Genomic DNA, 72,089 nt, shown 5'->3' on the forward strand with positions numbered 1-72,089 from the left:
CAGAGTATGAAAGCTTCCAATCCAACAGACCAGATCGAATTGGCCGAGATATCAAAGCTAATCAATGAGCACAAGGTGGCCGATATAACGAAGTATAACATGGAGAAAATTGAGCATGCTGTAAAGAACGGGGGAAGCCTTAAAGTGGTAAAGAAGAAATTGGGCATAGGCAAAAACCAGATGTATGCGATAAGGGACAAGGCGGGCAACGTCATCACTAATATGGAAAAGATAGTCAAAGTAGCCGAGGAGTTCTATACAGATCTCTACAGTAGCCAAAGTAGTCAGGACCGTAATGAGATTGGCGGTAGGGAAAAACAGTCAGACGTTCCACCAGTGACGAAGGACGAGGTCAAGAAAGCACTAGAAACTATGAAAAGGGGGAAATCAGCTGGAGAGGATCAGATAACTACAGATTTGCTGAAGGACGGGGGGGATATCGTGCTAGAAAAACTGGCCACCCTGTATACGCAGTGCCTGGTGTCATCGACGGTACCGGAACCATGGAAGAATGCAAACATTATCCTCATTCACAAGAAAAAGGACTCTAAGGACCTTAAAAATTACAGACCAATCAGCTTACTGTCTGTTACGTATAAGGTATTTACTAAGGTAATCGCTAATAGAATCAGGAGAACCTTAGACTGCAATCAGGCAAAGGATCAAGCAGGGTTTCGGAAACGGTACTCTACTATCGATCATATCCATACCATCAATCAGGTGATAGAAAAATGCTCGGAATATAACCAGCCCTTATACATAGCATTCATTGATTACGAAAAAGCATTTGACTCAGTTGGAAACCTCGGCGGTGATGTAGGCATTGCGAAATCAGGGTGTAGACGAGCCGTACGTGAAAGTGCTGGAATATATATATAGTGGCTGTACAGAAACCATAGTTCTGCATAAAGAAAGTAACAAAATTCCCATAAAGAAAGTTGTTAGGCAAGGAGACACAGTCTCTCCACTACTATTCACAGCTTGTTTAGAGGAAGTATTCAGAGACTTGGAATGGGAGCAGTTAGGGATAAGGGTAGATGGAGAATATCTCAGTAATCTGCGATTTGCTGATGACATTGCCTTGCTAAGCAACTCAGGGGATGAATTGCAAATAATGATTGATGACTTAGACCGGAAAAGTAGAAAGGTAGGCTTGAAAATCAATATGCAGAAGACTAAGGTAATGTTCAACAGCCTCGGGAAGGAACAGCAGTTTACATTAGGTAGCGCAATACTGGAAGTAGTAGGCGAATGTCTATTTAGGGCAGGTAGTAACCGCAGATCCGGACCATGAAAAGGAAATAACAAGAATAATAATAATGGGATGGAGCGCATTTGGCAAGCACTCGCAGATTATGACTAGCAGCTTACCGGTATCGCTGAAGAGAAAAGTATACGACAGTTGCATCTTGCCTGTACTCACCTATGGGGCTGAAACGTGGAGGCTAACCAAGAGAGTTCTACTTAAGTTGAGGACAACCCAGAGGGCTATGGAACGAAAAATGGTAGGGGTAACATTAAGAGATAGAAAGCGTGCAGAGTGGGTCAGAGAAATAACTCAAGTTACCGACATTCTTGTGGAATTTAAGAAGAAGAAATGGGCGTGGGCAGGACATGTAGTGCGAAGAGAGGATAACCGATGGTCGCTGAGGGTAACAAACTGGATTCCAAGGGAAGGAAAGCGTAGCAGGGGGCGGCAAAAAGTTAGCTGGGCGGATGAGATTAAGAAGTTCGCAGGGGTCAATCTGATGCAGCTAACACAGAACCGGGTTAAGTGGAGAAATATGGGAGAGGCCTTCGCCCTGCAGTGGGTATAATCAGGCTGGTGATGATGACGATGATGAACTACTTTATGTATGAAAAAGAAAAAATGGCAGATTTGCATTTACGACTGAACTGACATTCAATGAAATAAAGCAAACGTCCGCCTAGATTATTCAATACCTCGCAACCCTTTAAGTAACCACGTTTGTTAATAGCCATTGTAGGGAGAAATTATTTTCACTTTCAACGCACACTGTTGATTAAGAAAGAAGCATATTAACATCTGCTCGGCTAGAACACCTGAAACTGCTTAGCGACGAAGAACAAATTCAGCAGACGCACTTAGGACCGCCTAAGTGAACGAAAAAGGATCGTGCAACGACGGCTGCCTCCCGCGCTTGCTCCAGGGTACATGGCACACGCCACCGTGCGACCAATAGCAGTATGTCCTCTGCACACTTCGCGGTTTTCTGATGGCTCTCACTTTAGTCATCCTCTGATAACGCTTTGCTCCAAAAACATGTCCTGGTGTGATTAGGCATCATATATGTGGTTTAGATGTCGGTTAAAAACCGTATAAGAAACTGCAGTAGCATGTGCATGCCTATTATGCAGTTCGCCTATTATGCTGGTTCGTCGATACTGTTATGTAGAGTTTGGCGGTAAAGGTCTCAGCAAGCAAAGTGTCATGAAACCGGCTTTGAAAGTATTTCCTTCACTTGCAGCATGCAGTTAAATCTCTACTGAAAACCACTGAGCTTTGTACATGAAATTATATTTGACGAACCTTGAAAATACTGCATTGTCCTTTTGTTAACACACTGATCTAAATGATTTGGCGTTGAGATCGGTAGCAATATATTTCTCCCTCAAATTTGTGCTCTGGTCGCAACAAATAAGTCACCGTGCCATAAATATCTAAGTGGGCGAGTCGTTGAAAATCGATGTCCAGAATCCGGAAGCCTGCCTATGTAAGACTTCTTACCACGTTGGCAAAGTTTTATAAAGTTTAAAAAAATTTCCTTGGAAAACTCTTTTGCTCAATATGCTGAGTATTTGTATTCCTTGTCATATAATGCACAGGGCAAACATCGTCAACTGACGGTACCGATAAATCGGTGTCCGCGCGTCGAACACCGACAGAGGTGATAGTACCAACCGTGAGGCCAGTGGTGTCTTCAACGTCCGCCACTGCAGCCAAGCAGTCATCCGGTTAGTGTGGTGCGTTTTATCGGCTGTTTTAAATTAAAACAATGATGCCCTCATTGATTGCGCCTACTTATTTTTTATTGCTGTTTTAGACCCTGAAATCGGGCCTACTGCCACGTACGCTGCCGAGACGATGCCGGATACTGTTACCGTAGTGACACTAGTTCCGGATCGAACGTCAATGAGCACGGAGTCTTCAACGGAGCCCAGCACCAGCGCTCGGGTTCCTCTTCCGTCACGTAAGTGTAGCATCTGCTTCTTAGCAATGGTTGAGCGGTTATTGCGCATATTGAAAAACAGGAGCTTATGCTAGTCGCGCGGCCTATTGCAGCATTTTTGTTGTTAAAAGAAAGATACAAAACTGTACTACTTTTGCCCTTAGTATTAAGATAGTGTATAACGAAGGCATTGTAAAGGTTGGCACAAGTTCTGTTACATGTCTGTGTTTCTACGTCTTGAGTAAGTTCCGAACAATTATAAGTATTTTCAAACTCGCGATACATAGCAAAGTAACAATAAAGCAATGATACGGAACATTAGAAGAACGGCAACAGTGTCAAGCATTGTTTTCAAGGAACATTTTGACAGAGGTACGTCTTGTTTGGGGACGGAAATCGGAGTAAATTGTAACATTACAATACGCGCCTTAATTTTATAAATGAGATTTCTGGCTGGCTCGGAATTTTATTCAAAGCACAGCGGATGGGCGTGAAATCGCATTCGCGCCGCTAGAGCTAAGAATCTTCGCATCATCTTTGTGCCTCAGCCTTTATTCCATAACAGCTGTAATTCTAAACGTAGCATATGCCTTTCATGGTTTAGTTTCATATCTGCCTACTGCGAGTTCATATTTATCACAACTGACTTTGTTCTCTCAAACATTGTAGAGTTTTTGGTGCCCTTTATTGCACGAAAAGAAAAGGTCTGTGAAACATTTTCGAACAGTGCTTTCTAACAGAGACATAAGTCTAAAAAGTTAAGACCAATCTGAATATTGCCTTTTGTCCAGTGGTGGAGTTCTGGGAAAAGGATGCCTACTGTGTGAGTCCCATGGCTGCAAGGTGCAAACAATGAGTGTTTTCGCTAAGCTGGAGATACAAATGTACGGAGGCGCGACGGCTCTGTACGCTGTGCAAGGCTTACGACTATATCGTGCGAGCCACGGCCTTTTTCTTGATCAGCGCTCTATGCCAGGGCGGTTTGGAAAGTTAGGCGAGAGTTACCGCATGCTCATGAAGCATCTCTTATACTTGACGATACTCTTATGCTAGGCTGTTGATGAAGCTGCTCGCAACCCCACTTTTTTTTACTTATCTTTATGCTTCGCATACGCGCTGCGCGTCATCAACTGTTAGCCGCATGTTAGACATTTAACGAACTAATCTCCTTATTAACATTCAACTTTTCTAATTCTCTGGTAGGAAGATCACTGAACAGGGCTTGCCCGTGCTTGCCATAGATCAATTTTTTAAATTGCCACATTTCATGTGGTACTACCATGCGCGCACATTGAGATGACAAGTCGTGCTATAAACGAACACCTGAATGATAGGGATAAAATTTTGATTTTTTTACTTGGCCCCCCGTATCTCTAGCACTGTAGTCAAGTTTGCTCTCTTCCTGCTACATACGCTTATAACGCATGCTCTGTACATTTACTTGTCTATGCATCAGTGTATGCACATCAGTGTCAAATAAAATAGTAACAGAGAATACGATAGTGACCTCCCAGTTTACGCTTCTGCCTACCATAGTCTGAGATGTGTGCATTGATCTGCTTCGCGATAGTTTTGCTGCAATACTTTTTTTATATTTATCATCTCGCTTTACACTAGACCGAACCAAAGGTAACACGACGTATGGAGATGAAGGTTGGAAACTTGAAGCGCTGGAGGCCAGCGCTCGCTTCGAGCACGTGCGAAACACCACCTGTCTGTTGCGAAGCCATGCGGCGAAGTTTGGAGGGTGGAAATCGCACATTTTAAAATCGTGTTGCACGTGAATTATGTGTAGCACAGCTCAAAAATTTGGTAGAATGCGTCACGGTGGAGAAGAAAACGTACAGTAAAAATTTCACCATAATATTCGAATACCCAAAAACCTTATCCTAAACACATTCATTCATAAATCATAATAATATCTTAATCATGAAAGTACAGCGCGTTCCATAAAGTATTCCCGATTTCCCTTGCATTTGAAGTATTAGGATGTTATTTGGTTTCTTACAACTAAAATTTCTCATAGGTCAGTGATTTAAATAATCCCGGCCTTCCTATTTTATATTTCTATTTCAAATGTGCATTTAGTTTAGCAGTACACAACGTACAGAAGAGTAACAAAAATTAACAAATTTGTGGCAACAAATGAGCGACCTGCGAACATATGCTATTGGCACGAAATGTAAATAGGTGTGCTAACACCCCTTTTGCCTACGCCTTCCAAATCAGTTGTCTCAAAATTTTAGACTTCAAAATTACGGCCACTAAGGGCAGTTCATTTAAACACAAGTCATATGAAGTTTGTTATGCTCTGAGAAACTAAAAACGAGAACAGCTTTTTTTCATTGTCACCCAGAAAGAAGTATAAAAGAATAGCAACTTGATATTCCAGAGAACAGCACTAATATGCCGGGGATTTAGGTTAATAACGCACTTTTAATGTTAACACTGCAGTTCGTCTTGCGTATTAGCAGTGAGGTAAAGCAATAAAGTTTGCCACTACCAAAATCTGATATGCATCGTGGTATGTGGAGCTTCCTAAAATAACACCGACGGATCTTCTGATGTCCTTTCTCCACCTGCTTTCGGTAATCTGGCCAGGAAGTGCGACAACATGGAGCACCAGCAAATCAATATTTAATGTTTTTAAGAAACACAGGATGCACATATATCTGCTAACGTATATCGGGTCGGATTAGCTTGGTTGGACAGATAATCACTAAAATGTCTGAGTAGATAGTTTATAAGGGGTATAGTACAATACGGGCCACTTGAGACCTGCCATATCTAGAATTCGTAAAAAAAAAAGGTTCAATTGAGTGCATGTCTAACATGTGGAATGTGTAATGCACTTCAGATTTCTACCGAATTCAGCTGTAGTATGTGAGATACAATTTGCCAAGTGCGTGTGCTCATGACTTTGTATCATATTGCTAACGTTCAGAGCCGCCCATGAAGCTCTTCCCGATGGTGTGCGTTTTCGGTTCTGCGACAAACGAGTCGGTGGTGATGCCAGCGGACGGCGTGTGCGACTTCACCTTCTACGACGGCTTGTACACCGGCCGGGATGATACGCTTACAGGGACGAGCTTCCGACCGGCTGTAAACCACGTCATAAGCAACGCCCTGAAACAGTCTGCTACAAAATATGGACTATCCTTCAACTACAGGCAGGTTACACGTTTGGCTTTGGGGCTATATACTAAAGGCAAAATACCAAGTTTACGCTTATGCTAGTTAGCCAGAGTGATGCGAGAGCATTGCGAGTTCTGTCACGCCGCCTGGTGGTTTCGCTATTCATTACATAGCGGACCTCGGCCGCCATCTGCGAAATAGCGTATGTGTGTGGTGGCTTTACCTAGATTAAAAGAAGAAGCGAAGCACGTGAAGTGAGGATGTCCACAGCAGAGCGCGAGAGAAAATTGCAGTTTTATGTGATTGGTGGTTGGCGGTGGCAATAATATCAACCTCAGCACGGAAGGTGAATTGAACAGAGCCATTAAATGGACAGATTAATGGAACGTTCTTTTTTAAACGCGGGAGGGGAGCTGGCATCATCGTGCTCAAGCTTTCTTTTTCGGCTTCTTTATTGAAGCAGGCCTTCTGTTTCAAAGATTATATATTACACTCATATGTTTTCAAAAATAACGTAATTCTTTCTTATTTAGCACACGTGCGTTCAGGCTCTTCTATTTAACAACCAATTTTCAAAACTCATATTTCTAATTTATACCTCAAAGGCATTAAGGTTTCTATTGCTATCTCAAAAATGCAGTACACCAGCGAGAATGACTGTCCACATCGACATCTTGAATGTTGCTGTCACATTGCTCTATATGATGTAGAATTGTTTCGGCGCATCATACAGCACACTAGCTTCTCGTTCTAAGACATTCTGACCTAGCTTCAAATAGAAGGACCCCGCCGGGATGGCGCAGTCGTTGCGGGGCTCGACTACTGTTCCACAGGATGCGAGATTGAATCCCAGCCTCGGTAGCCGCTTTTCTATGGATGCGAAAAGCAAGGCGTCCGTGTGCTGTGCGATGTAAGCGCACTTTAAACAACCCCATGTGGTCGAAATTTCCGGAGTCCTCCACTACGGCATTTCCATTAGCCTTAGTCGCTTTGGAACGTTACATCCCACAAATCATCAAACTAAAATGGAAGGCTGATTTTCCTTGAGTTCTTAAGAACGCTTTCTTCTTAACCAATTTTTTTCAAATTTCTATATGGATCTGTAGTTAGCTTCTTTTCCATTGAATTATTCCAGTTTTTGAACACTGCGTTCTCTACATGTTTAATGTTCTTCATTTCTCTGTCTTGTCCCGCCAAATTCTTAATGCCGAGACGTCTGTTAGTTTTCCGTCAATATGAGTCAGTGCACTTTCAGTACAAGCATTTTGAGAGTTCTGTAACAACATCTGACGGCGCCGTTGCGAACGACAGCTCTGGGCAGCCAAACGATGTGGTCACAGATATACATAGTGCTTGCGTTTTTACGTTTATTTGAAATTTGAAAAGTATAGCCTAATCATCGAAATTGAATTTCAGCCTCGCCGGAAGACTGCTCAGCACATCTCGAATGGCAGATGCAAGCGCAGCGTCCTGAAGTATCCCTAATGTTCAGGATAAGTGCACGGTACCATGGCATGCAAAAACATTGGGGCTGTCAGTTTTGCAATTTTATTTCCACGCCGGAAATAATTTAGCTTGTGTTAGAAAAATTATTACAGAACTTATTACATGTACATGATGTGTGGAAAAATTAGAAGCAATAAAGCAGTCAAGATATATTTTACGCGACTGGTTGGTGCTGCTTATGAAAACATTCGAAATGCCACGCTGGCAAAGTTTGCTGAAAAAACAGCACTCCCTCGTAACTCCAACTCGGCTTTCTGGATGCTTTTTGCTTATTCTTCTCTGGTGAAAAAAAAAACGGAGAAAAATTGGTATCATCTCGAATGCGATGTGCTTACTCGGACATGTTGCATGCCGCCTGTGTCTAAGTTGCGGGCTGCGACAAACGTTTTTACACACCACGCAAAAATAAATATATTGCGAACTGCAAGTAACCGACAAATTTCTGGGTGTGAAAATCACGAGAAAAACCCACAGCTGCAGTATATGTCCATAATGAGCAAGTACACACTTAATCGGACCATAGTTCCACTTGCGGACGCTGCGCTTTCCCCTGACACCGCGAAAAAAGTCAAACCTTTTCAAGTAGCGCAAAATACGGGCCGCCCTGGGGTCCGTATGGGGAAGCTTGGCTTCGACGAAACACTAGTATCCATGGTGGCCCCCTTTAGGGATCGAGCAGGAAGTCCTGAATTGGGCTTGTCCCCGATTTTTCCATTTGTGAATCGAATAGCCGTGGAAAGGACTGAGTACATATTCCTATATCTGGCCCTTAAGATTCCCATTTGGGGATCTTTAGAGTCGATGGAAAGCAAATTTAGGCATGTAGAAAAGCCTATGGTAACCTAAATGGGGTGGCAACTTAAAAACCAAATTGAACCCTAATGGGCAGCGGTGTGGCTAAAAATGGCAATGCTTGCATGCTGCTTACGTGGGGCACTTGAAGGGTACTCTAGATAGTCAGACGGAACTGTTCGCTCCATGCAGAAACCTCCTTGGCTGCCCCAAATGGAATGCCCACAAAAACATGGATAGTTTCAGCATGGCCTCTGGCGAGGCAGGAAAGGTCTTATACCCACTTCTACCCGCATCCGTCTCCTCCGGGGCCATTTAGAGAGCGCACCTAATGCAAATAGAAGATGGGCTAGCCTAAATGGGGCTGCCCACTCAAAGGCCGGGCTGAAAAGCGAGCATGTCCCCACGCTGCCCACAAGAGCCTTTTTTGTGGCACTTGCTGGCAAATTAAACATGTATTATATAGTATTCTGTGCGGTAAAAAAAGATGAGCCTAATTGGCGCTGCCCATGGAAAGCCTGCAGTAGGCCTCAACTTGGCCGTAGGTGGGATTAACACTCCAAACCTTTTCCATCCTATCTTTAAATGTGTCGTTTTAGTTATGCAATCCATATTATATAAACGCGCCGCTAATTGCTTCTCCTGGAAATTTCACATAATTGTTCTGATGGTATTGAGGCCGTTACTGAGGACTATCTTTTTTTACTCTGGCAACAATGTGAATTAATATGTATTGGCTCAAAATATGCAGCAGTAACTGTCCCGCTTTACGAATATGTACTCTACTACCTCCAAATCTTCACTGTGCGAATATTATTCGAAATACACAGCACCAAAACAAATTTTCAGGCCGACAGTTAGCGGCAAAATGTACCAGCACACATTGTTATAGTATTGGGATCCCATTTCACTCACGTTGCTGGTTATAGAAAAAAGGAAGAGAAATAGTGTTCATTGTTTCGCACTTGATGATTAATAGAAATTAGTCAACCCCTAAAATGACAGGTTCAACCTATGAGGGCAACATGTCGGCCAGCGCGAAGAGATGGTCTCCCTAATGCCCGCGCAAATACAATTCTGGTATTGGAGTGATTAACCACTATAAAATTAAAACGTTGATGAATGGGGCGGCACCCGCCTTTACAAAAGTAGGGTCCATAGGGATTTTGATATTCTGCCCATATGGCTATCTGGGCCGAATGAGGGCAGTCTTATTTGTGCTACTGAAACGGATGCGAATCGCCAGCCAACATGACAAAATAGGCAGCCCACGCGGGGACCCTCTGGATACGAGTTGCAAACCCTGCATGGGGCTTGGCTGCCCTCACGGGCCCAGTGCTGGCCCCCACACCATTGCCACTTTGTGCTACTTGGAGAAAATGAAACTCCCTTTATGGCTTGAGTAGGAACCAGTCGAATGCTTTCAAGAAACATAAAAGCATAAGTGCTGCGGAAACCGTGGCCCCCTCCTTTGTTCATCCAGAGCCATCGTTTCGCGTTTGTTAGTATAAATGGCACTACCGCGCTGCGCGAGGTGTGAGGGACTGCAGGTGAGATTCACTCACAAGACGGCGGCACGTGACAAAGGTACATTTATTTTGACACCGAACATTCTCCTACAACATGGTGAAGCGACAAAAATGAAGAACAGACACATTTACCAACAAAGACGATAATTTCAAATGAAAAGACATATCAGATCAGCTCAGAGTTTCGTGCCCTTGTGGACAGCGGTGTATCGGATAGGTGCTGCTGGGCGTCGGCGGAGTAGATGGTTGCAGCTTCGGCCAGAATGGATGCGTCGGGTCAACGACAGTGTGTGCAGTAAGACTCCGCTCTGCATTCTGGTCCTGTCGGTGGCGCGACTCTTTCGCCTATATCATGTATCCGGAGCTCCATCAGTGGAGACGGAGGCAGCTTGAGTCCGGTCACTCGGGTGGTGGCCACGTCACAACGGTCCGACCACGGGAGGTTTAAGACTGTCTCCGTGACAGTGGAGAGTGAGCTCAGGGTCAGGGGTAGAGTGACCAAAGTGGCTCAGACCAACGAGGTCGGACGCTCAAGACGGTGGTCGTCTGTACCTGAAGGCCCGTATGTCTGAGAAAGAAGCCCAAGCCTGGAAACTTGAGGCGCCAGCAGACATAACCAGAGTAATGGTCTGTCACCTACCACTGTTTTCGTTTCCTCCCTGCCCCGCTCTCCACACGCTACCTTTTAAGCTTGCCACGTTCTCAACGCATTCGTTTCCCACTCCTTCTCTTCATCCTCTTCTTGCGTGCTCTTTGTGTGAAGCTGGCTCCTAAAACGCTCTCAATATAGCCGCTTTCAATTTACCCCCCGCCCTGCCCCCCGGGATTTGATCTATAGTGCTCTCATGCCTGTGCCACGGAAGCTGATCTGTTCGGATGATGGTTAGATTTCTGGTGGTGACATGATTTTATTTAGTGTTAGTTTTTGCGGACATGTTCTAGTGAGAGATCTGACCTCGCCATTCACAAGCCAAGGAGTGCTTTCTCAATAAAGTATATTCTTTCGCTTCCTATATAAGAAAAATTAAGACTGCACTAATTCCTTAATGAACGAGGCCCGTGCTATCACTCATAAATGTTAAGATCTCAATTTACTGGTGCTAGAAAGCTTGCAATTGGGCAACATTCCTTGTATATAGGGCATGCTGTAATCGCTGTTATCCGCCACCAAAGTGCTGCATAATGGCTATAGTTGAAAACTACAGCTTTCTCACAAAATTTGCTTTAAAAAAAAGCATTGTGCCACCCCAATGAACTTGCACATGGCATCTGCTGTAAGTCGCAGTCGTTCGACAAACCCGGGTTTTAAATACACTTGGTAGAGTAAAACCAAATTTAACAACCCGAATGGGTAGAGCTGTTGCTATGCTTGGCGCATTTTGGTATGTTTATTTGTAGAAAAAATGTTTGCTTATGCTGCAATCCTTAGCAGCTCCTTTAATGATCGCATGATTGTTTAGGCTTAGAAATGACCTTCAGTATGGGTTTATTTCGAACTAATTAGGCTATGGCGCATAATACATCCCCTTATTCACACTGTCGAGTTATTGAGGCTGATGTTACTGGGCGGGAAGGCAGAATGAAAATGATTATTAGGAAAACAATACCCGCAGCAGGTGCGTGTCTGCTATTCAAGGAAACCGCATAGCTTAGGTTCAGGTGTATTGGAGTAATTGATAAGTTTCTTTCTGGAGGTGTTTGTAGTAACTGCATTGCTAAGATTGTGGGAAGATTTCGAGCCCAATTTTCTATACTACCTTTGATGTGTTTGTGCGATATAATATTTTTTGTGCGATGCTTGTGTTTATGCGATACTTGAGAATCGAATCCCAGGAAAGTGGGTAGGTAACCAGAGACGCTAGACTTGAAGCTTGCGACAAAGGTTTGCTTCTTTTAGGATCTCTCACGTGCGCAAAAACATAGTTAGAGACCCTATAAGACTATTGGTACATCGAAACGTATTTCCACAGTCGAAATTCAATAGTTCTGTCGACTGGAGGCTGAAACAACACCATGACCCTGGATTTAGCCACGTGTTGTGAGCTACCTTTTCACAAAAAATAAACAATTTTTTTAGAGTCTGAATCTGGCCAATAAAAACGACTATAATTGTGACCATTGCGTTTGCGATGCGTTGCACAAAAGGAATCATTACACAACTAACAAAAGTTTTTTTTCTTGTCAGGAAGAGACGAGAAGTTTTGCGGGACCTACAACGAACTGAGGGTCAGTCAAGGCTTGTGAACCTTTGGCTGCAGCAGAACATACGTCACTACGGTTTCCTCTCCATTAGCTCGGTGGAATTCAACACTGCTCACTTCCGCGAAGCGATTGAGGTTCTCGCCGTAAGTGCATTTGCTTCCAAACAAATAAGAAAATCACAGTGTTGGAAGCCCCAGGGCGGTAGACCTTCTGTTTTCCACTCGTTGTTCTCCTGCCACTTTCCTCCTAGTAATAATATTAATTAATCAGTAGAGCAAATAAACGAGTAGACTTCATTGAACGGGAGCAGGAACAGCCATGTGATCTAGGTATTGCATAAATATAAATAAAAACGGTTATTTGGTCAACATCCACAATTCTTTAATTTTATGTTGACCTAAATTATGACCTGGTGTTCGTAAGTTATTTGCGTTTAATTATACACTTTCTATTTTATTTGGAAAGAAATGCGTTTTTTTACAATTCTGTGTTATTTTGACATGATTTGAGGAATTCCAGTTGATTTGACGTCGCTACCCTAGTTTTTGCTTTTTTTACCTTATTACAAGGTAAGTCTTTACAGGGAACATCCTTCTCTGTGATACAAGCATCAGAGTGCCTTATTTATAAGTCCGTAATCTAATTTGACACACACTTGGTGGTACAAACCTTATTTGGACATTTTTGTGTTATTATGACGTCCGCGTTTTTGACCCATCCCCGTGGCTATAATGACGTTCGCGGAAATTTCGACGCAAATTTGACATTTTGGCTCATATTAATAGCCTTTTACTGTACAGTCATCAAACATGGGTCCCAGATCTTTTTTTCCTCTCCTATATATGATGCATGTGTCTGATTTTTCTATCGTTATTAGATTCGGCGCTAGAAGGAATGGGGAGGTTTTCGGACAGCGCACTTTCTGCGGATGCCCATCAGCTTAGAGATGTTTTAGAATTAATAAGGAAGATGCGATGAGTTACTCTGTGTGAAGAGATATCTAGAACCTATGCAGGAGAAACGGTGTTGAAATATTTGTAAAACTTTTGTGTACTCTGTCTACTTTTTGAAAGTTTGATTTGCAAGTAGCGTGCCAAACAACTGACGCACACACTAGAAGCAGCGAGCATACGGACAAGTACAGCTTTCACAAAAGAAAGTGGGTATGCAGCTGTCTCGAGCGTCTGTAGATGAAGCCGGGTGCGAGTATTGCCCGCAGAGAAATGCGACGAGTATTAATGTAGAAGCTGAGGGTATAGTTGAAAAATTCACCGAGGTCTTTAATTTCATCAACGCTGGTCAAAACCATAAAATTCACTTATGGAGCGTAGACTAGACATGGTGAAACACGCAGCTGACCAGACTATGCAAAGAGGACACACACAAAACCCCTGTTTGTTGATGAGCCGTGCTTTTTCATGTACATGCGCGCGTCCTTTGCACTGTCGTCTGTTCAGTGCGTGTTTAATCATGTCTGAATGCCAACTAGCTCAACATTCTATTCTAATAAGGGTAAGATAGGCTCTGCGGTTCACAGGATTATGCAGCTGTATGCACTGGTGCGTGCCATTCATTACTAATTCATTGAAACGACTGACTTGTTCGTCAGCATTAATAATTTCGTTTAAGATCGACCAGTTGAGAGAAAAGAGGAAACCGTAGAAATCAACTTAGTCGCCACGGGCATACAAGAAACTCGCCGAATTCAGCACCCCCCCCCCCCCCCCCCCCCAAGTTGTGTTGTGCTGCGCGTGTTTCTTTGCGACATGTTCTCACAGAACTATTATACACTAGCCAATTCAACCAAGTATCTATTATCTAAAGTAATATACACCATGCCTCGAAAACGTGCAACAGTTCACCATAAAAAGTGAGGGGCTAGAAGGGGTAAGCAATGCCCGACTTAGGAAAGTAGTAAATACTGGAGATGCAAAGACCTAGAGCAAATGAAAGATAATAACCGTTCTTTTTGGGTGTAACCAGGTTAGAAGGAGCAGCCAAATAATAAATCCTAGCTTACCAGAATACCATGAAAAGAAAAGTATAGTATAAGAGCTCTATTTAACCCGTACTCACTTATGAGGAAGAAGATTGGCTCACCTTAAATTAAGGACACTACTGAGACTATTAACAATTAACTGCAGGTGTAAAGTTGAGACAGGAAGCGTCTAGAGAGCTTAAGGGGACAAACTGCAGTCTATAACATTGTGATGGAAATCAAGAAGAAAAGGCCATGAGTAAGATATGTTGGGCGAGGGAAGGTAACTGTTGGCATCTAATGAAAACATGCTGCCTTCCAAGTAAAGAGAAGTGTAGCTGCAGCCGGCAGAATGTTAGGTGGAAAGATGTGTTATGAATTTTGGGGGCATTAGGTGGATGCAAAGGTCACGAACCGGACTTAGTTGAAGAAATTTAAAGATAAGTCTCTGGTTTGGAGTGAGCTATGATGATGGAGATAATGGCATACCATGCGTATTGGTTGGCTCATAAGGCGTACCGTATGACTAACAAGCTTGTCCTCGGATAATTATGGATACGGAGACTTGCAGAAATTCATTATTATCCCGCGCTCGTGCTCAATAGCTTCCAAGATGGAGCGCATATTTATGCTTTAAAATCATGTATGTACTTTTCTATTCCGGCTAATGCCTCGCTAAATTTCATACTTTACGTCTCGCATTGTATTGTAATAGTATTGAAAAGTAGAAAGGACGGTATCGCCTCTCTGCTGCCTTCTCATTCCTGTGTACAGGGCGCCAGCAGGTAGGATCCGTTTTGTGTTTCCATCAGAGGCAGCATAATGCGACATGCCAGACCGATATACATTAGCAAAATGTCTTCATACGTTTTTCATTCGGACTACGTAATGTCATTCCTTGGCAAGCGGGCCACTTCTGCATTACGTGCTTAAGTTTCATAACACTTGACCTTCATAAGTTGCAAACATCTTTTAGCAGTTATGATTACATGGAATAATGAAAGCTTTTGCGAGAAGGCTCCTGTCTACCACTGAATGCTCTTTTTTTCTGCACAGTTTCTCGACAACCTTCTACAAAAGCAACGTACTTCAACAAAAGACGCTTCGTATATGGCCGTTGGCTTTTACGCTGAAGGTGCGGATCTCATTGAAGCGAGAATGGCACTCAGGTACGCAAAGATTATCGCCATCATTCTGCAACCCAAAGGTGTGACAATCCTAATCTATGATGGTACAGGCTCACCGTGAAATATTCGACGCTCTACTGCGGGAAACGTGTAATAATTTTAGTCGGCCTGCGCTGTCTTCACTTACAGAGCATCTGGAAGCACTCAGTGTTCATGCCGTGTTTTCCAAATTATCGTTTCCGCATTCATTAAGCAAAAACTCAGGGATTCACAAGAGCTGTCTTTTTTCACAGCAGTTGGCTTATTGAACACTTCGTATGAAGGATACGAAAAAGCATTTGACTCAGTTGAAACCTCGGCGGTTATGCAGACATTGCGAAATCAGGGGGTAAACGAGCCGTACGTAAAAGTGCTGGAAGATATATATAGTGGCTGCACAGCAACCATAGTTCTGCATAAAGAAAGTAACAAAATTCCCATAAAAAAAGGTGTTAGGCAAGGAGACACAATCTCTCCAGTACTATTCACAGCTTGTTTAGAGGAAGTATTAAGAGACTTGGAATGGGAGCAGTTAGGGATAAGGGTAGACGGAGAATACCTCAATAATCTGCGATTTGCTGATGACATTGCCTTGCTAAGCAACGCGGGGGATGAACAGCAAATAATGATTGATGACCTAGACCGGAAAAGTAGAAACGTAGGCTTGAAAATCAATATGCAGAAGACTAAGGTAATGTTCAACAGCCTCGGGAAGGAACAGCAGTTTACATTAGGTAGCGCAATACTGGAAGTAGTAGGCGAATGTCTATTTAGGGCAGGTAGTAACCGCAGATCCGGACCATGAAAAGGAAATAACAAGAATAATAATAATGGGATGGAGCGCATTTGGCAAGCACTCGCAGATTATGACTAGCAGCTTACCGGTATCGCTCAAGAGAAAAGTATACAACAGTTGCATCTTGCCTGTACTCACCTATGGGGCTGAAACGTGGAGGCTAACCAAGAGAGTTCTACTTAAGTTGAGGACAACCCAGAGGGCTATGGAACGAAAAATGGTAGGGGTAACATTAAGAGATAGAAAGCGTGCAGAGTGGGTCAGAGAAATAACTCAAGTTACCGACATTCTTGTGGAATTTAAGAAGAAGAAATGGACGTGGGCAGGACATGTAGTGCGAAGAGAGGATAATCGATGGTCGCTGAGGGTAACAAACTGAATTCCAAGGGAAGGAAAGCGTAGCAGGGGGCGGCAGAAAGTTAGATAGGCGGATGAGATTAAGAAGGTCGCAGGGGTCAAGAGGATGCAGCTAGCACAGAAGCGGGTTAAGTGGAGAAACATGGGAGAGGCCTTCGCCCTGAAGTGGGTATAATGATGCTGATGATGATGATGATGATGATGATGATGATAAAGGATACAAGTAACTACCTAAAATTTAAGTACCATGAATTACCCCTGAATATTCAGTCTCTTTATAGTTACCATCTTCTCCACCACCTCCATTTTGCTAATGAAAAGTATAAAGAATTTCTAATTACGCTCTCGGGTGCAACATTACGCTGCAATATTTCTAAAACACGTGCACCTGAAAAATGGACAATTCCGCACCACCGAACAAATTACCTTCTGCAGTCATTAAGTTATACAGTGCCAATGTTGCTAAATAAGTTCAATTTATCCACTCTTAGTAACGCTGTACTAACACGCAAAGTTTTACGTTCAATGTTTATAGGCTGACCTGTGTTTTGCTGTTTCCAGTGTAAAATGGTACCGCGTGTAATATACATAGTAGATTGAGTTTTGTGTCCGTCATGTTGTAATTATCGGTTTGTTGTAATATTTTGTGTATGTAAACGCTAGTCTTTATATAACACCCTGATATAACTTATATTTTTCACTTCATTCGTCTCATTTGTATGTCTGTGATAAAATATCAGTTTTTTTTTTTTTTTTTCCCAAGTAGCAACTGATCTCTTGTACTCATTTTTTGTACTGCTGTCACTGTTGCCTGCCGCCGGTTTCCAGGCCCCGTCAAGCTGTCCCTACAGCTTTTTGCCTGGGAGACCGTCAACATTGTAAAATGTTGAAAATAAAAGTGAGTTGACTTGACTTGACTTGACTTGACTGCCTGCATCTTGGTTTATGCGCAGATCTGTTTATACACCAAGCCTCATCATCGCTCACGGACACATTCAATTCGACGATCGAAAGTTTGGGATGGACTGCAGGATGGTGCTCCCAACGCCACTGAATGCTGTAGGGAAATACCGAAGTAGTCAGGTACAGACCCTGTTTCTGAAACAAAAATCCAAATTATGAATTAGTAATGATCTTTTGCTAAAGTTCAATAGCAGCTATTCTTGGATGTCCTCGAAATCACTGTGCACTGCCAGATGGAATATCTATTACTTAGGAGTTCCCATAGCCGTCGTGCACATTTTATGACATTACTACAAAGAAAATAGACTCAACTCATCACCCAAGTGGTGTATAAGTGCTCTTTTAGCATGCAACATATCATGTGGCATGAATACTTCATTCAGTTCGCTTCAGTCATTCAGTCGTCTCCAAGTGTTCGTGGCCCTGTCCCTCATTCACACATCCTCTTTCCCCAGAGGATACCCTAGATTACTCGGAACACTTACCCATCAGTAGCGCTGATCAGGACCAGTGCAAGATTATTACTAGTGCTGTGGCTAGGATAGCCCTCCAAGGGATTTCTTGTGCTTTATAAGAGGACTCAAGTTCATGGAGGGGCTCTTAAATGACATGTAAGGGGCTCTAATATTGGCAAAAATGTTTCTACCCCCTCTATTGGGACAATATCAAGCATAGCATTCCGGTAATCCAGTATTTTTCGAATACCACATATACTCAGCTGCGATGCCTCGAGGTTGCAATCTAACCATCATCTTCGGGCCAAATTAGCTGCAATTTTAAAGCTTCATTTGACCTCTTAAAAATTAGCAGTCAGGGTTTATGTCACCAGTATCAAATGAGTTGATCTTCTATCAATGCAAGAAGCTCTGAAGAGTCTCCGCCAGCACCACAATTAAAAAACGTCAATTCTTTGGCGCACAAACCTTCTTCACAGCACAACTCTCGCATCCATAGAGCACATCTGGAAAACCGATTGCATGAATTATGTGTAACTTGGTTGGCAGTGTGATGTCTTTGCTCTTTACACACGGTAGAGGCCAGCCATGGCTCTTTCTCACAAGCAGGCCTTCTAATTTCATGACTGCAGTCAACTTCCGAGGTAATTTTGGAGCCGAAGGAGAGAAAATCTGTCACAGCTTCCAGTTCGTTCACTCTGTGTAATCCAAGACTTGATAGGGAAGATGCCATGATTTTTGCGTTCTTATTGTTCATTGAAGACCAAACTTCTCACTCTTATTTTTTCACGCGCCTCAGGAGCCTCATTTGAGTCCCTTTCGCTTTCTGCAATTAAACTGGTACCATCCGCATTTCTCAGGTTGTTGATTCGTTTCTCAGCTATCTCCACTAATCTTGAAGACTCGTACAGCCCGGCCTTCCTCATGATTCACTCCGCATGTAAGGTAAATAGGCAGTGCGACAGTATACAGCCTTGTCTCATTATCAATCGAGAACCAATCAGTAAGACTGCGTTCAATGGTGACTGTTTCCTCTTGTCCTTCTCACAGGTTCCTTTACGTGATCGAGATGTGGGTTGGAACTCCTACCTCCTAGAGAGCTTGCGCAGTCTGTCGTGATCAAAGCAATCAAATGCTTTCTCATAATCAATAAAGCAGAAGTATATAGGTCTCTGGAACTCTTGCCCTTTTCATAATCCAGCGAAGGTTGGCGAAGTTCCTCTTACCTTGCAGAGCCGAGCGTGCTCGTCTGGAAACCCCCGATCCGCTTGCAGCTGGGTTCCGGCTTGGGGGATTTTCAGAATCACCTTCCTAGCGTGCGAAATAACTGCCATCGTGTGGTTGTTCTAACAATGTTTGCCACTGCTTTTCTTTGGAATACGGGCGTAAACTGACCGCCTCCAATTTTGTGGCCCCCACAGGGTTGTCCGAATTTGCTGATATAATGTATGCAGAACTTTAACGGCATGGCCTATTATGTTTTAGAGCAACGTAGCTGGAATGCTATCAATTTCGCTACCTGCGTCTTTACGAATGATGTCGAAGGCCGATTCCACTTCATGCTTCAGGATAACTGGCTGGAGATCGGGGATTGAACCTTATGTTGGGGTTGCATATACGGATTTTTTTTGTACAGTTCTTTATATAATAGCCTTCTCCACTTTACCTCGGAGGAGTCAGGGAGGTCCCTGCATTGTTTCTACTTTACGCGCCCAGCGTAGCACAGAAGACTCCTTTGACAGCTTTAATTGCCTTATATAGAGCTCTTGTATTTGTTATTTGGCTGTCGTCCTCAAATTCTCTCTAATGAATTTTCACTCATCTTTCCGAATGCTAATACCTGTAAATGAGCTGTTTAGAAGAATGACATTTTTTCACCCACACATTTTTCGATCCTCCGGTACTCGGCTACTTGCAAAGCCTCTTCAGGTAACCACTTTAATGCCTTGCATTTCTTTGCCTTTGGTATTCTCTAAATAGCAACATCTTGTGTATATCACGAGCATCAGCTGAGATCTCTTGAGGCATACTTTTTTCTAACCTAGTTCTTGAAAACGATTCTTCTCTTCCACTGCATATGCTGATAAAATTTGGTCCAAATCATATCTGAATTGCCGTCTAGCTTTCTTCGCCTTCTTCTACTGAAGCCTTAATTTCGCAAAAAGAAGTTGATAATATGTACCGAAACCAGCTCCAGGCCTTCTTTATGGTACTTATATAGCACTACTCCATCTCTGTCGACAGAGAGTACAATAAGTCCGATTCCTATACCGATCACCCAGTAATGCCCACGTGTAAAGGCATCTTGCGCTGTTTAAAAAAGCCATACGCTATGGCCTGGTTGTTTTCTTGGCGAAACACTGATAGCCTCTGCCCAGATTCATTTGGCTCACCAAGCGCAAAGATGCTATTAATTCCGGATATTTCTTCATTGCCTACTTTAGCATTTTAATACCCTTTGAGAAAAATGACATCTGATGATACAGTGTGGTCTAGAGGGCATTGCAGGTAGGCATACAATCTCTCAATGTGAGCTTCTTCAGCACCAGTTTGTTGGTGCACAGACTTGAATAACTCTGTTGAAAGGCTGTCTTTGAATACTATGCCAAATCATTCTTTCGTTGATGAGGTTGCGCCGTAGTACTGCTTTGCCCATTGCTCGGTTCACTATCAGAGCGACCCTAATTCTTATTCTGGATTCGTGCCCGAAATAATAAACGAAATTGCTGCCGGAGTTAACTTCTCCGATTCCGGTCCCCCTGAGCTCGCTGATATCCAAGGCATCAATGTGCAGCTGGTCCAGTTCTCATTTAGTGATATACAATTTACCTTCGTCCGCGGATATTACAATACAAGTTGCTATGTGAGATATCTTCATGCAACATCGGATTTTCCGGTCACTGCCACGCATATCCAGAGCGAGCGAGCATATAAGCTACTTTATTCGTCCTGGAACTACTTGGAATCGCCCTTTGTTCATCCCAAGTAGCATGTGCGATGGCTTCCAATCTAGGGCGCTCATCTTCCAGCACCATATCAGTAAAGCTTCGGTGACTGGCCACTGTATTACATTGCACATTAACATTGACATACCTCGTACGCATAGACTCCACGAGGCTACCTTTCGTTAGCGGATTCCAAAGTTAAATGTACCATTATTGGTCGAGGGCACAGCATAGCGCATGCAGGGTTGTGAAAAAAAAATCACCAGAAGTATTAGAGACGAGGTTGATTTGGCGCGGCAGGTAATCAAAAGCAAAACAAAAAGAAAAAATTATCGGCGCCATTTTTGAAACAATCGGACATGGTTTACCTAAATATATTATGTTAAAAAAGCAGCTCTGAGCTTCAGCAAAATAAGTGTGTACCTACTACATTACTATAGTTAAGGTTGGGATCTATTCATACCACTTGGCGAAGATGGTTTACACGTGGGGAAGTGTCTAAGCGCGGCGCACCGACTTATGGCGCTATAAATGGCCATACTCGGCGCTTGTAATGAGGGGCAAAAACTGCTTTTAAATTTTTCTATATGTTTACATACCCTTAGAAATGCTAATGATTGTTTGGTTTAAGAGATTTACGTCAAAATGCAACTCAGGCTATGAGAGACGCAGTAGTGGAGGACTCCGGAAATTTTGAACACCTGGAGTTCTTTTACGTACACACTGACATCGCACAGCGCACTGAACGATTAGGACCATAGAAAAAGGTGCACTACTATAATCGATGAAGTTTCAGATGTTCACTGATCGCAAGAGTACACCTAGGAACGTTAACGTAGTTTTTTATCTTCTTCATATAATCGAATATTGCAAAGTTGAAGATGGGTTCTTGTCAAGTTATACCGTCTTTCCTTTGCCACAGATGAATGCGCTCGAGATGCTAGAGAAGATGAAACATCTCAACACAGTGCTTGCTATTTCGGTGGCGCTATTCGGGCGACGATACAAACCAGCGAATCCAGACCCTGTCACTTCACCCAATTACGACGGATTCCTTCCTGGGCAGCCTTGTACATATTATGAGGGACGATACCTGGTCCACTTCACCCAAGTGAGCCTGAATGTTTTGTTGTCGCATTAAGGCCTTCATGTTCCGTTTGAAAACCTTAACAGGAATTGGCTTCATTCGGAATAATTTCCACGAAGCGAGAAATGACAAGAAAAAATTTAGGAACAGTTCAGCGCTAACTTTAAGGTCATAATTTGTAGTGTTGATTGGTTCTATCTAATTAGCAAAACAATGAAGAAGTTACTGTACAATGAATACAACCCGCATGCTGTTGACATTTCGGTAGTAGCAGTAGTGACGCGTTGCGTCTGAAAGCAACTCAGAAAACTTTGAGATACATTGACCTCTAATCAGAAATTGTCGAGAAAGCGTGGTACGCAAGGTACCAGAGAAAAACTGAAATACAAGGAATACAGAGAGTAACATTGAAACCCGTACCGTTTTTGTATGATACTTGGGAGAAACTCTGAAACCAAAACATTAGTAGCTCTGGCTATGTGGTACCGAACAAAGGGAAATGCATTTCAGGATGAGGAAAGCCACTGCAACCGCAAGGGAGATTCATAATGTGCCACGAAGAATTAGAAATGTGAACGGGAGCTCAAGTACCGGGGCACATTGATAGTGGTAACTACCCTTGAATACCCAGTTGGATCTTAAACCTGCCTGACCATCGCAATACCTGGCAGGAAGAGAAGAAATTGATGCGAAAATAAACAGGTTTGAGGGACTTTTAAACACCACCTCTTAGAGTGCTGCGCGACAAGATTATTGTCGTCCAAATACCGAGTCCCCATGAGGAGTTTTGTAACTGTCCGTTGACTTCGCTACTTGAATAATCAGTATTCTACGTATATTCATTTGCTATGTTAAATATATGTGAAAGACGTCCGCCCAAAATACATACAAATCTCCGCTATGACAATATGACAAAGCCCTACAACAGTGTATGCGTGACAAAGAAGGCCTGTAAGAATGGATTCTTATCTCACACTCCTATTTCAAATGCATAGCGCGAGGCAGCACCTCCTTCTAACCATACGCAGCCATACAATCTACCAACTTGCATTCACCAGATCCACCCCATGATTTTGGCTCATAATGCCGAAGAGAACGATGCCGGCCACAACGATGCCTTATTTTTCTAGAGAAAGAGACCTTTAGGCTATCGCGATAAAGTGCACACGTGATCGTTCTGCGTTCAGCGGAGGCTGCTTGAAACGAACATGAAGGTATAACGAACAAGTAGGGGCCCTTGTTTTAACCTGAGGGTAAAGGTCTCCTTACTCAAAATATAAAGTCCTGCGCCGTTATGTGCCAATAGTAATGGTCACTTCACTCGCAGGTGCCAGCTGGTAGCTGGCATGGTGGCTAACTGATTAGTTGGTTGACTCGATTAACGAGACCACCTGACATAAAAAATTTGGCAGGAATTTCCACTTCGTGTTGGTCATTTATGTTGGGAAGGAAGAAAAAGAATAAACATTCAAGTGCTCTTGATACCGAGTCGACCGACATCAAATGCCTTGATTATAACGGCACTTTATATATCGAGCTGTCGCCTATCGTGTTGTGTCAAACGCTTAATCCGGACATTGAAGTGTCGCCACTACTCTTTTTAGCTTTCAGGCTATACAAATCAAGGGCTGAAAGAGGCTGTGCAAAAACTTGAATACGAAGGCCATCCTGAAAATCGGAGTAACGGTGGAGTTTGCACTGCAACTGACGAACGGAGTTTTGTGTTTAATTTTTTGGATAAAACCATAGACAAGAAACACATTCAAGAACTGGTGTGCTGCACTAATCGCACAGATCTGTGTTGGAAATGGGAATATTTTTTAATATTGTCCCGTAGCGGTGACAAGCCCCGTAGCTGCAAACGAAAACATTGGTGTAGCACCTGAATGAAACTCTTTATTTGGCTAGCTTACGCTCGCAAAAAGAACTAAGCTAATCGGCTGAAGCGAAAACAGCAAACACGCGTCGGTTGTCGAACTAAGAATCCCCGTTTCACGCGTCAGCGCTGTTTAAAAGGCTGCGATGAAAGGTCGAGATAAAACCACAACCGGTGACTAGCATACACTGGAACCTTGTAGGAGCACCCTTGAAGGTCTGGAAGCTTCTACATGTATTCGGCGCATCTTGCGCGAAAAAGAAAATGATAACGCTAAGTCTTGCGACGAAAGAAATGCACTATCGAAGAATACATAATTGATTGGCATGCCGGAATTGGAGTGATAAGGCCGCATGCCGGCGGCTGTACAAAAAGAAATACAGTTTTTATTGGTTCGGGGCTTCACTCTCCCCTTAAAAAACAACGCCTCATTTTTTGCCCCGCTGGTCTGATCGGGGACCTCTTGCATTGCTGGCACTCAGAGCAAATTTTTACGTAATGGGCGTAATGGGTGCCCTGGTGTCGGCACATCGTGAAGCAGCTGCAAAATTATCTTTTGGAGCTCCTTAGGCACGAAAAGGAGGTATGTGGTCCATGTGGATGCAAAATTCTCCACAAAGGCGTCGTTCTGCAACGCGAAGGACGCCCGCTGACGCCTGAAGACCGTAGGAACAGAAGCCGTCTTGCCTTCTAGGTGATCCACCAGGTCCCTCAACAGAGGGACCGAGCACTGCTGCTGTGCAAAACTGGTAGTGCTTACCGGTCCCAAGAAGGCGTTGTCGTCTTCCTTCGAAGGCGCGTCAACAGGAGCCCGCGAAAAACAGTCTATGTCTGAATTCTTGAGACCAGTAGAGCGCATGGTGATCGCTTACTACTTCGAACGGTCGACCGTAAAGTAACGGGCGGAATTTCGAAGTAGTCCAGGGGATAGTGAAACATTTTCTCCGTCGCGAATAATTGGTTTCAGCTTTTGAGAGGGCCCTGCTTGCGTATGTGATACCTTTTTCTACTCCGGCATTCCTCTGAACGAGGACGGCGCCTGTACCCCCGCTGCTTGCGTCGGTGTAAATTTTAGTCTCAGCGTTTTTATCAAAATGACAGAGGACAGGTGGAGACTGTAAGCGGTGAGTTCCTCGAAGTATTCTACTCGCGGTGCTTTCAAATCAAATGTTATATTGTAAGCAGCGTCAAAGATTTGGCTGGGCGAGAAATATTCTTGACGAATCGTCGGTAATGCGCCCAATCCGAGGAATCGGTTCACAGCTATTTAATCACGTTCAAGTCTCAAGCGAAGATGTTTAGAGCGATGAGGTGCGTCGATGTCATCTTAGAAGGAATGGCGTTGTCCATCGACAGCTTGATGAGGTTTGAGCGACAGTCGATGATCGCCCGATGTACGATAAGAATATCCATGCCCAGAATCAGGTCACGGGAACATTGCTAAAGGACCACAAAGCTGTAGGATAACTTTGTCCAGTCACTGTTACTCTTGCGGTGCATCGTCCTCTCGGCGTAATAAGGTTCCATCAGAGGTGCGGATCAGAGGCCTATCCCAAGTGGTCGTCACTGTTGAGGTTGGCGGCAAAAGCTATAGTGAAAATAGAATAGTCGGCTCCGGTGTCAAATATGTCACTAACCGAATAACCATCGACAGCAGCGGCGAGGTCACTTTTTCGTGTCCTCGCACTACATGTTGGCATCGGTGTACGATCTCTACTTCGTCGTTTTCTCAGGTCGCGGTCAGGGTACATCGTTGTCATTTCAATGAGTGGGGTTTGGTTACTATTTGGTGGCATGATAGTCAAAGTCCTCGTCGTGTGCGGCGACTGTGTATAGGTTGATGTGTCATCACTCGTCGTCGGCGCTTAACGATCTTCGTATTTTCGCTGTGAAGCAACCTCAGCTTTCAGCTCAGTTTTGAGCATTGGATATAGTGTGCGGGCATATAGCGCACTGGATGTTTGTATTGTCGTGTGCGGGTGTCGAGGGTCGCTTCGATGTTAGGGGCTTTCGTGACGACTTCCTGAGCTGTTTCTGTACAGCTCGCATTCCAAATCTCACCTTTTTCTTCTCGCCCATCGTAGGTTCGGGCTGACGAAAAAGGCGCTTCATTTTTTCAACGTATTCAAGGACGGACTCATTAGGCAGCTGTATCCTGGACTGAACGAAGAATTCAGCTCTTTCCCTCCTCGACGCTTGCGAATACCTCCAAAAAATGCTTGAATGCTTTCCATATTGTTAGGGAAGACTCGTAGTTCTCGATCCACGAGTCTTGGCCTTCAAGTGCTGGTCTTCATGTTTCGAACCCCTCGGTCCCGAATTAGCGTAAATCTGGAGAAGGAACGCAACAGATTAGTAAAATAGAAACCCATCAACGAATTAGAGGTGAGGGCGAGGGGGGAAGAGTTCAGGATCTCGCTACAGATGAGATATTCAGCTCTAACCGAGGATGGCGACATTAACTCAGAAGTAATGAACAATAATTTCAAAGATATTTACTGAGTCTGCTGTAGAAGTAAGCGGTAGGATAGTTACAAAGGATACCGGTAATCTGTCTGAGACGACATATTTGATTAAAAAACGCAAGAGTATGAAACCTTCCAACCCAAGAGACCAGATAGAATTAGCCGAGATATCAAAGCTAACCAGTAAGCGCAAGGCGGCCGATATAAGGAAGTATAACATGGAGAAAATTAAACATGCTGTAAAGAACGGGGGAAGCCTTAAAGCAGTAAAGAAGAAAGTGGGCATATCCAAAAACCAGATGTATGCGATAAAGGACACAGCGGGCAACATCATCACGAATATGGACAAGGTAGTCAAAGTAGCCGAGGAGTTCTACACAAGTCTCTACAGTAGCCAAAGTAGTCAGGACCGTAATGAGATTGGCGGTAGGCAAAACCGTCAGGCGTTCCACCAGTTACGAAGGACGAGGTCAAGAAAGCATTAGAAACTATTAAAAGGGGGAAATCAGCTGGAGAGGATCAGATAACTACAGGTTTGCTGAAGGATGGGGGGGATATCGTGCTAGAAAAACTGGCCACCCTGTATATGCTGTGCCTGGTATCATAGAGGGTACAGGAACCATGGAATAAAACAAACTATATCTTTATTCATAAGAAAGGGGACTATAAGACTTTAAAAAATTACAGACCAATCAGCTTACTGTATGGTACGTATAAGGTATTTGCTAAGGTAATCGCTAATAGAATCAGGACAACCTTAGACTCCAATCAAGCAAAGGATCAGGCAGGTTTTCGGAAACGGTACTCTACTATCGATCAAATCCATACCATCAATCAGGTGATAGAAAAATACTCGGAATATTACCAGCCCTTATACATAGCATTCATTGATTACGAAAAAGCATTTGCCTCAGTTGAAACCTCGGCGGTGATGCAGGCATTGCGAAACCAGGGAGTAGACGAGCAGTACGTGAAAGTGCTGGAAGATATATATAGTGGCTGCACAGCAACCATAGTTCTGCATAAAGAAAGTAACAAAATTCCCATAAAGAATGGAGTTAGGCAAGGAGACATAATCTCCCCAGTACTTTTCACAGCTTGCTTAGAGGAAGTATTCAGAGACTTGGAATGGGAACAGTAAGGGATAAGGGTAGATGGAGAATAACTCATTCAATCTGCGATTTGCTGTTGACATTGCCTTGCTAAGGAACTCGGGGGATGAACTGCAAATAATGATTGATGACCTAGATAGGAAAAGTAGAAAGGTAGGCTTGAAAATCAATGTGCAGAAGACTAAGGTAACTACCTTGGGAAGGAACACCAGTCTACATTTTTAGGTATTAGGCGAATATGTCTACTTGAGGCAGGTAGTAACCGCAGACCCGGATCATGAAAGGAAATAACAAGAATAAGATTGGGATGGAGCGCATTTGGCAAGCACTCGCAGATTATGACTAGCAGCATGCCGGTATTGCTCAAGAAGAAAGTATACAACAGTTGCATTTTACCTGTACTTACCTTTGGGGCTGAAACGTGGAGGCTAACCAAGAGGGTTCTACTTGAGTTGATGACAACTCAGATGGCTATGGAACTAAAAATAGTAGGGGTAACATAAGAGATAGGAAGCATGCTGAATTGGTAAGAGAAACAACTCAAGGTACTGACATTCTAGCTGAAATCAAGATGAAATAGCATGGGCAGGACATTAGTGCGCAGAGATGATAACCGATGATCACTTAGGCTAACAAACTGGATTCCGAGGGAAGGAAATCGTAGCAGGGGACGGCAGAGAAAATAAGGTGGGCAGATGAGGTCAGGAAGTTCGCACGGGTCATGTGGATGCAGCTAGCGCATGACGGAGTTAATTATGACGGAGTTTCATTATATATTTTAATTATTATAGAGAGTTTTGAATGTTAGACCCCAGTATCAGTTGAGGTCAGTCGTTCAGTCGTGTCCGACTCCTCGTGACCCTATAGACTATGTCACGCCACGCTTTCCGGTCTCTCACTATCTTCCTAACATCACATAACTTCCTAGGCAGCGCCTCGAGGACGCCAGTAAAGGGGCTCCTTAACTGCATCATGAAAGTTCAGCAGCAAAAAGCAAAATTGTCCCAATAGCATAAACAACAGTCGTTTGAAGCGTCTAGGTTTGACTGTTTTTCGCATTGGGATTGCTGTGATGTCGCTTATAACATAGGTTTGTGCACTAATTCGGCCTTTAGGAATCGTGTTTTATTGCTATCTTTTAGTGAGCTATTGAGGAAGGAAATTCGAAACGCAGGTTTTGTATTTCACAAGGTGCTTCTCCTTTATGGGAAGAGAAACCATATTCGATGATGTGTGCAAACATATCTTGATGTTAGGAATGCATATGCACTGTTTGTTGTATGACTTCTTACTATTTGCAGTTTTGCAAAAAGCGAATCTATTTGAGGAACATGAAAATGAACATCTACGATCGAGGCGTGTCAAGCTTCGACAAGAAAGGCCAGCGGACAATTGTGTATGACACCGAGTACAGCATAGCAGAAAAGGTGCGCTCCCAAGTTTCGTTTTACGATTGAGAATACAGTAACCGTTGCTCTACGTGTTAACATGCTTTATATTTGGTACTCTACCGAAGACCACGGAACAGGAGAAGGATGCATGACTTTTCTTCATAGGTTGTTAGCCTGCGTGAAAAACACACGCGTTGATAGAATAGTTTAAATAGCTTGCGATATTTATTTAAACGTAAATATATAAATGAGCGAACGGAAGCATTTGCCCCCTAATTACGTACCGAACTCCTTTTATTTTCAGAGTATTAACAGAGGGCAGCTCATGTGCTGCCAACCGGAAGGTGGCCTAGAGGAACAAAATAGTGTCGTTGGTTCTATCGCTAATAATTTAGCATTCATTTATTCATATATATATTGTCATGACGAAAACTGTGCCAACAATTTTAGCACGATGAGCCTAAACTAACGATAATATGCGAAACCCTTGACTGCAGGTGCTCTGTGGCTGTCTTTAAATATATCACTAACTTTATTGCCTGCAAACAGCCAGAAAAAAAAAAGAAATTATATTGGCACCGAGTGTTCAGTGTTTTAATGAAACCAATCAGCAGGTTAAGGCGAGGTGGTGGTGATGAATGCTAATAGGCCTGGAAAAGAAGAATATTTCCCGGAATCGAGCAAAATTATTACACTCTTCTGGTTTCACCCAAACCTTAGCGCCTGAACAGATAACGAGAACTTGATGAAAGCACGCATAGTGAAAAAAACACACACCAATAGGTACCTATGCAGCCAAAGTATACTAGGCCACGATGTATGACGTCATTTAACTCATGAAAAATACGTGCTTCTTGGTCCCTGCGTTTTTGAAACTTTATTTGATTGAAATGTTGGGCGGAAATGTGGCTTCCATGAAACAATTTTATAAAGCGTTAACAACCGGCAGGCTAAAGCGACGACCTTATCTAACATATTTTTTGAGAAAGTTAAACGTCTCAGCTACCAGCTATGAACTTCGAATGATTGATAGACATCTTCGAAAAATATGCAAACATCCTACAACCATACTATGAATGCAATGCTCGCTGGCTCCTTACATAACTGCGCTATTTCGCTGCTAACGTAGCGAAGAGACTACTGCATTTGTTCTCAGCAATGTTTTAACTTGCGCTTACGTTCAGGGAAAAGCAAAATAGCTAAATCTGCTTTTGCCGCATCACGGGTTTTCTCCGTAATTTACCGACCTTTCATTATTTCAAATAGCGAGCTAACTTTAGTGCTTAAAACTGCAGAAGCTATGTCCTTTATACGATATTTTTCACGGCTGACCAATGAAGTGGAAAACGTGAAGTCTGATAAAAAATAAAAAAAATTTCAAACATATAGTGCAGATGTTTTGAAACCGCACGGGAGCTGCCGATACCTCTTATGAGTGAAACGCACACTTTGTAGTTTATTAAAAATGATTTAATTACGGATCATGAGAACCAGGTGTAACAAATTGCACCCCGTGCTTGCAGCTTTGTTTGGGCAAACAAGCGCACATTCAACTGTCTTACGGAGCGGCTGCGTATGGCCTCGAGTACACCGACCACAGCAACGAGTGCCCCAGCCTCTCAAGGAGCGGCGCGTACGGGCGCATACGGCTCATAAAGAAACTCGTGGAGTTCTTCCAGTCTGGCCCGGGCGCGGAGAAGTTGCACGACTGCGACACAACAACGCCAGAGCCAAACTAAAATGAAGACAGGTCACCAGAATGAGAACAGCATTGTTTTCTCTGTATGTTATGATTTATTATGATATATTGTATTGCTGGTTTAATTAATCCAAGTTCCTGCAGCTTACAGAAATGCAGTGTTGATCATACTACACACCTCAAAGGCATTATAGTTCAGTGGTAAGTTAGTCTTCTAAATTGTAGAAACTTAAGAAGTTTATAAAACAGTCATTGACGATAACCAGACAGCTAAGCTAGTTATCGAAAATAATCGATATAGCTACAGGAATCGAATGGCTACAGGAACCAGTGATGTTAAAAGCACCGAGGCTCTGTTTGACATGTGTCTTGTGTTTCAGCTAAGCCAGACAGTTCATTCACCCACATGTATAACTCCAACTGGGGAGTGTCTTCTATATTCAGTTTTTGTTCCAATGGCATACACAACTCTAATACAAAAATACATCATGGAAAATCGGACCATAAGTTGATATATTTCATTTGCATTTTTGCAAGATTTTTAAAACCTACGACAGAAAACTTCGTCACTACAAAAAAACTTAATTATCGCTAACCGTGTTAGCATTCTCCATTACTCAGAAGATTCCTTCTACACATTCCACTTCAATGAGCTTACCACACTTTAGAGGAATTGTTCGTCTATTTGCCATTATTGCATGCGAAACTTCATCCCGAACAAGCGAAAGAATTTTGCCGTTATAAACCCTTGAATTTCCTGAGAAATAATCCATTTAAGATGTAAAATTAGGCGGTTTCGTAGAAATATATCTACAAATTCAGCATTTATTGTGCACTTTAATTCAACTCTAGCTATTATATTGCGCGAATGTAGGAACCGTTATTTTACGGAAACATTTGGACGTTCGTTCTAGAAAACCTAGAGAAGTTCTGGCAGTTTCTGTCCTGCGAAGCTAATTCAAAGCTCGACAAGTGGTTCTGGATGACCGCACTGTCACCCATAAAAATGAGATAGCAAATGTTTTCAATCGTTATTTTCGAAGCATATTTTCGCAAAACGATGAGATAAGCAACCCCACTCAAGATAGTCAAAGTTCCGTTAATTTCAATATAACCACAGAAGGTGTGTTTTACGCCTACTTATGCGTCTTGATCATAAGAAAGCATCGGAACCGGATGTCATTTCAAATTTCTTTACCCAGACGTACGCTGAATTTCTAGCTCCATATTTAGTAACACTATATGAACAATCCATAGATACTGGCACTATACCCGATGACTGGTAAGTTTCAAGCGTCGTTCCTGTATGTAAAATGGGTTGCAGATTAGACGTCAATAATTACCGTCCAGAATCATTAGCATGTTCCGTTTGCAATCTCTTAGAACACATATTGGTTACTCAACTAAGTGTATTTCTGGAACGGAATGAAATAATAATCAACGTGCAACACGGCTTCCCACGAAAAGTTTCCACAGCTACCAAATTAGTTACAACAGTCGATGAAATTTCTAAAATCATAGATATTGGAGGACAAGTTCGCATAGCTTTTCTAGATTTCTCAAACGCCTTCAATGGAGTGCCTTATAATAATTTCATCGCTAAAACGCAAATGTTTGGTGTGCCTAGTAATATTATACATTGGATATTTTCTCATCTCACAAAGCGCGAACAGTTCGCTAGTGTTGATGGTGTTAACTCTTGTTTATTAGCTGTCCATTCTGGCGTTCACCAGGGTTCGGTTTTAGGGCCTACATTGTTTAATATTTACATAAATTAATGAGTCGAAGCACTGGAACCAACAGTTTGGAATATATTTGCCGATGACTGTATAATATTAAACAATATTAAATCCGTTTATGATCGCATCTCTCAACAAAAATTTGCCATTTTTGAGATGATGGTGCAATAACTGGGTGATGTCCATTAACTATGAGAAAACTGTTGTACTTAATAATACCAATAAAATAAATAAATTTGAATTTTAGTATAACATAAACGGAAACCTAGTCAGGCAGGCAAAGGAATATAAATACTTAGGCGTAACGATTACTTCCACACTAAAATGGGCAAGGCACATTGACAGTATATGCTATGCAGTACGTAAAAAGCTGGGATTTTTAGGGAATCGCAAGGGTGAGTGGCCAAGCACATTAAAACTTAAGGCATTCAAAGCATGTATCAGACCCAGACTTGAATATTCCTGCGTGACATGGGACCCTTATACATCAAGTAACACCAAGACCTTGAGTATATTCAAGGCTAATAGCCAATTTTATTTATAATCGATACAGACGCCGAGACTCACCTCCATCGATGATCCACTGGATGACAAGAGAAAGAAAGCCCGACTAGTCTTTCTTCAATCGTTATATATTTTCAGACTTCACATTAAACCTGAAACCTACCTCAAAAAAGATAAGCGCTGTCTTTCCTTATCACCTATATTTGCCCGCACTAATATGTATAAATTCTCGTTTTTTCCATGGACAATCGCAGTGAAACGCCGTACAGATTGACTCGACGTTTTAATCGCCTCTCAATCGAAGTGTGATATGTTATACTGTGCGTTGTATTCTTTGTGTTATCTGTTCATCGCTGTGTGAAGTTTTTTATTGTTTTCGAGTTGCATAACATCCATTGTATATGACTTCTCCTGCTTGTGTATGCTGCGCCTGCAGTCCTTTTTAAATAAATAAATAAGTAGAACAGAGGCAACTGGATGTAGATAGATGAAAACCAGAGATGAATATTCGTTTGGTGACTTATTGTAAATAGAAAATGCTTCGACAAAGGTGTGGTATGTCATTTGAAGGCAGGGTAACAGGCGTTACTTTGCGCGTGAATTGCAGTAGAATACCTTTATTGCCGGGCCCGTAATGAGCTTGGCGGGTGAATGTGATATACGAATTACGGCAACAAGATGGTCACACTCAGCAGTCATTAACTGGTAACCGTAGGATGAAGGGACTGCATAATGTAATTCTACAGTATTCTTGCTTTTGTGGCAATTGCATTGTATAATAACTTGGGCTTTTACTCGGGCTAGGGTTAGTAGATTGATAGTAACCGATAGCCGAACAACCTCCGATAAAATGGTACACAAGTGTTACTCGCTTCGGCGCCCGGCTTCCTTGGGGTGTACGTTTGAAAGAGACCGGCAAACTCCGCTGCGAATTTCAGGGGTGAAATCATATTCGAACACCATAACCCAGAAAAGTTGGTTTGTGATCATTTCGAGATGTTAAAAGCCTATCAGCCTTTATTTCCCAGGAAAGGAAGGCAGATGACAGCAGAACATAAAGCTTCAACGAGCCTGACGAGTTTTTGCGCCTATGTGTACAGCTAGACTAGCAGCGCAACGCTTAACGCCAAACTACGTTATTTAGGGACAGATAAAAAAGGTCGGTAAGGTAAAATAACCAACCAGCTTTAACAATAAAAACTCACAACGATAGGCAGTTACACAATCTCAGGAGAACAAAACAAAAGAAACTGGGTCTTAGACAAATGCATTTAGCAGCGCAAGTAGCAAAATACTAGCTTAAAATTAAATACGCAATACATGTCCATGTTAACCTTTCCACGTAATCATGCCTACAAATATATTGCACCAAGGAAAATGACCATATGTACAAGGCACTGTAACTGCGTAACAAGTCACAATAAAAATATTACACATTTAGGAAGTTTAATAATAAGAATACTAATAATTGGTTCACAGCAAGGGAATGGCGCAGTATCTGTCCCACTTGTTTCTATGTATAACCGTGTCGTAAGGGAAGAGAGGAAAGCGGGAGTGAAAGTGGAAAGAGAGAAAGAGGAGCCGTAGTGGAGAGCTACGGAGTAATTTCGACCACCTGGGGATCGTTAACGTGCGCTGACATCGCACAGCACACGGACGCTTCTTCATTTCGCCTCCATCGAAACGCAGCCGCTGCGTAAGAGATCGAACTCGGGTACTCCGGAACAGTAGTCGGGCGTCTTACCACTGCACCACCCAGGTCTTTTTTCTTTATTGCCGCTCAGCAAAGTATATACAGGCATAGAAATCACTAGCCTACCTTTAACATAAACAATGTCTTGAAACGTTTTCATTGTTATCAATGCTTCAATCACATTCATCCACAGAGGCTGCTCAGGCTTATTGCGGAGATCACAATATGACGGGTTGTGCTCGCACTGTGGGGAGGTGTCTGACACCTACCACATGGTTTTGGCCTGCCATAAATATTGTTACGATGGAATAGCAAATGGGGTGTTTATTTACAGTGGTATGGCAGTGGGATAAGGTGAAGCCTACTAGCCCCAGGCACCAACGCTTCGTCTTCCTCTTCTGTCCCACCATCACCATCCTTCATCGTCGTCATTAGCGTGACATTTCCCCCCTACTCAGACGAAGCCCTCTGGGCGTGTTCGTGAGTCGTGCGAGGCTGACACGGCTTCAAGCGGGCAACATGATACAGTTCGGTTTTGGCAGACCGGCGACCCGATGCTGTCAGGCGGGCTATTCCATAAGTTAAATCACTAAGGCGTTTGATAACCACATATGGGCCGTCATAATGGGCCAAGAGTTTTTGATGTAAGCCACAGCGCCGAATTGGACGCCATAGCCAGACTAAATCACCTACAGAGTACGTGACCCGCCGGTGACTGGCATCGTATCGCACTTTAGAACGTTCTTGTGAAGCACCAGACCGTAATCGGGCGATTCTCCGAGCTTCTTCGGCGAGACAGAGGGTCTCAGCCAGGCAGGGGTCTTCACGGCTTGTGAAGGGCAGGATAGTATCCAGAGAGTAGCGTGGCGGTCTGGCATAAAGCAGAAAAAATGGACGGTACCCAGTCGTCTCATGCGTGGCGGTATTAAACGCATACGTGATGAAGGGCAGTATTGTGTCCCAGTTCTTATGCCCTGCGTCCACATACATGGCTAGCATGTTGATAAGCGTTCTGTTGACGCGCTCAGTCAAGCCATTTGTCTGGGGATGGTATGGCGTCGAGTGTCGGAAAGTTACGGCGCATAAACGCATGAGCTCTTCAACAACATCAGCAGTGAATTGTCGGCCCCGGTCAGTGATGACAATTCGTGGCGGCCCGTGTCGTAAGATGACTGAGTGCAGCAAGAAAAGCGACACCTGTTTCACAGTAACGTGTGAGATAGTCCACGCAGATTACAATCCAGCGATTTCCATCCACGGACTTCGGAAACGGACCTACGAGGTCAATGCCTACTTGATCAAACGGTGCTGTCGGGGTCTTCACAGGGTGCAGCAAGCCAGACGGAGTTGCAGTTGGACGTTTGTGGCGTTGGCATTGCTTGCAAATGGCACGTATTGTTCAACCCTCGAGCGCATTCTGGGCCAATAAAATCTTTCTTGAGCACGGTGGAGTGTTCGAACCGATCCCAAATGCCCAGAAGTTGGATCATCATGCATAACACGCAATACGTCCGTGCACAACGTCTTGGGAACTACGAGTAGGTATCGCTGGCCGACAGGCGAATAACTCTTTTTCCATAGGAGGCCATCACACACACAAAAACGGCTTGTAGGTACGTTGGCTTGGGCAAAGAGAGGCTGCAGACTGGTATCATTTTGCTGTTCCGTTTTGAAAACATTCGTGTCGGGGAACGCTGGCTCGAGGGTCGATATATAATTGTCGAAATCGTCGCTTTCAGGTCCAGTCGTGGCCATTGGCATCCTAGAAAGACAATCTGCGTCTGCATGACGCCTCCCGCTTTTGTAAACCACGGAAAATTCATATTCCTGTAACCGGAGGGCCCAGCGTGCGAGGCGACCACATGGGTCTCGAAGGTTCCGCAACCAACAGAGTGAATGATGGTCAGTTACGATAGTAAACGAACGTCTGTACAAATATGAACGGAAACGCTGCACAGCGAAAACTACAGCTTGGCATTCCTGTTCGGTGACTGTGTAGTTTCGCTCCGGCTTGCTCAGGGTACGACTTGCGTACGCGATAACATGCTCTCGTTCATTGTGCCGTTGGACAATGACTGCACCAAGACCGATTCCACTAGCGTCCGTGTGTACTTCTGTCATTGCAGTAGGATCGAAGTGACGTAAGATGGGTTTCGATATTAAAAGAAACTTCAGTTGACGGAATGACGCGTCGCAGTCTGGTGTCCAGTTAAAAGTAGAGTTTTTGTGGAGAAGGCACATCAATGGGTGAGCAACGTCAGCAAAGCGATGTATAAAGCGTCTAAAATACGAGCACAACCCTAGAAAACTGCGCAACTCCTTCACTGTCTGCGGGGGTTTAAAAGACTCAACAGCGGCAGTTTTCTGGGGATCCGGCATTACACCATCACCATTGACAAGGTGTCCTAGCACCAGCGCTTGGCGCTCTCCAAAGCGGCACTTTTTGGAGTTCAGAATTAGGGCGGTGTTGTGCAGGAAATTCAAGACACGTACTAGACGGTCATTGTGTTCTTGGAAGGATTTCCCAAATATGACGACATCGTCCAGATAGCAAAGACAAATGTCCCATTTTAAGCCGCGCAAAACTGTGTCCATAAAGCGTTCGAATGTAGCTGGCGCATTACACAGCCCGAATGGCATAACATTAAACTCATAGAGGCCATCTGGCGTTACGAAGGCTGTTTTTTTCTTATCCGCAGGGTCCATTGGAATTTGCCACTAGCCAGATCTGAGATCAAGACAAGAAAAATAGGACGCACCAGAGAGGCAGTCGAGGGCATCCTCTATGCGAGGAAGAGGATAGACGTCCTTTTTCGTAACAGAATTTAGACGCCGATAATCGACGCAGAATCGCCACGAACCGTCTTTCTTGCGTACAAGAATAACAGGGGCAGCCCAGGGGCTAGATGACTCCTGTATCACCTTTTTCTGTAGCATGTCCTCCACTTGCTCATGAATGACTTTGCGCTCAGATGGGGACACACGATATTTCTTTTGACGAATGGGACGAGCCGAACCAGTGTCGATGCTATGATGGGTCCGATGTGCAGGGCGAGAGGTTGGTCCATCTGTTTCAGAAAAGTCAAACATAGGCGAAAAAGGTAGAAGAATATCCACAAGAGTGCGGCATTGAGGTGAGCTGAGATCGGCGCTGATCATGCGGAAGATCGAAGTTTCATCAGCAGGCAAAGGTACGGTGGCACTCGTAGCATCTGTGATCAAAGCAACGACGTGGCGCGCATCGGGTCCACAGGAGGCAAGCTTCAATCCCGTTGGTAAAATTGCGGGCTCGGACGATGGGTTGATGGTCCATAACGAGGCACTACCATGATGCACGGATATCATACAGTGAGGGATAATTACATTTTTCTTCAGGCATGCTGAGTGAACTGGGTGCACCATGGCCTGGAATGAAACCTTCTCAAGAAGTGGAACGGACACGGGGACGAACATGGCACACAAGGGTGGAACTACTGTGTCTTCGGTAATACTAAAAACAGTTTTTTTATCACGGCCACTTTCGAAAAGTGTCGGCAGATGCGAGCCATCAAAATGAACCTCTTGACTTCGGCAGTCCACGGTAGCGCCACAAAACTTCAAGAAGTCCATTCCTAAAATGATGTCATGCGTAGAGTGGAGTAAGACTACGAATTCGGCTTGAAAAATTGCACCACCCACAGACACTTGCGCACTACACACACCCAGTGGCCGCAACGCCTCTCCACTCACACTCATCACAGACACAGTCGCACCCGTATCCACCAAAGCTAATGTATACACACCATCAATAAACACACGAATTTTGTTTTTGAGCATTATAGTTGGAGGGATGTTGGCACACAGCACATTTCCAGCGGCCTCACCCCCATTGGTCGCGCTGGTTAGTTTTCCTGCTGAGGATGCTGAGGCGACATGGGGAGCCGTCGTGGTGATGGAGAACGACGCGCACGGAGGGCGGGTGGTGGAGTAACACTTTTATCAGATGCAGGGGAGTGGTCGCGGATATTCTGGTTATGGATGTTGCGGTAATACCCACGCTGAGTATGTGATTGTTGAAAAACGGGATTGTATTGCCGATTGTTGGTTACTTTTGGAAGCGGCGGACGGTTATAGCGAGGTGGGAACCTACTGCGGCAGTACCTGGCGATGTGACCTTCGACGCCGCAGCGGTAGCATATCGGCGGGGAAGGTAGAAAATGCTGTTGCGAATAAGAGCAGGGAACAGCTGGGTGCGTCGTAGGTCTGGCTGAATGCTCATACTGCTCGGGAATCCTGGTCGATCGAATGGAAAATCTGTGGGCACTTGAGGCGACGTCATACCTTGGGGCGTCAGGCACCGACGCATTCCGGTTGGCGAAATGCATAGGAGGATAGTCAATGGAAGCTGCAACTTCAGGAGCTTGTGGGAAAGGCTGAACGGTAATCGCTTGTGGTGGTGAAGCCGGCCGTCTAGATACCCTCTGGACAGAGACCTCAGCAGATTCGTGCAGGGGAAGTGGGTTGAGCCGCAGGAGTTCTTCCCGCACGATTTGCCGGATCGTCGACGGAAGATCTAGTTGGGTGTGGTCATCAAGGCTGGCCACGGTAGGCACGTTGGCCAGCCGCCCAAATTTTGGCACAATACGACGCGTTTTCAGAGCTTGAAAAGCGCGGATGTGTTTAATGACATCGGAGACGGTTTCAAGGCTGTTACTTAACCAGCCAAAAGACGAGACACAGCAAAGAGGAGGACAGGACAAGGCTGGCCTCCTGGCCTCCTCTTTGCTGTGTCTCGTCTTTTGGCTGGTTAAGTATAAACCTATACCAACTTGCCCAGTCGTCAACCTTGTTCAAGGCTGTCTTTGGCGATTAAATAGTTGTACACGTCAGCCGCGATACCCTTCAAAATGTGGCCGACTCTGTCTTCTTCGGGCATGTTGGAATTGACACATCTGCACAATCTGAGGATCTCTTCTGTATAAGTGGTACAAGTTTCATCCGGCAATTGAGCTCTTTGGGCAAAGGTCTGCTCAGCTCGCTTTTTGCTCGGTACAGAGTCACCAAAACACTGTTTGATCTCGGTGGCAAACCATTCCCAAGTTGTCAAATTGTCCTCGTTATTCTCGAACCATGTCATCGCCGTGTGAGTTAGAAAGAAGACGAAGAAGACGACATTTGTGAGCATGGTGATAGGGTCCCACCGGTTGTACCGACTAACTCGTTCATAATGAAGTAGCCACTTCTCAACGTCCTCACCTTCATCTCTTGCAAACGGTCGTGGTTCCCGGTAAGGCTGGCAGGGAATAGAGCTGGAGGGGGCAGGCCTGTCACCAGCCTGGCTTGCAGCGTCGCGGCCGGCACGGTTAGAATCGGTGTGGTCCATGATGTTTGGAAGCGGTGGCAGTCTAGCAAAGCGGCGACTAAGTCGAAACTCCAGTTGTTCTTGCTGCGCCGTACTTGGGGATCGAACGGAGCACCTTCCACCAAGTTGTTACGATGGAATAGCAAATGGGGTGTTTATTTACAGTGATATGGCAGTGGGATAAGGTGAAGCCTACTAGCCCCAGGCACCAACGCTTCGTCTTCCTCTTCTGTCCCGCCATCACCATCCTTCATCGTCGTCATTAGCGTGACAATATTACAAGGGTTCAACGCTGCTCAACCAAATATTGAGCGGAAACATTAGCTGCGGATGACCGAGTGTTCTTTTTCTTTTCTTTTTCCTCCTCCTCAGCCCACATATAAAGCCCCACTTTAACCAAGCCGTATGAACGTCTCTTAGCGGCCTATAGTGGTAACGTGAATGCCAAGGTCCTAGCAGGCTGCTTCTAGCATAACCGTCCCAATTGAAACGAGAGACCTAAGTTGGCAGTTCCTGCAAGCCCACATCACTTAGTGTCACGTGGGTAAGACGTGGCTACCGGTCGCACTACGCTGAAGGCTCGAAACCTAGAGTGGTATTGCTTTCGCAATAAAAACCCATCTTTGTCCCCTATCCCCCACCCCACCCAAGAGAACTGGGAGGCGAACCTGTCCGGCTGCTGCACCCTAGAGGCCCAAAATGCCTTAACGCAACGCGCCCGGGCTGCGGCAAACGCCAATGGAGTGCCTGTCTAGTCATCCCACCTAGTGTCTATACCTCTCTGTACATATAACAATAAATGTTTTCACCACCAACATCTCTGAGAAATGTGACACTTTCAATGAAGTTGTCCCTGACCGAATGTACATTTCCTTCGGTGTGCCTAAATGCCCTGCGCGTTTTCCAACTGCTGTAGAGGCCCAACACCATAATCAAGTCGTGTACGCGACCTCGTCACTGGATGCCGTAAGGATTAATGGGTACTTCTTTTTAAAGTTCTTTGCAATATACCCCAATTAAAAACATGATCCCAGCAGTCTATAAAAACGTGATCGATGTGTCTCTGATTTTGTTTACATATTGTGCATTTGAGGGTCCAAGGTGCAAATATACTTTTATCACTAAGCCACGTTTTTACAGGAAGAATACCAGAGTTAAGCTTGACGAAAAACGATTTGACAGTCGGTTTTTCATGCATCCTCCTAACGCTCAATAGGACATCCTGTCCTAGGCCTCCACAATATATGGATCGGCATAGAGGGGCGTGTACAAACAGATGGAGCAAGTCCTTATGCGAGTTTTTCCTGTATACAGTACTAAGATACTCAATCGAAAAATGGGCATGGAAAATTTGTAGCCAAAAATAACTCCTAAAAATCAAGTGAGAGCTCATTTTCTGGCCGGGTAACCAGACACAACAAATCCGGTATTACCTAAGTGCATCTGCATCATTGTGCGTAACAAAGGTTCTGTTTGATTGCAGAAAAAAGAAATCGTGATACAACTTGTCTCAGAAACAAGTTCGAAAGACCAAGGCCACCCCTTTTCACGCGAAAAAACAAATTAGTGCGGCTAGTTCGCCCCCAATTTGAGCTCCAAATAAAAACTGCGGATACACTGTGCAGTTTCTGCACATTCAAGTGGGAAATGCATAAACATTGCAGCAAATACCAAATTTGGTAATCAAAAACAAACTGCAGACACTTGCACGTGCGAACGCTGATAGGTCGTGCCCTTTCCACCCATCCGCTTTTTGCTTAGGCTTTTGCATCGTGTCGTTCCACAACTCTCTGCAGCTCTTATAATGTTTTAAAGGTACACCCAAGTACTTCGCTAGAACAGTCGTCCATCGCATATTAGCTAACATGCGAAGGCTTTCGATAGAGTGTCGCACGAAATTGTTTTCGCAATACTATAGAACATGTAAATGTTGGCTCGGTAATATCGCAAGGTGTGCGGATGGCCTATGAAAACTGTGATCATTGTGAATAAGCAGGCTCTTCAGTACAGCAAGGTTGTCCACTCTCACCTCTGCTTTTTGCTGTTTATCTTGAGCCGTGTCTGTCATCATTGATACATATGATACATAATGAACGTGTCTACAGGTTCACTCTCCAGTCTACGCAGGTAAAAGTACTGGCTTACGCCGACGATATCGCAGTTTTCTGCGCAGATCGGGAAAGCGTTAGAGAAGTCGTTCGTGTAGCGTATGACTACTGCAAAAGGCAGGGTGTGAAATCAATTGAAAGAAGAGCATTGGTTGTTGGCACTGTGAATGGAATAATACACTGCATCAGTCCGGTGGGGCTTTAGGAAGTTACATCTGATTTAACTCTATAGCCTATTTAAAGATTGTAAAATGTACTAGTTCAACTGTAATGAAATGTGGCGTAAATAAACCAGGGGGACATGAATAACTGGTTTCCACAAATATATTGTTATGCCGCGTAACGGCTTCCTGAGGATTTGGAAGAAGCGTGAGACCCCTGCAGACTAATCTGGGCTACGACTGTCTTGCGACCACCTTTAATTCTTCATTTGGTGCTAGGTGTGAGTAAAAACGTACTGGATTGGCCAGTATTCTATTGCAGCCTTCGTGCAGAAGGTTTGCCGCATTTACAGCGTCCAAAATTCATTATCAGATGTTATCAAGCAGTGCTGTGAATTTGAGGCTCTAAAAGCACGCCTGACAGCGCCCAAATTTGGCCGCCTTTTCAATGTGACAACTGTTGCCAGCATCGGCGTCTCGGAGGCTGAAGACATTCCTTGCATGATCAAAAGTATTGCACGCGAGGAGTTGCATACTCTGCAACCACGCACAAATTTCGCTTTATCTTTCCACCTGAGATCGACGTCCAAACGATCATGGGAGCAGCAGACGCCATGAACTGCACCACATAAGCACGAAACATCTTAAAACGGTATTGAGCGAACCCAGCAATCAACGTTGCACCCTTACGTTTACCTGATTACATCCCATCCGGATGAAGTGACCGATGGTGCGCCTCTTGCGTGTCCGTCACCTCGTCTCGGCCCCTGAGGGACCCTGCTGTCAGCTATCACAGCCGCCAGCCACCAAGCTTTGTGTCCATCTAATAGTCGGAACGTTTCTTGGGCAAATACGCAACACTCGTCGAGCCGGATGTCTCGAAGAGAACTTAAAACGACGCTAAAGAAATATTTGGCTCCAAGCGCTGTCATGGAGACAAAGAATGGTCACGCACACCTTTGGACAGTGAAAGTGTAAGAAGAGCTTGTTCGTCATCCCCCTGGTTAAGCACTCGCGACAATTGAGAACCATACGACCCACACCGTTGCATCTATTTCTGTCTACTAAAGAGTCGCTAAAGGGAAGTCGGAATAAGGTGCTGAGCTTGAGCGCATGGTTTACCAATCGCTCCACGTATTGACCACTCTACGCTGGAAGGCATTTTGACGATTCATGTCCAAGAAGTCGATTTTGATTTTGCCTCCAACGGGTCGTGTAGCCATTTCGCAGGCTCTCGACTGCTGAAAAATGTAACAAAGGACGCGCACTCCCTATTAGATCAAATACCTCACAGTCTCCCCGGCAGGGAGCGAAAAGACCAATAACAGATGGACGAAAGACTGCAGAAAGAAATCGGTCATAAAGCTTCCAACCCATGGGCTGCACCTGTGATGCTTGGGCGAAAATGTAATGTTCTGAGTGATTCTGCGTAGAGCACTATTGTGTAAATGCGGCAAAAAACAGAGACGTACACCCATTACCTCGCATTGATGATGCAGTCGATTCTCTGCATTCGGTGCCATATTTTTCCTTCGTTGATTTGCGATCCGGTAATAGGCAAATTCCTCTGCATCAAAAGGATCGTGAGAAGACTGCTTTCGTAACACCAGATGGCTCGTAAGAATTTTATGTAATGCCGTTCGTGTTATGAAACGGTAGCGCGACGTTCGAGCGATTCATGGACACTGGAGGATCACATCCCTTTCGGCAGACCTTCCAAGTGCGCAATAAGATCCTCCATATTGTTTTTGAATGCATCGAAAAAGTGGGACTCATTTTGAACTTACAAGTTATATTTTGAACACTGACAAGCTCTAGGTTCTAGCTTCCTTGTCAACAAGGATAGTATCAGACCGGGTCCACATACGATCGATGCAGTACAGACTTCAAACCCACGCACCGTTTAAAGCCTTCGGAGCTTCATCACGCTATACCTCTTTCGTCACTGCATTGCAGGATTTGCGAAAATTACCCACCCCTCCCTTCTCTCCTGTATAAGGATTTGCAAAGTGGGGACCACGAGTGCAAATTTTCTTTCAATCTACTCGTCTTCTCAAAGTTCAGCATCACTCCTGCGCCACTTCGACCCTTCAGCTCTGAAGGAATTTCATAAAAACGCCAGTCGTGCCGGTCTTGGGGCAGTGCTTGTCCAGTTGTATAATGGGGCCGAGTGCGTTGTGCCTACGCCAGCCACACGTTAACAAAATATGAGCGAAAATACATTTCCACCGAATTGGAGTACTTCGCAGTTTTATTCACTGTCCACAAGTTCCGGCCACACCTACGTGGACGCCACTTCACTATAGTTAATGGCCATCAACATGGCTGTGCGTCAAGCTTACAACCATATAACCTTCGTGTCATGTATAACAATGTGCGACATCACAATGATGCAGACTGCATGCCTTCTACGCCACCATGAGCCGACTTCAGTCGACGATAAAGGCCGTTCCGAAAGGGGTTTAGCCTTGTTAGCGCCGACGTTGCCCCGTGCGGCGACCTTTAGGCGAGAGCAATGCAGCGACCTGTCACTGCAGCCTCTTGAAAAATAGGCAAAGGGAAGAGCCGATCAACACCATTTGCCGAAAAAAATGGCATTTTAGAGCACAGCTCTTTGACGCTTGTTCCTGGGTTTCGCGTCGTCATCGCCGTCGGCATTGTCCCGCGTAATGAGCTCTTCTTTCACTCCCACCTTCCTTCCTTCCCTTGCGGCGCAAATCTGGTGTCCACAGAAGCAAGTGTGACATACACTGCGCCTTCCCATTCCTGTGAACAAATTATGAAAGGCACGGTTCAGAGCTCAAATGGACTTTCAGTCTCACCTTCCTTGCATCCTTCCCTAAAGGAGTAATTCATTGTCCACAGAAACAAGTGTGACAGATACTGTGCCTTTCTATTCCTGTGAACCAATTAAGAAAGGCAGCTTCAGAGCTCTAGTAGAAGACATAATTACACATGTACACACTGCAAATATAATAATTTATGAATAATGCGAGAGCCTACTCCGAACTGCAGGGTAACGAGTAACCAAAAATTCACGCACTCACAGAGAAAAACATCGTATTTCGGTGCAGTTTGCACACGGTAAAAGAAACCTTCGCTTTTTAAAAATGTCACGAATGGCATCGTTTAAGCATTAAGCTCTTTCGCGCCCGTTACAGGGTTTCGCGTTGCCATCGTCATTGTCCCTCGTAACCAGCTTCGCAGCTGGATCAGCGCGCGCTTCTTTATCCCTTCTCCCTCTTCCTACGTGGCGGCGACCGTGTTTGTTCGATTGCTGCGCGCTATCCTGCCTCACCCTTCGCCACACGTGTACACCCTCCCCCCCCCCCCCCCCCCTTTTACTGCATGGCGGCGACGGTGTACGGTCGCCGAAGTGCCGGCTCGCTTTCTGCAGATCACGGTGCGTGCATCCCAAGCTGAAACGCAGAGCCATGTTGCCTTGACTCGCTAGCGGCGCCAGTGGCATCCGTCAGTCGTTGTTATCGCTTCTGGTGACGCTATACTAATCCCGAAAACCACAGACGCATGTCGGTTGAAAACTGTTGAAGGGTACCATTCGATATCCTTATGCAATGTGGTATTATAATATATTTGCGGAGGTTGTTTCTTCTTGTCTACAGCTTGCGGCATTAGTCTGTTCAACGGGCAACGTTTTTATGGGCTCACGCACTGCCTCCCGCAACCTCTCTCTTCATTTCTCCGACCGCAAAGCTTCCTGCATGACAGCCAAGAACTGTTAGTGGAGTGTTTCTTGAAGGAATATGTGTGAAAAATAAAATATTGGTCTTTAATTGTACATACATGTCTTGCTCGAAATCTTTGCTCAATCTATCGAAAAAGATGAAACAACTGATGAAACAGCTGAGCTCAAAGTTCGCATTAGGAAGTACTGTAATCACAAAAACAAAATTTCCAGAACTACTCACTCGGTGGTTCTGCCCTACTTTTTGTGATGCGGAAAAGTCCCCTCAAACATGTTTTCCACATTCTGCACGATGAAATCACATCTGGAAATCTAGGCGCCTTCGCCCCGCATCAAATTCAACGGTGTTTTATTGGCCGCAAGTTTACAGGATGACCAAGCAGTATGTTGCAACACGTGAACAATTCCAGTGAGTTAAGGCACGCCCAACCAATCCGGCTGGTTCTTTGCAGTCCGTCAAACCGCTTTCATCACTTATTGATATGGTCGGAATTGACCTGCTTTGGTCCTTTGGAAAAATAGTTTGAATGACGCCGTTGGTTATTGTCTGCGTAGACTAGCTCACCAGACACGCGGAAATCACTGCTCTTATTACCACAACGGCTTCCCTCATTCCAGTGTTCCTTCTAAATACTTTTTATTCTTCGCCATGACGCACCCCTTGTTTTACCAAGTGATCGTGGACGGCAATTCCGTGCTGATGTCATGAACCAAATGCCCCTGCTTTGTACACCAGACTGCTGGCAACCCACTCCGTATCACCTGCACACTAACGGTCTGTCCAAACACATTGCCTGCGCCTTCATAACTATGTTGTCCATGTAAATCTCGTCTGACCAATGCAACTGAGACGTTGTGGTACCGCATGAGACGTACGCTTATAAAACGCCAAATCGTGAAGTCACCGGGTATTTATCTTCTATGTGCTATATCCCAGAACTCACCGCGCTTTCCACGATACCATCTTGCCGCTTCCCTCAATGACAACACGTCCGTTGCCCAGATAATATGACGTGTAGAATCCGTTGTACAGCTCGCTCAAGCATACTGGCCTCTCAAAGCCCCGCGAACAAATACAAGGCCTTCGTTATCGAGCCCTGAATTACACTTTTGAAAAATTCGTCGGGATCTGAAAGCTTATCCGCAAGCGATGATTGTATGAGATGTTTCTACGCAAGTATTATGGCCCCTTCGTCATGCTGGACCTATTGAATGATATGCAGTACGTCGTCGCCAAAGTGACGACGAATAACCGTCAGTCCCGCAAAGAATACGTAGATCACCTGGCTCATCTGGCTCATCTGAATCTACGCCATCATCTATTCGCCTAACTTTCGGAAGAAAGAGAATCGTATTTCCCCGGGGAAGTGTTGAACTACGTAACGGCTTACTAAAGAACTTTAGGAAGAAGAGGGAGACGCGCTCATACTGATCTGGACTCTAGCCGTTACGACCAACTTCAATTCTTCAAGCTCTCAGCTGCATGAAAACCATTTCATCCACTACGTTATTTTACCGGCAATCTCATCCAGCCCGACACAATACTGCGTTCAGATAGAGTTCCATCTTGCCAAACGCCGAATATGTTCACCATCGTCGCAAGTGGTAGGATTCTACACCCCCATGTAGAGATTAAGTCATGAGAGCAACGAATGGTGACAAGCGGATGATGTTGCTTCGAAGCACACATGAGCTGGACCGACCTGGTCAAGAGGGACAATGTAGCGCAACTACCCAAGTGCTCAAAGTAGAAATAGCCAGGTTTCAGGCTATCCATGGAGATTGTATCTTGCCGGCATTGCATAGCGCTAAACCTTACTTTAGTGCTCGCTTGATGACTTTAAATGAACGGTGGTAAGCGGCAATTAAGGCAGGACGAACGTCATCGCCTCGCAAAACAACATTTGTGCAGCTTTCCAGCTAGGGGTCTAAGTACAAACGACAGGACTTTCTCGGCGGAGAAGGAACGATGCGGCCCATAGCGCTGCGAAGATGCACGCGTAGTCAGATCGTCAATCAAAGGTAAGCTCAGCATCACTGGAGGAAGCGTCGCTGCGAAGAGCGGTGCGGATCCCTGGCATGGTGAAAGAAAGGCGCACAATAACCTTTGAAGGTGAAGTCGAAGCCATAGGTGAACCCGCTAGTTGGTGAAAACGTTCCATGACACCGTTTGAAAAGGGCTGGTAAGATGTCATTATATGGTTGCAGGTAAGATGTCTTCATATGGCTTAGCTAAGGAGCTGAGTTAGAGATCACCAGTATCCGCATGGAGAAGATAGTCTGGAGGGCGGTGCAGTTGTGTCAAAATGGAAAACCGACATCCATAACATTGTCGCCTAACTGAGCCAGTGATTGTAAGATCGTAGATGAATACACGTTTAATATCACGCGCACCTACATTTCTGCATAAACGTTCTTGCACAAATCTATAGCCAGTAGATGTAGTTAGGCCTCCATGCGATTTTTGTATGCGACACAGTAACTCAGTAAGTTTTTGGTGGCCGAGATCCTCATGTGGAAGAAGTTGCTGGAAACGATATGGTTCGATTTCGGTGGTGCGCTGGATACGTCTCGCCTTAAGATGATCAATAGGTCGTTTGACAGGCGGGTATCATAGAACTGCACCAAAAAAGTTTGCTGAAGGCTTAGCTTGGTTAAGCCTCGAAGATTGCGAAAGCAGTGCTCTCTGTTCAGGCGTTTCTTCGGCGCGGCGTTTTCTTCTCTTGAAGCTGTAGCGTTCCATACTATTCATAGATGCAGCATCGTCAGCAGTTGAAGCATGCATGATAGTCGAATTGGCATTAAGAGCGTCCATGAAACTTGTCTCCGAACTACTGGCTGTCTTCATAGTCTCGCTAACGTTAACACCACTCATTAAACTAGGCCCTTGTAGATGCACCCACATCAAGACATGTTGACTGCCGCGCTCACCAGGCTGCTGCATACGCACGTTGTTTAGCTCGCCGTTGTTCCCGTTCTTCTGTTTCTTCAGCACGGCGCCGCCGCTTGACTGCAGCAAATCGTTCCAGCCTCGCCTTGCCTTTTCAGATGGAAGGAAGGATGGACCAGGTGCGATCCTCCTGTGAGGGTACAGGCCTCAACCTGTGACCATCATCATCCTACAATTACCCCAGGCAAGGCCTCCCGCGCCATAAGTTTTGGGGTTTTTTTGTTTCGGGGAACGTGCTTTTCCCAGCCAAGGGGCTCATGCAATCCGGCCTGCTCCCACCGGGGCGGGGTCGCAGTGCATGTGCACCACGTCCGCACCACCCCGGTGGGTTGAAGCCTGACGCGAGCAAGTCTTCTAATATCTCACTTCTAGTTTTCCGTTTTCTTCTTTGAAGATCATCATGGGGGGGGGGGGGGGGGGTGACCCTATTCTTCAGAAAACGTATTTTCCCCTAAGTGGCGTCTCTCTCTCTCTAGGTGCAACAATAGTTCTTTTCTGATTTTGGCCTTCACTTCATGGAGGCTCGGAGTCTTGAGTAGGCCGCTTTGCAGCGGGCCAACCACACCTGATAGTTGACCTCTGCCAGCGTCAAGGCAAACTGCTTGCGCCCTTCCTTTGGAAGCGGGTTGAAGTAGCGCACGATGGAGTATGGGATCCCAGGGAGGCCGAACATATCTCTCAGACGTTCTAGGAGTGCTGCGGGAATTAGGCAGTCAAGAAATATGTGCTCCGCTGTCTCTCGGGCCAAGCAGAAGGGACACAGATCAATCATTCCTGACGTCGCAGGGACGAAAGTACGCCTTCTGATTGGTAAGATTTCTCTTGCGAACCTCCACATCAGGGAGGCTCGGCGTGCATCGAGGAAGTGGGCAGTTATGTACTGCCAACTGGGTCTTTCTGCACATAGCATGTAGCTTGATAGGCGGGCAGGGAGCGGAGGGGTGATCATATTGATAATATCTTTCAGGTGCATGGTTCGTGGGTTAACGTCAGACGAGTTTTTTTTTTCGGGTACTCTACGTCTGTTGCTGCGGTTCGGTAAAATGATAGGGGTGACACTGCATGCGGGGTGTTGTGGTGTAGGGCCTTCTCATTGAATGTTCGCAGCCGTGTCGACAGATAGTACGAAGCCATCGTTTTTGTTAGCGGCATGTCACATTCGACGGCTCTGAATGTCAATTTGATGTGCAAAGCCCTTGAGAGAATATCCAGATCGGGCAGCTTCAGGCCACCTTTGAATCTGGGCAGGCAGACAATGGCTCGCTTTACCTTATCGGGGGCTCCCTGCCACAAAAAGCGGTATATATGTGTCTGGAGCTGTTTTTTCTTATCTGGGGGGATGTCAAGAATGCTGGCCACAAAGCTGAGGGTAGAAATCAGCATTGTCTTGATGATGGTGGCCTGCGCAAGCAGGGGACATTTTAGAGCACGAAGTTTGTGGGTTTTGATGCTTAGTTGATCTTCAGCCCTATTCCAATTTCTAGGCGCTGGTCCAGCCGAATCGAAGAAATATCCAAGGATTTGTGTCTCGCGACTAACAAAGATCGATTGGATAGTGGTAGGGAAGGGGGTCGTGTTCAAGGCCATAACAGTGGACTTCTTGTGATTGAGGCGAGCCCCACTCGCTTGGCAGTACTCTGTAGTTAATTCAAGTAGTCTCTCCACTGATGTTGTGTCTGGCACCACCACAGAAACGTCATCCACGTAGGCGAAAAATGGAGTGCAGGGAAGGCCCGCTGGCAATGCGCGTCATCCGACATACCGTAAGGCTGCGCCCCGACTACTGCGAAGAGCGGAGCCACAGCCCTATTTATCCTCCTAGCGTGATGGATGGATGGATGGAATATAGTAGCGTCCCCTTTGAAACGGGGTGGTAGCAGTAGCTATCATGCTCATTTTTCTACCTGTATCTTAATTATTGATTTAGAATGGTTAACTAAACCACCATTCTATTTATTAAATTTTGTTCCTACATTACTAACATTATGTCACTTCTCTGCTTTTAAGCCACCAATCTTCCAGTCGTTTTTTGCTAGTTTCCACCGCCGGTTTATTCACCCGGCCACTGTTATCTCTAAAGCCCAGAGCTTCAGGAACAGTGATTGCGCCTGCACCAACTTCCGGATAGATACCATTACATTCGAGTATGATGTAACAAATAGCGAGCGCCCTCTCTCGGCTATGACAGAGCGCCGTTAATGGAGGAGGAGGAAGAACATTTATTTCCGCCGAATATGTATGGATTCGCCGCAACCATCCGATGGTCGAGCTGGGGCGTCGTCTCTCGGTCTGACGGGACGTCACACATTCACGTGAAAATGGCGTGACGTCACCGGTGCGGTTCCTGTAAGGATTCACCGCCACCATCTGATGGCGCGAGCTGGGGCCCCGTCTCTCGGTCTGACGTGGCGTCACACGGGCACGTGAAAGGTAATGTATGGAGGCGCCACGACACGCCAAAGGCTGGAAGCTCTAGCATTATTGCTTTCGCAATACAGCCGCAGTAACAGTAGGTGGGAGAGCTCCGACAACACGGTCGCACATGATCAACTGTAAACTGAGACGGTGAGGACGAAATAGTAATTCGACAGTGATGAACCACAGTTCATTTCCGACGATTTGCATTCGTGGAGCTCGCGGCCACATAGTTGCGAAGAATGGTGCGCATCTAGGCAGAATCCGAGGTCGTGGTACACAGGAGGGAAGAAGGGTAAGACAGCTTGGTTCCGGAGCATTTCAGTGGGAGGACTAGCATAGCTGCTGAGGCAGAGGCCAGGTTGGAGCTGAAATCGGAGGCACGAAGTCCGAAGCCAGCAATTTGTGGCGTAGCAGAACCGGCCCGACATCGCTGCCTGGTATCCGTGAACACATTTTGTCAGACCCGCTTCAACCGGCGGAAACGAGACTGTGCGCAGATAGAGATCTGCTCAGCTCAGCACCGAGTGTGAGTTGGAGCTTGTTTTACTTTTGTTTGGCCGGACCATCATCACGTGTGGTAAGAGCTTACAATGACACAGCAGCCTTTGCGATATAAATATTCTGCCTTCTCTGAGTAAATGACACCAAGCATGTGACCGTGCCGGAGATAAGCTTGCTTGAAAGATTACTTGTTTAATATTCGGCGTCATTGAGAAATGGATCCACTCGTACACACCATTTGGACGTTTGCATAGGTAACGTGTCGAAAGCAGGCACTCCCATAAGGTTTTTCCTTTTCCTAGCTCCAATAATTGGTGGCCAGGAAAGGAAAGGAGCAGTGTCGAGGTTTCTGTGGACATCTGAACCGCGCCATAGGGGAAGGGAGGAAGCTGGGAATGAAAGTGCAAAAAGAGAAAGAGCTACTATATGTAGAACAGCTCATTGATTCCTATCTGTAAAACATTATTTTGATATTTTTTCCTTGTGTTTCTATAAGCCTTTCTCCCATTATACCCATAGCTTAACCAAACATCTGGGGCCATACGTATTCGCATTCAGGAGGTACCAAGTTCGATCCCTTGTGCCGCCAGGTATGCACCGGTTTTCAATGGGTACAAGCTTTCCCCCGGCCTGGTGCTCGGCTCTTCAGGGTGAAATGCTTGGAAAAAAAAAAACAACCTATGACCCCTTTCCCAGACATTGCACCCCAGAGACCTGAGCGCCAGGTCGGGGTAAAGCTTGCACCCATTGAAAAGCCGGTGGGTACCCAGCGGCAACTCTTGGAGCACATCATCGATCTCTTGCCTTTTAGCAGCACTGAAGGTCCTTGGGTTGCATTTCCAAGGCAGCGCGTCACTTGTTCCTATGCCACGCATGCACCAAATTGGTGCATCCCGGCTGGCTTGTGAGAATCTCGTGAATCGTATCTTACAACGATAACAGTCAGTCATGTTGCTGTTCTATCAACGCACCGGCATCAGCCAATATATTTGCATTGTTTCCAGATTGCAAGGCCGCGGTGACCGACTTCAAGTTTTCGGCGTGCAAGACGAAGAAAGTGCCGCAGATGGAATGACTGAGCGGTTTTCAAACGAAGACGCGTCCGATTGCGCAATCTCGGCTCCCGCGCTGCGCCTTCTCGCCGCCGTTGACATGGGCGACAATGCACGATGCACACAAGCATCGCACCGCATGGACCCGGTCCTTCTCACTTCGTGTCCTTGAGAAGGCCGCTCATGCTGACAGTGGCTTCCAGAATATTCCAGGCTTCTTTAGCGAATCGGGAAAGGGAAGTATAGCTTTGTCGGGGCTGCGCTATTTGTGCTCCTTCACGTCCCGGATTTTCGTTGGTGGATATTTGGGGACTGCGGTAAAAGTAATAGTAGCAGGCAGTGCCCGGCTAAGAGTTCACGTTAACGCGCCTGCTCAAGCCGCTGAGAGTGGAGCGAGTCAGTTTCTGTTGTCAACCGTAGTTTCTTTCCTTTTTTGGCAAATAAGTGTTCTGTACTTCGTGTTTTTGTTGCCTGAAGTGAAGTTTCGTGCTGTCGCTGCAAGTTTACCGTCACTCATCTCTTTCAGTATGCGTGAACTACACGCGCCCACGAAGTTGACGAGCGCATTGAAGAGGTGCAGAAGAACTCAAGAAAAATAACTAACCTCATTTTACTGGCGCAGTCGATGGAACGATTTGGCAGGCAAAGCCTTCCGCAAGCCCAGCCCATTGCTCCAGTCGTCGCAACATTATCGGCGCTCACCGAATATTCCGGTCGTTCAAAGTGCAAGAGCATCAATGCGTGCAAGGACCCAGGGACAACCAGCAGTGACAGCCGGAAGCAGCGACGAGTGGTAGTGCCCCACAGCGAGGAGCGACACGTTGAAGAAGGAGTCACCATTGCTCAAATGGGCGGGATTTCTTGCGTCCATTGATGTGCGTGGCTCGGGAATTAAGCGTGGGAGGGGCGTAGTGTCGACATGTAGTACATAAGCAGACATGAACGGCAGAAGGACAGTGTTTTCAGCCTGGAGCACTCTGTCCGTAAGAGTCCCCATAGTTGCACTGAGATCGAAGAATTACATAGCAAACATGAAAAGTAAAGGCCAAGGGAAACATCAAGAGATAGAGGGGAAAAGAGAGACCGAAACGCCAGAAGCCGAAAATCGAAGGGAAAAACCCAAGCATTGATTAGAAAAAAAGAGATTGAAGCCGAGATATAAATAAGAATGATCGAATTTAGAAACCACGAACTCGATACTGCCCCGCCGGGGTGGTACAGTGGTCAGAAACCGAGAAACCACACGTCATCATGCTGCAAGAAACACTCACAACCGAACTGGCCATTACGGGATATACGGCCCAAGCCCACAGAAAAGAGCAGGGCAGAGGCGTCACTTTACTTATTGGAAAGAAGATCCCGTACATTCGGCATGAGATCCGCCATACAGTCTGCTATCTAGAACACCTCACGATTGAGATCATACCGAACGACCACGTAGAGAGCAAGCAAAGCATCTTAATCACCAATCTATACAGCAGCCCTAAGGATACCAGGCAAGGGTTTAGAGGCATTCTGGCCAAGATTGCGCACATCGCCAAAGACAGTCCGCTGATTATAGGTGGAGATTTTAACGCCCCACACCAGGCTTGGGGCTACGCGTATCCCTCTAGCAAGGGAAATCGTCTTCTCACGACAGCCTCCGATCTCGACTTCACGCTGACCACAAACCCGGAGACCCCAACCAGATGTGGCACTTCCACATGTCGAAACACCACACCAGACCTTACTTTTGTCCGGGGCCTAGAAAAATGTGCATGGCACAACTCGGGAATAGACCTTGAGAGTGACCACTATATTCTCCGAATTGATGCAGAGATACCGGGAAAGAGGCAAAGGGAATACAAACTTATCGATTGGGATAAATTTCGTGCAATACGGGCGCAGCCATCCAACTCACAAGGAGCAACCACAAAGCACGCGATAACGAGCTGGACCGAGCAGCTCAAAGCAGACTTCGCAGCCTCGGAACGGACAATTACCACAGACGTTAAGGTAGAGAGGATGGACAGTCGGCTAGCGAATCTTCTCGAAGCCAAGCATTCCATTCTAGCCAGGTGGAAGGGTCAACGTCATACAGAGGACTACGAAGGAAACTTGCCGAACTCAACAACACCATTGAACAATACTGCATGGTTCTCTCCCGGCAACAATGGGACGAAGTCTGTAACTCCCTCAGAGGGCAAATACGCAGAGGAAGTGGGTGGGGAATCATAAAACACATCCTTGACGAACAGGGAACAAAGTCCAAAACTATGCAACGGATCAGGCTAATAAATTAGTACATCGCGAGAAGCAAATCAGTACCGCCGAAGCCCTTCTGGATGACCTTGCCAACCGGTACTTACCGCTTAAATCGGCGCTACCCAGTACCTTACAAAGGAAAAGCTATGACGGTGCCCCAAACTCAGAGCTAGATACGGATTTCACAGAAAGCGAAGTACGCTTCGCAAATCATGAACTCAACAGTAACTCCGCAGCCAGCCCCGATGGTATCACAAATCGGGCTCTCCGAAACTTAGAGGACGACTCAGTCCCGTTCCTAACACAACAAATCAATGAAGTCTGGAAAACTGGCCAACTACCTGCAGAGTGGAAGCATGCCAATACGGTCCTCATCCCAAAACCGAGCAAGCCGCTGGGCCTACACAACCTAAGGCCGATCTCACTGACGTCCTGCCTAGGAAAGTTAGCCGAACACGTCATCCTGAATAGACTATCGGAATACGTAGAAGAAAAGGAGTACTTCCCTTATAATATGATTGGCTTCAGGCCAGGTCTCTCAACGCAAGACGCTATCCTACGCATCAAGAAAAGTCTGTTGGATCGCCCCTCACGAGACACCAAGGCGCTACTGGGACTTGACGTGGAGCAAGCTTTTGACAAATTCCAACATCAAGCCATTCTCAAAGCCATATCTGACCACAATCTCGGAACACGCTTCTACCACTACGTCAAGGCGTTTCTGCAGGACCGAACGGCCACTATCCGGATAGGCGAACACGTCTCGGAGAGCTTTAATCTGGGCAATAAGGGAACACCACAAGGCTCAGTACTTTCACCATTCTTATTTAACTTGGCGATGACAAAGCTTTCTCGCGCATTGGGTGAAATTGCTGATCTGGAGCACACCATATACGCAGACGATGTTACCATCTGGAGCACCGGTGGCAGCGATGCGGAATTGGAAGCGCGCATACAAGAAGCCATCACTGTTACCGAGGCCCATCTTGCCCCAATGGGACGTCGCTGCTTCTAGAAAATCCGAGCTACTCATCTACCACCCCCCAAGACCAGGGCGCCCGTCCAACGACTGGCGCCGACACCACACACAATGCATAGAGTTACACGACAGGGATGGAAATCGCATACCCACGGTCAATAAAATACGAATTCTAGGACTAATCATCCAAAGCAACGGGTCCAACTGGGCGATGCTTGACAGCATCACGATCAAGATTGCAAACGCGATCCGGATGTTTCGGCGCATCATGAATAGGCACAGGGGACTGAGCGAGGACAACGCTATTCAAATGGTCCATGCTTTTGTACTCTGTCACATCACATACGTGGCTGGAATGCTCAACTGGAAAAAGGAACATCAGAGAAGGCTTGAGGTACACATACGCCGAGCTTTCAAGACAGCGTTGGGGCTCCCCGCGAATGCCTCCACTGAACTACTCTTAAACTAGTAGTGCACAATACCCTTGCCGAAATCATCGAGGCACAGCACACGGCACAGATTGCACGCCTATCAAGCACCAAAGCGGGCAGAGAGATTCTCGTCAAGCTCGGCCTGAAAACCATAGTAGAAAAGGACAACGTCCTGCAGTTACCTAAAGTCGTGCGAGAAGCAATCAAAGTGTCCCCCTTCCCAAGAAACGTAAACCCGATCCACAATCAAGGAAGAAGGCTCGCCCGCGCCAAAGCCCGCGCTGCGGACGCGGCACAGTTTCCCGACCAGACAGCTTTCGTGGATGCAGCGTACATACCGAGAAAGCAAGCCTACTGGGTAGCAGTAGTCGTCGGACACAGGCGTACGCGCAACTCATTCACACTTTACACCAAGAAGCCAGAGGTAGCTGAACAAGCAGCGATAGCAATAGCTCTAAAAGACTCGAACTTCACGACTGTATACAGCGACTCTAGAGCAGCCACTCGAGCTTTCGCCAAGGACGGGATAGACACTGTATCAGGCACGTGTATGACGGTGCGTGTCGGCCGCTGACATGCGCGATGCGAGCTGCCTGTTATCACTTGCGGGCTATATAATCGGCACGCTTCAATAAACCTACGCTCTTCTTGTTCTGGACATCACGCTGTGGCCACGTTCTTTCCAACACGGATACATGGTGTCAGAAGTGGCTGAGACGATTTAGCTACACCGACGGCGGACGAAGCATGGAATGGCTTGTCGCACCGGAACCGATGCGTCTTGCAGGGAACGTCTCGGCATCATGGAAGCGTTTCGAGCAGAAATTTGAGATTTTCCTGCAAGCGTCGGCAGTCAAGGACCAACCGAGAAGTGAGGCTTCGAAAGCTGCGCTCCTGCTGAGCATCGCCGGTGACCAGGCACTCGATGTGTTCAACAATTTCAAGTTCGAGTCGGGCGAGAAGGATGACTACAGCACCTTGATACGAAAGTTCGACGCCTACTGCACATAGGTGAGCAACGAAGTGCATGAGCGGTACATTTTTCGCACGAGGAACCAAGCGGAAGGAGAGCCATTCGAAAAATTTTTACCTGGCTTGAAGAAGCAAGCTCCACAATGTAACTTTGGGACGTTACACGACTCATTGGTAAGAGACCAGATCGTCTTTGGTACCAACAGTCCTAGATTACGAGAGAAGATGCTTCAAGAGAAAGGATTGACGTTGGAAAAAGCGGAGGAGATGTGTAAAATTGCAGAATCAGTAGCACAACAAAAAGAGGTGGGGCGTAAAGAATAGGGTTGTGTGGATTTTGTTTCAAGGGTGCACAGACTTGCAGCATGCACAGAAAGAGCCCAAGTGCCGCGGGGAGCAATGGCAGTGTAGAAAGTGTAATCGCAAGCACAAACGGAAGCAATGCCCAGCATTTGGTAAAAAGTGCTACGTGTGTGGTAGGTTTGATCACTTTGCTATCTGCTGTAGGAAGTCAAAAGAAGTTGGCGGAGTCGACAGACTTCCGGAGAACGACTTTGACGTACTGGACGTAGGAATTGAATGTGGCACGAATGAGTGGACTGTAAATGCTGAAGTCGGCGGTCAGGAGATTGCCTTCAAAATAGACACAGGGGCGCAAGCGAGCCTCTTACCGTTTTCAGTCTATCGAAAACTGCCATCAGCTGGAGCACTAACTCCGACGAGCACAGTACTACGGGCATATAACGGCGGCGTTATTACGTGCTTTGGGACAGTGTCGGAAACTGTTCGCGTTGGAAATTCCCACACTGTAGTGAAACTCTTCATTGTGAAAAACTGTCGGCAGCCTATACTCGGACTGGACGCCAGTGAAGCCTTGGGACTGGTTCAGCGTACCGTGAATGTTATAAATACGTCTCCTACAGAAGGTTCTCTCAAAAATTTCAGGCATATTTTCGAAGGACTTGATTGCTTGAAGCAGCCATATCACATGGTCCTGGAACCTGGAGCAGTACCGGTCGTGCAGCCAGCCCGCCGGGTTCCTTTGGCGCTGGAGGAGCCTCTCAAAAAGGAACTCGAAAGAATGGAACGAGCTGGCATCGTTGTGAAAGTGAAGGAGCCTACTTACTGGGTAAGTCCACTGGTTGTCGTCAAGAAAAAAGATGGCGGTTTGCGAGTTTGTTTGGATCCCAGGCAGATCAATCGGCACGTTAAGAGGCAGCATTTTCCCCTCCCGAGACGAAAAGACTTGGAAGCTAAGTTGGCGGGTGTGAAATACTTAAGTTGCTTGGATGCTAACTCGGGGTACCACCAGATACCACTAGACGAAGAAACGTCAAGGATATGTACTTTCTCGTCACCCTTTGGGAGGTATTGATTTCTGCAGTTGCCGTTTGGAATATCATCTGCACCGGAAGTGTTTCACCAAACAATGACTCAAGTTCTGGACAGGCTGCCAGGCGTGCTAGTATATATTGATGACATTCTGGTGTGGGGCTCAACGAGACAAGAGCACGACGACCGACTAGTAGCTGTCCTGAAAGCTGTCGAAAAAGCGGGGTTGACTTTCAATGCACAGAAGTGCAAGTTCAATGTGACCGAAGTAAAGTTCCTCGGTGACATAATAACCGGAAATGGCATATCTCCTAACGCACAGCTCGTTAAAACAATGATTGACATGCCAGAACCAACAAGCAAAGCGGATGTTCAACGTATGCTGGGAAGTATTTTGGGAAGTTCGTGCCGCGGCTGTCGGAAAGAACGGCGTTATTAAGGGATCTTATCAAATGTCGCTCCGATTTTCAGTGGACTGAAAACCACGCTAAAGAGTGGAAAAACGTAACACAAGTTTTGACTACCGCTCCCGTGCTCGCAATCTTTGACGCTCGAAGGGACACAAAGATTACATGCGACACTTCGCGGAACGGGGTAGGGGCGGCCCTTCTGCAACGTCATTATAATGAATGGCGACCCGTGGCATACGCATCCCGTGTTCTAACACAAGCAGAGCAGAGGTATTATCAAAATTGAAAAGGAGGCCCTTGGCATTTGCTTTGGTTGCGAAAAGTTCCATCAGTTTGTCTACGGGCGACAACTGCTAATAGAAACTGACCATAAGCCACTCTTATCAATTGCGGAAAAGGCAATCGATGACATGCCACCTCGACTGCAAAGATTTTTTTTGTGCTTGTTTATGTATGACTTCTCTTTGCAGTACATTCCCGGCAAGAACTTGGTTCTAGCTGATATGTTATCACGATCAACGGCTGATGGCAGCAGCAGCAGCCGCCAAGACACTGGCATGGATGAAGTGGAAATTCACGCAGTCGAATCCCTGGGTTATAGGGTGACGCCAACGACGCAGCGCGAACTGCAGAGAGAAGCTGCGTGCGACGTCTATCTGCAAGCCGTGGTGCAAAGTCTGTCAAGGGGACAACCAGTGGAAGGTGAACTCAAGCCTTTTACACAAGACCTTTCTGTGGTTAATGGAATACTTTTTAAAGGCTCCAAAGTGGTCGTACCAAAGAGCATGCGAAAGAAAATTCTGTCTAGAATTCATGAGGGACACCTTGGCATGCAAAAATGTAAAGAGAGGGCACGTCGTCTTGTTTTCTGGCCGGGCCTTAACAGTGAGATTGTTTCTCTGGCAGCTAGCTGTCCAACCTGCAGGAAATTCGCTTACGCGCACGCAAAAGAACCACTTCTTATGCGGCCAACTCCCTGATGTGCATGGTATCGGGTGGGAGTGGACATCTTTTTCTTTGCTGCAGACTCGTACTTGGTTGCTTACGATGCATTTTCTAACTTTCCAGAGGTGCAGCAACTTCAGGACACTAGTGCAAGGGCTACAATTGCTGCACTCAGCGCTATCTTCGCAAGATATGGCGTGCCACTAGAAGTGTGCACGGACAATGGTCCTCAATTTTCGAGCCACGAGTTTGCGGTATTTGCAAAAAACTATGACTTTACGCATGTGACTTCGAGTCCCTATTATCCTCAGTCAAATGGGCTGGCTGAAAAAGGTGTGCAGGTTGTCAAACGCATCTTGAAGAAAACCCAGGATTCCGGGGACGATTTCTGGCAAGGCCTGCTGGCCTATCGGTCAACACCACTCGAAGACGGCCGATCCCCGGGGGAACTTTTGCAAGGAAGACGCCTGCGAGCCAACCTTCCCGACTTTGAAGAAGTGCCGCGCAGCAAGGTAGAGAAGCATCGCCAGAAAACGCAGGGCAAACCGTTGCCGAAGCTTTCTCGAGGCGACGTGGTAAGGCTGCGAGGAACTACAACGTGGGACCGGAAGGCGAGGGTCGTAGGCGCTCCTGCTCCAAGGTCGTACCAGCTTCTAACGGAAGATGGACGAGTTCTGCGACGTAACCGGCGACATCTCGTAGAGACGCGAGAGCGGTATGCCGAGACGGACAGTGACGACGGTGGCGACACAAGTAGGCCAATCGACAACCCCCGGGTACCTGCCTCGCCTTCGTCACCTGGTACCTGCCTCGCATCGCAGGCCTCGGGAGGACCACAAAGGACTGCTGGGGAACCACCGTGCGCGGCCAATACAGCGGGAAGCGAGCTTCCGGGTACCTTACAGCCACCAGTATTAAGGAGGTCGTCCCGGAACAGGCGGGCCCCGAAACGCCTTGGCTATGACGAGGAATTTAACCAGTGCGCTTAACTAATCCCTGTTGCTGCAACTGTTTTTCTTTGTTCCCGCGAAAAGATGTATCAGGCACGTGTATGACGGTGCGTGTCGGCCGCTGACATGCGCGGTGCGAGCTGCCTGTTATCACTTGCGGGCTATATAATCGGCACGCTTCAATAAACGTACGCTCTTCTTGTTCTGGACATCACGCTGTGGCCACGTTCTTTCCAACACGGATACAGACACGACGACGCTACGGATCTTAGGCGGAAGTAACATCACCGATCACTCGATCGTATGGTTCCCGGCACACATCGGCAGCTTAGGGGGCGGCCTGCGGAAACTCAATGAGATGGCACACGAGGCGGCGCGAGGACTCATCGACCGCGTCCCTCCGGTTTCCTCTGCTACTTCTCATATAGAGTACAGAGACCAATTATTCACGTACAACGAGCTCACTAAGCACTTTTATCTAGACAGACGAGCATTTCCCCTCCCGCAGCCAATCAGTCACGTTACGCTTGCTCCAAACGAACTCATACCCCAACCCCTGGCGCATGAAGCACATCGACCCAGACTACGACGGACATCTGTGTGAACGGTGCAGTGACCGTGTAGACTTAAACTATGTGCTGTGTGGTTGTGCATCGAGCGACGCCTACGCCAAGAACAAGGAACGTTGGGACAAAGTGTTAAAAAGTGCTTCACTACATGGTCAGCTTCGGGCTGTCCAGGAGGCCCGCGCCGCGGCAGAGTGCTTCGGGCTCTCTGTGCCGACGTGGGAGCTGCCCTCTACACCTGGCGCCTAGCCGAGAGTCCTCCAGGGCCCCTACTGTGGGAAATAAAGTTTTATCGAACCAAAATTATTAGAAATAAAACAAGAGCATCGTGCACGCCAAATCCGAACAACTGGAAAAGCAGGAGAAGCTAAATCAAACGCGAAAGAGCAGCCCCGAACTGTGCTTCCAGGAAGCTGTCGGATGACGAAGAAGCCGCGGCGTCCGAAGCTGCCGCGAGCACTGAGCCGGCTCAGGTGACCTTTGAAGAAGCTAGCGATTCAGCCGGCGTACATGGCGCAGTGCCGGTCGGAGATCTAAACGACACAAAAACTGCTTTGAAGGCCTAGTGGTAGAAGTACCAGCGTCCGCTCAGGTTACCGACCGTGTCAACGTTCAGTCAGGTGCAGCGGAAGACGCGTGGTAGAAAGATCGAACTCATTGCAGACGAGGCAGTTGACGAGCCTAAACCTGCGGCGCGTGTACAAACTGATCTTGACACGTTATTGCAACAAATGCGATCGCAAATAAAGAGCAAGTTGATGATTTAGTGACAGCGCTCATGAGCGATAACATTTCCAAAATGAGAGATCATGCGTTGACTGCAGCAGGTCCATTGTTGTTGTTGTTGTTATGGCTGTAGGAAGAAGGAAAAGAAAATGCACGGGCCTGCTACTGGCTCTGTAGCTGAGCCCCCTCCGCTGCCTCGTGCAGATAGAAGAGAAAATTGAGAAGAAAGAAAAGTAATAGGGAAAGATAGTCGCGCGCCGCAACAACAGCCGTCGTCCACCACCAGCGGCGGCGTGTGCAATGACGGCCCACAACAGATAAACATTCGGTGCCGCGCCAGCCCCTGCCGCAAGCGGCGGCGACTCACATGCACCAGCCCCACCAGGGGAGAAGACAGGGCAAGAGCAGCAGTCTCTGGAGGTGTCGGAAATACCAAAGTCAGAGCTGCAATAGGCGCAGAATCAGACACCGCTTGCACTCGTGAACTGGAGACACTCCGCGACGCAGCGAGAGTCCCGCGCGAAGATAAGAGGGCAGTAGCAGTATAAGTGAAACCTCAGGTGGGCTACTTGATGCGTTCCACCTCCATGCCTCCATATATAAGGATGAAAAGAAACCTCCAAACAAGCCTCAGCCATGTCGCAACATCGAGCGTGGGGTCCCATTCGACAGCACATGAAAGTAAGTGTTTTCCTTTCCGGCAAGTGGCCAGCAAAGTATTCAAACGGTGTTGCACGAACAGCACCTACGTGAAGTGTGTGGCGTGCAGAACCTCAGGAATGGAGACTTTCTGCGAACGCCTCGCGTGCTGTGTGTGACTGGGCACGATAGCTGTGCACGTGAACAATGCGTGATTAAAACTGGGACTTGATGTGAATGTCATCAATGCCGTCAACGGACTGTGAACAGAAATTGTGCATGCACCCTGTATGCTGCCGGACGAAAAAACTGCTGCCTTTTGTAACTGCTCGGTTTGGCTGGACAAAAGGCTGAGCAATCCTTTTATGGGGGCGTGTTAAATCGCGTTGGCCACGTTGAATTGTTTCGGCGCGCACGCAGAAGCGGCTCAGATAGAAGGACCGAGCGATTGCCAAACGATGGGGCGGCCGAGTGCACCATGACCGATCTCCAAGCTGCGCAGTCTCGCCCCGTCGGCATGCACGCAAAGCACACAGGTTAAAGCTTGCATCGCATTGAATGCACCCGGTCCTCCTCACTTCGTGTCCTTGAAAACGCGCGCTGACAATTGCTTCTAGAAAACTGCAGTCTTCTCTTGAGACACGGAAAGAGAAGCATATATTTGGCAGGGCGGCGCTGTTTTCTAGTCTCCGCCTCTCGAATATTCGGCGGCGGTTATTTCATGGTACGCCGCGCGACCATCGCCGGTTCTGGTTCTCGATGAAGGTACGGTAGCTATATTACCAGCAGGCAGGCCTTGTCCTAAGAGTTCATGTTGACACGTCTGCTCGCGGAGTTGTGTGTTGCGTTCAATCTCTCTTGTTAAGTGTAGTTGCTCTCTGTTTTGTAAATACTTTTCTGCACTTCGTGTTCTTTTTATATAAAGTTAAGTTTCGTCTGCTTATTTCAAGTTGGTCGTCCTTCGTCTCATTGTGTCTGAGGTACTACATCTGACCTGCCGAATCGACGAGCACCTTGAAGAGGTTCGCTGGAACTAATAAACAAGATGATAAACCTAGATTTTATTCCGATCATGGATGAAAAGTGCGCTTTCAGGCCACTCCTACCGCCTCTACCGATTACGGCATCTGACACGGAAATCCATTGTTTCTTTATCCACTTGCAGTAGCCGGGTCTGTATGCATTTTTTCCTCCTGCCTCGGAAGTGGAGCATAGAGACGGGCCACCGTAAGCTCCTTGAAAGGTATGCCAGCCATTCTGACGCAGCTCGGATCCTGCCAGTGTTGGGTGCGCTGCGTGGCTCTCTGTCAAATTGCGGGGAGCAGTGCCGCATTTGCGGAAGTAGACGCATTCTCGCCACCTGGCCAGCTTGTGTGCGTAGCGGCTGTAAGGAGCAAGCAGTAGCCAGTGACGAATGGCGATAGCTCTATTAGTATTTCAGGTGTTCCTATTTTAGAACTTGTTTGCAGAACCACACTGGCGTTCGCACCTGAAACAGAGCAATTATTGAGCTTGGAGGCAAGTGCCTCTGGGCACAAGCTTCAGGTGCCGGCCCGAATATACTAGCGTGACCCGCAACGGCGGCTGCACTAGGAGACACTCAACAAAACGAAACTCCTGTAGCCACGTCGTTCTGACTTATTTCGGCTCGAAGTGTTTTTCCGGAAATGCCAGATGCTAGGTTTCGCACGGTAACCGAACCTGCTGGTTTATGCTAAATGTCCGATGGACCTCTCAACACCGCATCTCCGGTTGGATTGGATGTAGATGGTTGGGTTATGCTCTAGAACTAGCGATCTTTGCCACCAATGTCGGCCAACGTCATTAGGCCAGACAGCCCATTGCACGGGCTTGTCATGTTAACGAAGAGCTAGCCTTTTCCGCTGGAACGCCAGCAGGGACACAAGTTGGGAGGCCAAAATGTGGGGTTCTCTACGGGGCTGTGCCTCTGCTCTCAGATACAAACGCTATTCCGCTAGCAGAAATCACACTGGTGGTCCAAATAAACAAAACGAACACCGAGGACCAAACAGTATAACATTTTACTGTAGGACGAAGATACATATATATTCGATACTATCTTTAGATACATTTTGTGTATCGGTATTAGGTATTGTGTACGGAAAATGAAAGTATCGGAGGATCGGTATCGAAAATCCATTTAGATACTCGATACTAAAGAAAACTTCAAATAATTAAACCGCTGTGAGACTGGGTTGACGTCGCTCGCTCAGACGGTAGTACAGGTCCTCAGACAGCTCGGCTTGTAGTACCATCTGAGTTTCCTACAAATGCCCCAGCCCCTCAGCGTCAACTACATTTACAGATTCCTTTTCTTCAAAACTGAAGGAGGCAATAGTAAGTAGGCGCTCACGAGGTGCTTTACTTTTCAGCACCGACTGATAAGCTTTTACAGACACACACAGAGATATGAACAAAGCGGAAACGCAAGGCGAACACGAAGTAGGGATCTCACATACTGCTGTACCCGCTCTTCCCGCCCTTTGCTATCTGTCCCTCCTCTCTGCGGCGTTTTATTCTTGTCAAGCAGTGCCCTCACATTACTGTCAAGCCCGCTAACGTATGCACAAACCAAAACACCTGGGCTCCGCGTGTCGGCTCCGCTTGATGGCAAGAACACAGCTTCTAAGGCCTCAGTCCACCACGATGCAGTCGGTTAACCACGTTCTTCTAGTGACGAAAAACAATCCATCCTTTCTAACTGCACAGGGAACATGCTTCTAGAAGACTTGTTTTTCTGAAAGAAATATTACGTCTAAAATTTTATGGAATGCACGACATCAAAGCTATAAATGCAATTTTCCAGCACAGCTCTAATAACAATTTATGCGGTGTCAAACAATTTGTTGCGAAAAACATTTGAGCAAACCTCGAATAAAACTTGTAGAGATATCTGTATCTAAAAAAAACTGTTTTTTGAAATATGCGAATTCATTGATGTAATATTAGCCACTTTCTGTTTAAAAAAGACTTCCATCTTTAATCTACAACGAGGCGTAGTTCTCCAGCGAGGATAGTGAACCTCTAGTTTCCTAACCCTCCAGGATGCTTGAGTCAACACGGCTATGATTCACTCTTACACGATGATAAAAGGCATCTTCATGTAATACAACACTGTGGTGTGTTCGTGTGCGTATGTCGAGTAGCTTTTCTCATTTGTATCGCATTTAGCACACTTACATCGCGCTCTTTCCGAACTAAATAACGTTCAGCCATTTTATTTTTCTTGTTTTCCTTCTAAGTTTTAACGATATCTTTTTTATTTATTTATTTATTTATTTATTTATTTACTCTCAAGGCCAAGGCATTACAGAGAGGAGTGGGTTAATAAACACAATATGAACAAAAACAAGAAGAGGGAATTGAATACATTATACAATATAAACAATGGTACATTAAATGGTATTAGAAATGGTTGTTTTGAAGAGACTGGTGTCAATAATGGCTGCGAGGGAGGCGGGAAGGTGGTTCCAGTCAGAACAAGTCTTTGGTAAGAAAGAATTAAAATGTAGATTCGTCCGGCAGTTGGGTATGGCAAAAACAGACGCTTGGGCAAGTTGGTAATCCATTGAGGGTGAACAGCGCAAAAAAAGACGAGGACAGTAAGACGAGAACAGTAAACCATTACTTCCATTTGCATCATCTCACTCAAAACTAGTAAAAAGAGCTGTTGTCAAGTCCTGTTATATCAATGCACTTAAAAAGTCATGCTTCCATTCCATGAAAGACAGCTTCGAGTATCAAACCCAACGTCTAGTGAATGCCGGGTATCCCAAGCAGCTGCTTGCCACAACAGCAGAATCAATTCTTTCAGGCCTAAGGTCGAAGAAAAGGAACGAGGACGAGGCTCCACCTGCGACCGTGCAGCAAAAAGAAAAAGAAAAAGTTACTGTGGTTCCATATATTCACGGCCTTTCACACAAGTTGAAGAAAATAGGAAGCCGATTTAATATCAGAGTCGCCCTTTCGGCCCCCAACAAGCTGGGGATGATTTGCAAGAAAGTTAACAACGCCGCGTTCGTTGCACAACGTTGCTCAGTTAGACACAAGAAACAATTTGTGCCCTGTCAGGAGAGTGTTGTTTATGCTATTCCGCTTTCTTGCGGTAAGCAATATATCGGGCAGACGGGACGGTGCCTCAATGAACGCCTCAAAGAACATCACTACAATGTGCACGAAGCAGTAAAAGGGCACCTTGGCATTCACTGCAGGGATTGTGATAATTGCACGCCACAATTTGAACAAACGAGAGTGATAAACAAACACCGCAATCAGCTAACCCGGGAAATTCTGGAAGCCGTTCAAATCGCGAAGATAGAGGATGATTGTGTTAGTAGCGCTTCGGTGGCTCTAACAGCGAAGGAAATGAGGTTTCTTATTGCAAGGCAATGACGCCGCTGTTGTCATCCACAGCTGGAGATTATTGTATCTTTGACTATAAGTGTCTTCACGTTTTATTGTTGTTTGTTCCATGGATATATTTTCGCGGGACAAGCAGTAAAGCGAGTTGAAAGTCAGCGCTCGTGTGTGTACTTCCTTCGTCCTCGTCTTTTTTGCGCTGTTCACCCTCAATGGGTATGGCAACCTTGAACTTGTGGTCGGTGCGGGATGAAATATATGATGGTGGCTGAAACAGAGAGGATCTAAGAGTGGAATTGAAATGAAAAATCTTATGAAATAAGCAGAGGCGTGATATTTTTCGGCGAAGAGACAGATCAGGTATATTAAGGTTTGACTTCATTACAGAGACACTGGCAGTACGCTGATAGTTTGATAGTATGAAACGTGCAGAACGATTTTGGATGGCTTCAACATTGTTAATGAGTGTATTGATATGCGGATCCCAGATTGATGACGCATACTCGAGTTTCGGTCGGACCAGGGTTTTATAAAGCATCAACTTTATATTAGTAGGAGCAAGAGAAAAATTCCGGCGTAAGTAACCTAGTGTACGACTGGCATTTTTTGTTATGTAGTCGATGTGAGTTTTCCATGAAAGGTCCTCAGTAATGTGCACGCCGAAATATTTATAAGATGCAACTTTGGTTAGATGGGCACCATTAAGCTTGTAATCGCAGGGAAAGTAGTTAGTAAGATTACGTGAAACTCGCATTGCCTTGCATTTAGTATGGTTTAGTTTCATTAACCAAGTGTCGCACCAAGAAGAAATAGTATCTAGATCATATTGAAGGTCAAGATGATCGGCAGGGTTAAGGATTTCGCGATAAATAACACAATCGTCAGCAAACAGTCTTATTGAAGAAGATATGTTGTCAGGTAAGTCATTAATGTATATTAAAAACAGCAGAGGTCCTAAGACAGATCCTTGTGGTACGCCAGAAGTTACAGGGCATGCGGGTGAATTGCAATCATTAGCTGTTACGAACTGCGTGCGGTTAGAAAGAAAGCATTCTATCCACTTAAGAACGTTAGGATCGAAGTTCAGTGCACTTAGCTTGAGCATTAGTAATCTGTGGCATACGGTGTCGAAAGCTTTAGCGAAGTCAATGAATATGCAGTCTATAGTGGATGAACGATCAATAGCAGAAAATAAGTCATTAGTAAAGCAGAGCAGTTGTGTTTCACAGGAATAGTTTTTTCTGAAGCCATGCTGATAGTTACTGAAAAATGAATTGGACTCAAGGAAGGTTGCAATGTGACAATAAATGATGTGCTCAAAAATTTTGCATGGTACACTAGTTAATGATATGGGCCTGTAATTTTGTGGACAATGAGAGTTACCTGATTTGTGCAAAGGAACCACCTTCCCCACCTTCCAGTCATCAGGGAGAACACATGATTCCAAAGACTGTGAAAAAATATTTGTTAATATCACTGAAGAGTGTATGGAAGTATTTCTTAAAAATTTCGGGTTTATACCATCTTCACCGGGAGAAGAAAACTTTATATTCTCGAGTAATTTGCTAATGCCAGCCCAGTCAACTACAATCGGGTCCATCACTGAAAAACTGCAAGCAGGTAAAGTAGGAAATGAACATGGCACAATGGTACAAAATGACAACGAAAAAATGGAGTTTAAGACAGCACAACAATGATTTCTTGGAATAGGTAGATCATCATCAGATGTAAGGTCTATGGGTTTTTTTTCGTTCCCATTAATAATGTTCCAAAACCTGCGGGGGCTGTTGTTTAACAAGGATGGAAGTGTTTTATTGAAGAAAGCGTGTTTGGCGACAGATAATGCATTTGTGTATTCATCAGCCACACGGTGATAAGCGGCCCATCTTTCCTGACTCATTGTAAGCCTTGCACGCCTAAAATGCGCTTCTTTTTGTTCAACAGCCGTTTCAGCGTCGGCGTAAACCAAGGCGAGCTTGTACGGTTTCGTATCCTACGCAGGGGCACATATTTGTTAGTCAGTTCAGCAATTTTGGTTTTAAAAATTAGCCAGTTGTCATCAACCGATCGCTTGGAGAACATCTCAAGGAATTCATTTACGAAAACTTGAAGTTCGATATTAATTGATGAGTAGTCTGCTCTTGCGTAATCCCTAATTAGTTTCAACCTGCTTTGCTTACGAGGTGAGGTGGTAGACACATTAAAAACAACGACTGAGTGATCACTCAGACCTGGTAAAACGGAAAGGGAATGAACAAAGTCTGGGTGTGTGCTTAGCACTAGATCCAAAATAGTTGCACTAGACTGAGTAACGCGAGTTGGACTTTTAACAAGCTGAGTTAGATTAAAGTCAGAACATGCGTTAATGAAAGAATTACACTCTGAAGAATTAACGGTAGGTTCAGGTTAGGATAGGGACCAGTTGATGTCTGGAAAATTGAAGTCACCTAGGACAAAAATAGGGGACCGAGGAAACGTCTGATGCAAGGTATTCAAAGCATCATGAAAGTCGATAGAGAAGCCGATGGGCGAACTGGGTGAACGATATCAGGCACATAAAAGGAAATCCATGTGATTGAAACGTATACTGACGCAAACAATTTCAAGTGTAGAAACCAACTGAACGTGAAAAGAAACAAGTGTATCGGAGACTGCAACCAAAACGCCGCCACCAGGCCGACTGTCCCGGTCGCATCGATAGATGTTGTACTTCTTTTGGCAGTCTTAGATTTCGCAGTTGTCAATGTTCGCGGAGAGCCACGTTTCAGTTAAAATAACAATTTCAGATGAGCATGTGTCTATAAAAGCTGACAATGCTTCTCGTTTGTTTATGACGCTTCGAATGTTGCAAAGCAGAAAGGAAAGTTCTTGCAGTGAAGAGCGTAGATGTGATCTCGCTTGTGGCTATGAAGGGGGAGGCGTGACATCTGTATTAGAAGATGACGGTCGGGACAGATCTGGGGAGTGCTCGCGGCTTGGCGCAGCCTCAGAAACGCGGTCAGTGACAGGACAGTACACATAGCTCTTGCCGTTTATAACCACTCTATTGTATTTTAACTGATATTTCTTCCCGGAAGATTTGGCAAAATCAATCAGCTTTTTACGGGTGGCTCTTGTGGCTCTGCAGAAGTCTTCGCTGATTGAAATGCCGGTATCTCGCAGTTTCGACCTTTGTGACAAGATAGCGTCTTTAATTTTAAACGATGAAAAACAAACTACGACAGGCCGGTGCCTGTCCTGGACGAATGCACCTAATCTATGTGCACGAGAAATAGCGTCGTCGGCTAAATGCAAATCAAACAACTTAGCAATTATTTCTCGAACTTTTTCTTCAGAGGCAGCCCAAGTCTCAGATATACAATCGGAAATCCCATAAAACACTAGGTTGTCCCTGCGGGACCGGTCTTCGTATTCAACTAGCCGTGATTGAAGAGAGACACTTTCGTTCCTAGTTGCAGTTGTAATCAAATTTTCCAAATGCGTTTCATCGCATGTACTTTCAAATAACTGCACCTTTTCTTCTAGCGTAGCAAGTCTTTCAGTTAGGGCACATACTTTGCTATCCAACTGTTTTTGATTTTCTTTTATTTCATCGATACAAGTTATCAGTTTGTCATGTCGCTCGTCAAGATGCACGGTTAGATTCTGAATAGCAGTTAACACTTCACTGTGGTTCTTGCTGCAGTCATTGTTAGGGCCGGGATTCAGCTCCACGTCACCGCTTAGAAGAAGCATTTTTGTAACATGAACACACTCGGCGGCAATAGAAACCAAAATACTTGGGCATGGGAATAGCAGCAAGAAAATGTTGTCAGAACGCTTAGACAAAAGGGGTGGAATTTCACTGACCTGGACGAATAAACAGAAATGGTTTTGAGCGACCATTGTCACCGCTGCCATCCCATGCCCACTGAAGGGAGCAAAGGTTCGGGGCGTGAATTTATAGCCCGATGGAAAGGTTGGCGATGTTGATGTGGCTGTCCCAATGAATTCCCACGTCGCGCTGTACCGTAGATGGGGCCGAGCCGATTGGCCAGGTTCGTGGGACTGGGGACCGTCCTGAGCCAGGCACACATCAGTCTGAAGTCGTTGTGTAGATGCTTCAACGCAGATAGGCAACGGTACCAAGGCGAAGACGGGAAGGCACGTGGCGATGACTGTAGCCTGGACGAATAAACAGAAATGGTTTTGAGCGACCATTGTCACCGCTGCCATCCCATGCCCACTGAAGGGAGCAAAGGTTCGGGGCGCGAATTTATAGCCCGATGGAAAGGTTGGCGATGTTGATGTGGCTGTCCCAATGAATTCCCACGTCGCGCTGTACCGTAGATGGGGCCGAGCCGATTGGCCAGGTTCGTGGGACTGGGGACCGTCCTGAGCCAGGCACACATCAGTCTGAAGTCGTTGTGTAGATGCTTCAACGCAGATAGGCAAAGGTACCAAGGCGAAGACGGGAAGGCACGTGGCGATGACTGTAGCCTGGACGAATAAACAGAAATGGTTTTGAGCGACCATTGTCACCGCTGCCATCCCATGCCCACTAGTACATACTGCACACCCTTTTCAGGGTCTAAGCGGGGCAGGCGTGTATTGTTAACAAAACTCAAAAGATACAGAACACAATCAAGATATATATCCATAAAAATGAACAAATCTCGCGAAACTATGACAGTGCAATAACATTGTTCCAATCGGAT

The 72,089-nt window shown here is 45.8% G+C and overlaps 2 protein-coding genes across 2 annotated transcripts; both read left to right on the forward strand.

The window, feature by feature from the left end:
• Window positions 1–15,070: 15,070 nt before the first annotated feature.
• On the forward strand, window positions 15,071–33,383 carry LOC146188304 (uncharacterized). Its single transcript, XM_084603724.1, has 6 exons — window positions 15,071–15,118; window positions 15,390–15,502; window positions 17,606–17,735; window positions 21,938–22,126; window positions 28,857–28,982; window positions 30,470–33,383. The coding sequence occupies exons 2-6, from the start codon at window positions 15,444–15,446 to the stop codon at window positions 30,683–30,685; spliced, it is 720 nt and encodes a 239-aa protein (XP_084459850.1). The 5' UTR covers window positions 15,071–15,118; window positions 15,390–15,443; the 3' UTR covers window positions 30,686–33,383.
• Window positions 33,384–57,758: 24,375 nt separating this feature from the next.
• LOC146188305 (uncharacterized) lies at window positions 57,759–61,322 on the forward strand. The gene is made up of 3 exons (XM_084603723.1): window positions 57,759–58,573; window positions 59,657–59,888; window positions 60,255–61,322. Exons 1-3 carry the CDS (start codon window positions 58,433–58,435, stop codon window positions 61,118–61,120), a joined length of 1,239 nt encoding a protein of 412 aa, XP_084459849.1. The 5' UTR covers window positions 57,759–58,432; the 3' UTR covers window positions 61,121–61,322.
• The last annotated feature ends 10,767 nt before the right edge of the window (window positions 61,323–72,089 follow it).

The sequence above is a fragment of the Amblyomma maculatum genome, chromosome 5 (assembly GCF_055883805.1).
Source record: "Amblyomma maculatum isolate TAMU_Amacu chromosome 5, ASM5588380v1, whole genome shotgun sequence".
NCBI lineage: Eukaryota > Metazoa > Arthropoda > Arachnida > Ixodida > Ixodidae > Amblyomma > Amblyomma maculatum.

Excerpts from the sequence above, each read along its gene's own strand:
- LOC146188304 (XM_084603724.1), top strand. The coding sequence starts at position 15,444 with ATGGCCGTTGGCTTTTACGCTGAAGGTGCGGATCTCATTGAAGCGAGA. Across the intron at positions 22,127-28,856 it reads ACCTGGTCCACTTCACCCAA|TTTTGCAAAAAGCGAATCTA; the intron begins GTGAGCCTGAAT and ends TACTATTTGCAG. Across the intron at positions 28,983-30,469 it reads AGTACAGCATAGCAGAAAAG|CTTTGTTTGGGCAAACAAGC; the intron begins GTGCGCTCCCAA and ends CCGTGCTTGCAG.
- LOC146188305 (XM_084603723.1), top strand. The coding sequence starts at position 58,433 with ATGGTCCTGGAACCTGGAGCAGTACCGGTCGTGCAGCCAGCCCGCCGG. Across the intron at positions 58,574-59,656 it reads TGAAGGAGCCTACTTACTGG|TACATTCCCGGCAAGAACTT; the intron begins GTAAGTCCACTG and ends TTCTCTTTGCAG. Across the intron at positions 59,889-60,254 it reads AAGGGGACAACCAGTGGAAG|AGGTGCAGCAACTTCAGGAC; the intron begins GTGAACTCAAGC and ends CTAACTTTCCAG.